Source organism: Urtica dioica, chromosome 10, assembly GCF_054948205.1.
Source record: "Urtica dioica subsp. dioica isolate 48M chromosome 10, U.dioica_male_clone48M_v1_H2, whole genome shotgun sequence".
In the NCBI taxonomy this organism is placed as follows: Eukaryota; Viridiplantae; Streptophyta; class Magnoliopsida; order Rosales; family Urticaceae; genus Urtica; species Urtica dioica.
In genome coordinates, this window is record NC_142765.1 from 19,906,895 (window position 1) to 19,976,319 (window position 69,425).

Genomic DNA, 69,425 nt, shown 5'->3' on the forward strand with positions numbered 1-69,425 from the left:
AGACCGAAGTCACTACAGTCACCCCAGTGCGCACGGGACTTCGCCCCTCTCAAGAGGGCGAACCCAGTATGACTGAGTTCGAAAGGTTCAAGCAATCAGTAACGGCCGAACTGAAAGCAGTCCACTCCAAATTTCACAGTGCGACCAGCTCGGTTACCAAAATAGACCGACTCGTTACAGAAACGGGAAGGACTCATTTCACTAAAAACATTACCGATGTGTTCATTGGAGATGCCGGGAAGGTCCGCCTTCCTAGGTACAATGGGACCTCGAACCCGAAAGCTTACATCATGTCCTTCAGAATTGCAATGGGACGGGCAATTGGCGGGATATTGTCAACTGTTCGCTGAAAGCTTGTTTGGAGATGCTCTAGAGTGGTTCTCCAGACTCGAGCCTAACTCTATCGATAGTTTTGCCAAACTATCGGCAGCATTCCTAAAACATTACTCGATGTTCGTAGATGACGAACTCACAATAGCAGACATGTGGGGGGTCCAGCAGAAGGAGAACGAGTCCTTGAGGGACTGCATGGTCCGTTACAAAGACGTTCTCTAAAAAATCTCTAACGTTGATCCTGAATCTGCCATAACCTCCCTAAGGAACGGTCTGTGGCATGAATGGAGATTCAAACTAGAGATAACTGTAAACCGCCCCCTTACATTAGAATACGTGATCCACAAGGCCGCTAACTACGCTAAGGCCGATGAGGAATTCGCCTCCTTAGAAAAACAGTGTACGACTGAAAAAAAGACACACGGTAACATGTGGGTGCGGCCCTTAAGCGTCGGGGGCAACCCCCGAAGGCTCAACCCCCAGGAGGCCGGGCCACAGGTCAGAAAACAGCATGCCCCTCCGGGTTTTGCCTTCAACATAGGAGATGAAGGCAAGGAGGGAGGTCCCCAAGCAAAAAAAATGGACTAGGGACCCAAACGCATTCTGCGATTTCCATCAAACCAACGGCCACGCCACGATAAATTGCGAAACTATGCGCAAAGTCTTGGCGGAAAAATATGCGAATGGGGGAATAGAAGAACATCGATATGGGTCCCCCACCCAAAAAGAATGCCTTCAACAACAACCGAGGGAGAGGCAACCCCTCACCCAAGAGGTCTAGGCCCACCGACGAAGGGGAACCAGAATCCCCGACGACCACGACAAAACACCGAGTCGACTTCATAATGGACAGTTCAAAATATTGCAACAACTCAGTTAACTCGATCAAAGCTCATCAGCGTCAGCTGATGAATAAGACCACCAAGATCTGAGCAGAACAGGATGTTCAAATCTCATTCTCCAAAAAAGAAGCCTCTGGGGCAACAGATCCGCATGGCGATGCGCTCGTGATAACGATCGATGTGTCCAACTACGAGGTCGCTCGAGTCCTAATCGACGGAGGAGGCTCCGTAGATCTCATTTTTAAGGACACCATCAAGAGAATGGGAATCGAGGAATCTGAGATTGAAAGGGAACAGACCCAACTAACAGGCTTCAACGGGTCGATTACTCCATCATTAGGAACCATTAAGCTGCATGTGAAGACAAACGGAATATACAAAATAGTCGAATTCCAAGTTCTCGAATGTCTCTCCCCCTATAACATCATCCTGGGACGACCATGGATACACCGGATGAGGGCCATTCCCTCAACCTTCCATCAGCATATTTGATTTCCCATGCCTGGAGGGATATGAGAGATCAGAGGAAACCGGGCTACCTCCTGTAGCTGCTATCTCACTAGTCACAAGCAGAATATTAAAGAGACTAATGAGAAACAATAGCAAATAATGAATCACTAGGACAAAAAACGTTATCCGGTGCGACGAATGTCGCACCGAATACTTCAAATGTCGTACCTAAAAGTTTATTAAGTGCGACATTAGGTGCGACGGCATCGCACCGGATAACCCGTAGCAAAAGGCATTAGGTGCGACATGTCGCACCTAATAGTCATATCTCTAGGTGCGACAATGTCGCACCTAATATGTTTTTTAAATTAAAAAAAATTACAAAATCAGAAATAGAGGGGGGATGCTGATCGATCCAGGCGGCGGGGCGGGGGGCTAGTCCAGGCGGCGGTGGGGCGGGCGGGCACGGGGCTGGTCCAGGCGGCGGTGGGGCGGGCGGGAAGGGGGCTGGTCCAGGCGGCGGGGCGGGGCTGGTCTAGGCGGCGGCGAGGCAGGCTGGGAGAGAGAGACAGAGTGAGAGATGGCCGGTGAGACAGAGAGAGAGAGAGAGAAATAGAGGGGGACGTACTAGGGAGGGCCGGCAGCGGCGGAGCGGAGAGGGACGGCGGCGGGGACTGGCTGAGAGAGAGAGACAGAGTGAGACGGTGATAGACAGCCGGTGAGATATAGAGAGAGAGATGGGGACGTACCAGGATGGGCCGGCAGCGGCGGAGCGGGGAAGGACGGCGGCGGGGGCTGGCTGAGAGAGAGACCTTGTGAGACGGTGAGAGAGAGAGAGAGTGAGTGAATGTGTGAAAAAATGAGAAAAGTCGGGTTTAAAACCCTAATAATCATATTGGGTGCGACAATGTCGCACCCAATATGAAATCCCAGATCCAAAAAAAAATTCGGCGGGATTCGCTGACAAATTTAATTTTAAAACTCATTGGGTGCGACATTTGTCGCACCTAATGATATTAGGTGCGACAATTTCATATTAGGTGCGATATTATCGCACTGAATAACACTAAACATTAGCGAAATTTTTAGTCATCCGGACGAGTATCCGGTGCGACATGTCGCACCTAATATGGGCTTAGGTGCGACATGTCGCACCTAATACCCTTCCGCACCCAATATATTAATTTGTAGTAGTGAAGGTAGAGCCAACTAAAAATGAAAGCTCTAAACTAGAATAATCGGATTCCCCAAGTACTGAGATGACAGTACAAATACAACTCGACGGCCTCGATCCTTCCAAGTGCATAGGAATCGGAGCCGAGCTCAAGGGAAGTATACGGCGAGAGCTGATTCGTTTCATGAAATGAAACAAATCTACCTTCGTCCGGACGACGAAAGATATGCCAGGGATTAGTATCGATGTTACGTCTCACCAGCTTAACATTGATCCAAGTTTCAAACCAGTGAAACAAAAGAGACGCAAGCTCGGTCCCGCAGGGCATCAGTCAACGACGAAGTCGAAAGACTCCTCAAAGCCGATTCAATCCACGAAGTCAAATATCTGGATTGGTTAGCAAACACCGTCGTCATAAAGAAAAAAATGGAAAATAGAGGGTATGCATCGATTTCACGGACCTGAACAAAGCATGCCCCAAAGACAGCTTCCCCTTGCCGCATATCGACCAACTGGTCGATGCAACCGCCGGACATAAGGTACTCTCGTGCATGGACGCATTCTCAGGGTATAACCAAATCCAAATGCATCCGGACGATCAAGAAAAAAATGGCATTCATAACCGACCGAGGCACATATTGCTACAAGGTCATGCCATTTGGACTAAAGAACGTTGGCGCCACCTACCAAAGGTTAGTCAACGAAATGTTCAAAGAAAAAATAGGAAAAACGATGGAGGTGTATATCGATGATATGCTCGTCAAGTCCCTAAGAGAAAATGACCATGTAGAACACTTGGAGGAATGTTTCGAGGTACTGAATAAGTATCAAATGAACCTGAACCCTACCAAATGTTCATTCGGAGTGTCCTCTGGGAAATTCCTCGGGTACTTAGTCACCCAGCAAGGAATTGAAGAAAATCCGGACCAGTTGAATGCCCTATGAGAGATGCCCTCACCTCGTAACAGACGCGAGGTGCAGAGGTTGATAGGCCGAATCGCCGTACTCAATCGCTTCATCTCGCGTTCTACAGACAAATTCCTCCCGTTCTACCGACTCCTCAAAGGGAATAAAAAGCTCGAATGGGACGAAAAATGTGAAAAAGCATTAAAAGAACTAAAAGAATATCTATCGACACCCCCAATCCTTACAAAGCCCATGGAAGGATAGCCACTCTACCTATACGTCGTTGTTTCCTAAGCGGTGGTTAGTGGAGTACTCGTCCGGGAGGAGCAAGGGGACCAACGACCCATATTCTATGTGAGTAAGTCGTTAGTCGATGCAGAAACTCGATATCCTATTATGGAAAAATTGACCTTAGCTGTTGTCTCCGCCGCACGAAAGCTCTGGCCGTACTTCTAATCCCACTTCATAATAGTGATGACGACCTAACCGCTGAGAAGTTTCTTACACAACCCTAACCAGTCGGGGAGATTGACCAAATGGGCTGTAGAACTGAGCGAATACGACATCGAGTATCGAATTAGGATGCGCTAAATCTCAGGTTTTAGCGGACTTCCTCGTCGATCTCCCAAGAAAAGACCCAGCCGTGGCCGAAGACGAGGGCACCTGGACACTAAAAGTGGACGGCGCATCGTCAAAACAAGGGGCATGAGTAGGAATACACCTAACATCCCTTCATGGCGAGGTCATCGAGCAATCATTCAGACTCGACTTCGTTGCATCTAACAATGAGGCCGAGTAGAAGCACTAATAGCTGGACTAAGATTGGTTACAGCTGTCGGAGCTAAGCAAGTACAAGCTTTTTGTGAATACGAGACGCGGACGAGAGAATGGAAGCCTATTTGAAGGTCGTAAAAGACCTTACGGCGTAATTCAGACAATTCTCTCTAACACGAATCCCTAAGAGTGAAACACTTTGGCAGACGCACTGGTCGCTTTGGCATCCACTTCGGATCCGGACCTTAAAAGGATCATACCAGTCGAAACAATCAAACAACTTATATAGCCATCACTGTCACCACAGTCATAACTATAGAAGGGGGGGGTATTGGAGAGATAAAATCATACATTACATCACGACTGGTATGGTCCCGTCCGATAAAATGGCGAAACGCAAACTCGTACTGAGAAGTGCAAGATTCTACGTGATAAACGGAAACCTGTTCAAAAGAAGATTCAAGTAAATAATTAATTGAATTTTGAGTTGGGCCTTATGGACATTGCAAAATTCAAAATTCCTTGGCCCGTGGAGAAGCAATTAATTCATCCATACCCACAGTGGGTATATTGGGAAAACGCCCAAAAACGAAATCATTTGCTCATGGGTATATAAAATTCGAAATACCCATAGTAGGTATATTGGGAAAGCGCCCAAATTTTTCTCTTTGATGATTTAAAGAATAATATTTAAAAGAAAATAAGATATTTGTCTTTATTCTCTCTCTATTTAAATTCCTAATATCTAGGAGAAAATATTAGATTTGATATTATCTCACTATTTAAAAGGGAATAAGATATTGCCTTTTAAAATAGATTCCTTATTTAAAGGAAGATATTATGGAATAATATATCCTAGATTATGATCTGAGAGTTAAGAGAAAAAGTAGGAATTTAAATAAAGATCTAACAGTTGATCTTTGATTGCAGATTAGGGTTTCCTAAAACCTCTTCATTCTACCACTATAAATAGGGGGTCTAGGGTTGAACAAAAATCATCCAAAAAAATAGAGGAAAAATTCTCCAACCTACCTTAGCGGTGGACGAAAATTTCTCTATCTCCGTTCTCCTCGGAACTCCGTGATTCCAATCCCATAAACATGGTGCGACCTAAATTCATCGTTCGAGGTCGTAGTGGGATAAAGATTGTGCTCACTCATATTTTCTATTTGCCTCGGAGATTACGTTTCGGAAGACTGCGGTGTCATCAACGATGGCTTGAAGCTGATCCCGAAGTTTCAGAAACAACACGAATGAGTAGTCTTATAATGACTGAATACGGATTTGTCATAGCTTCAAGATTCAGTTCGTGAGCCCAACGAGTAAGTGTCTCTAAAACTTAATCTGAAATTTTATTGGTTGCTTGCTCGCTCTTATACTTTAATAGTACACACAAGTAAATCTAGATTCTTGTTTAATAACCACCTTAATTAGCTCTCGAGTAGCGTAATTATTTTCCGCACGGTTATTAGGGTGAATTAATTACCAACATCATCAACAAGGATGATCAAGACATACCAAGGTGAGCATACGTGTGCCCGGACAAATAAGAACAAGTTTGAAACATCGGCTTGGTTGTCGAAGACATACTGTCAAGAGTTTCAAGACAATGAATCATGTTCAGCAATATATTTCATGAGTCGCGTACAAAAAAAATTGTAAGTGTTCGAGAATGAAGGCGTATAGAACAAGAAAAGCTGCTGAGCATGAGTGAGGGTTGATCACTCAGTGGGAGCATTATACACTTGCAGAAGGTGTACGACCTGGACATGGTTTAGATAGATGCGTCGTTTAAAGACCGTTACGATGCACTAGGCGAGGCCGTTTATGATGGTCACAGTGACGCTTGATCTAATAACCTGAAGTAATCATGGACTTCTAGATCATGTTACCGACTTCTTTGACACACCACGTTAAAGGCTAGTTAGACGCTAATCAAATAGGTGTCTTGGGAAGTCGGGACATGATTGTAGAAGAAAGTATTTTACAGATACAGAATTCAGCCTTCCTGAAAGAAGGTTAATATTCTCTCACCTAAGGGTTGATTCTGTTGTCAATGGTGCCCACAAGAAGAGTAGTAGTCATTACTTATGTACATTTGATGTACTGAAGTCTCACGAAGACTCTTGCTTGTAACTGCTGAATTATTAATAAAAGTTGAAACGTTCATTCATTTTTCATTGTCTATTTGAAGCTTTATGATAAACTACAGTCTTTAGTCCTTAAATAAACCTAACAACAAATGAGGAGTCAAATATAGATTTTCATGAACAAACTCTTCATGGTTTGCTTAAAACAGTATATTCACAATATAAGGATCAAATGGCTATTGATCTCAGTATGATTGTTAGGAGAATCTATGATGTCTGGTTATGGGGTATTGAGAGTTTGAGACTCTATAGTTCTTCCTATGTATCTTTTGAAGGTACTGAATTGACCAATGCACTTCTAGAGACAGAATAAGAACAAACCATTTAACCTCTTATGTCTCAAAGTCACTACGTATGAATTGCATCATGCTTACCTCAATCCTGAAATGAGACATGTCATTTCATATAGCTTACGTATTCTCATTTGAGAAAGTCAGAGTTCGGACTCACTATGTGATTCTGAACAGGACCTATTGGTGAAGTACTAAGTTATGAAGATGTCATGAGTAACTTTGTGAAGATCTCATAGATATGGAATTCATGTACAAGATTGTTGAAATGCAATGTATATCATCTCATGCTTTGTTCCTTGGAATGTGAATAAATGAACTGGTCAGTGTCCAAATTGAGTCATGACTCTTTTGGATGAATCAATGTGACTTGTTAGCTACTCGTCAATACATTGTTTCTAACTTATTCACAAGCTACAAAGGAGTTGAGGATATAACAATTAGAAGGGTAAAATGGTAATTTTATAAATCTCATCTAGTTGATGATATTCATGAAGGGTAAACAATTTAGTGGAGTCAGTTGACATTAAGTAGAATTCTTGAGTAGATAATATTCAATGGATCCACTCATTATAATTAAGTAGAATTCTTGAGTAGAAAATATATTCATTTAAACCGAGAGATTTCAGTGTCAACTATTTAGTGGAGTCAGTTGACATTAAGCTAGAACTTGGAAAATGATTGTGAACTTTTGAGTCCAAGTATGCTAGCTCAAGCTTTGTTTATTTGGATCCATGAGGTCATTACCACAAGTCATTAGAGTAGGATTATTTAAACTAGAAGCTAAGTCAAAACAAGAACTAGACAAGTTTTACGAAAGTTGTCTAAAGGGTAATTTTGTCCTTTTGGACATAGGATGGCATGAATGTCAATAAAATTTTTTTGACATTGTCATATGATGACAAGGAATTCAAGTCACTCGGCCATAATGAAATAATGGGCCTTGATGATTGAATTTTATTTCATGGAATTTTACTTGAAAATTCTTAATGAGTTTTTCTTATGTTATCAAGAACAAATGAAGAAACATCTAGAAGCTCTTTCTACAAAACCAACATCGTCCAATCAAAGAGGAGAAAGAGAATTATTTTTTGCATTGATGTATGAAGATACTTGCCAAAATAAAAAGAAGAAACAAATTTCCTCTAGAAGGAAATCAACATGGACGGCCAAACAATGAGAGAGGCAATCAAAAGAGGAAACAAACTTGCTTCTAGAAGCATGCCTTGGACGTGTGACATGAGGAAAAAGGGAAGCAAATATTTGCTCATGAATATGTTGTATTCTATTGAAAAGAGGAGACTACCTTTTGAAGGTAATTCTCCTCCTATAAATACCCCACCTCATTCACAACTCACAACACACAATTTTAGAGATTGAGATCTTCTCTCTCTAGACTTGTTGGCCGCCCATCTCTCTCTCTCTCTAACACTTCTTGTTCTTTTGTTTTGGCACCTAGGTCCTCATTAGACCTAGCATTTGGTTTAGCTCTTTGACTCCAAGACTTGTTCTTGAGTCATCGTGTTTAAAAGTACCAACACACTAAATCTTAACCACACTCAAAGACTCTAGTGGTAGAAACTTTCGTGGTTGCTCAACAGGTTCAAGAAGACTAGTGGGAGAGGCGTTCTGCGTGGGAAAACGAACGTTTCAACCTTCCAAAGGCTTCTCAACGTTCAAGGTTCATTCGAGGTTGGTACCGAGTAAAAACTAAATGTAGTTTTAAAATTTTAAATTATATGTTCATGCACTTTGTCTAGGTTGTAAAAACGTTTTACGTGTGATTGTGCACACTTCCGAAGTTGGCTTACGTTCGGTTGAATCTTTCGCTGGGGAAGTTGGCTTAGGGCTTATATGCAACGAGAAAGGTATAACGGAACAAATTGACATATCTCGATACAGGCAGAACATAGAGGGTCATGATCACGTACTGACTAAATCAATGGACACTCGTCACGATGAGTAAATGTAATTCTAGTATTAAAGAAGGGTTCAGTCCTGGATTACACGGTGGAGTATTGAAAGAGACTAGACAATTCGATTTGAAAAAAGAAAAGCATATTTTGTCTTTTATCGAGATTGTTAATCTTCTATTACTAGGTCCATCGTCCTCAATTCGGCTTCGATAAAGGCGGATAAGAACGTTAATATAACAATATGTTTTATTATTATAATCTCACTTGCTCTAATAGTGATTGACAGCATTAATTTTAAAAAGGGTATTTTTGGGAATTAAATAAATATTTATGGAAATGTTGTTTATTTGTTGCTAGATCAAGTAAATAAACTTTATATTTATTGTTGGACAAGTAAATATGTGTTAAATGGGTTTAATGCTATTGGGCCTTGAAAAAGCAAAAATTTGGGCCTCTCTACCTTAGTATAGGCGATTTTTCCTACTGGTTAGTAACCAGTATTTTTCTATTTTTCTGTTCCTAAAATATAGGAGAATAAATAGGAGATATGATTGTCCTATATTCTCTCATAATAGTTATGCTAATGGAAAGATGGAGGGGATAATGAGTGATAAAAATATCTTTTTAATTTTTTAAAACAGAATAATTAAAAAAATTAAAGAAAAAATGAAAAATACTTTTTACCTATATTTATTTAACATTGTCAAATAGTTTTTAACGGAAGGAGGTGTTTGTTACAATATAAGATTTTAAAGTCTGTCATGCACAATTTCATATTTGAGGGGGTGAAACGTTACGAGTGATATAGTTGAGGAGGCAACAGTGTAATTTATCCTTAATTTTAATATGGTTTTTATGAATTTATATTATGATATGTTATTCATTCAATTCAGTATGATATGATATGTGAATTGTAATTCGTGGTTGATCATAGATTTTTTATTCTCTCTTTTACAGAACTGTTGTTAAACCCGAAATTCAAAGGGTCTATGATTTTTGTAATTTTATTTAAAATACTTGCTTTAATCCGATCGTCGTGAAATTTGGAGGGCAGACTACCCACTGCGAGATGAGATGACGGTCCGAAGCACAGCCCCATCGGAGTCCAGAGATCCACTTTTGACGAAGAAGACGAATTTTGTGACATCCTTGTCACAAAATTCCGCCTACCCCTTAGATAGGAGTCTCGGATTTTTTTGCCTTACTGGCTCTTGATCCGAGCTAACTTGTTGAGCCCTACCTTGGCAAGTGGGCTCAAGGATTCGACCGGGTCAAAGCCCGTTAGCCCGGTTGGGCCCAAGAGGCCCAAACCGATTTTTATGAAAAAAAATTAATTTTTGATGTTTTATTTAAATTAATTATATGGGCTGGACCCTAATAAATTTTATTTAAAAACATGAAAAATAAATTATCAAGGACATCGATTTTTTTTTCAAAGGCTAATTGTATTGGACCTTAATCATTAAATTATTTTTTGACAACTATGAAAAAATAAATAATCTTTGACATTGATTTATTTTTCACTTGAGACATAGAATGTGCTCAACAAGAATCCATGAACTAATGTGATGGAGTTCATCAAGTTAGATTTATAAGAATCAATTAGGATACGATCAATCCGAATCAAAACCATATATGTTTTGTCTTGCTTGTTTAATTAATTGCTTTGCCATGTATGGTATATCTTGAAAAATTGTTTTGTGGGTTATCATGGGCTTTCATTTATTATATGTAACTTATCTAATATGATTATGATAGTTTTGAATAAATGAGTTGAACGGATCGGAGAAGCTTTTTCACCAAGTCGATAAGAGGCTAAGCTTGGGGTTATTAAAAGACTATGTCTTCCCTCCTCGTTGGAAGCTTTTTCTGTGAATGAATGCTATTAGGATAATCAAGACTAGATGTCACGATACTCCTAATCACTAAGCTATATCGAAACTGAATTGTTTTTAAGGGTAGCTTAGAAACACTCGAGTTTTTAATATGATTAGATAATTCGAGTGGATCACCTAGATTAAAGTTAATGCTAGGAGATAAAAATAATAATAATAATAATACTGAAAGTATATTGGGTCGTAGACCTCCAACATTGCCACAACACCGTGAGGATGAAAGATCCATGCTTGATCAGCGGTCTTTTAGACATGGTGATCTGCTCCTAAGGACAGGCTTTTCTGATTCCAATAACAAAGTTGTGTCTCTAGCGATAGGTGGGGGAGTTGAGTTCGGCGTGTACTGGCTAAGTCAGTGCATTCGAGTGATACTCTTTCTACTGAAATGTTGGGTTGACTCAAGCGTGAATCCAACCGGTGGTTGCTCATGTGGTCAAAGATTCCTAATTAATTGGTAGTTAGTGAACATAGTTATGAAGTGTCATGAACCACGATTGTTCACTAATCTGAGATGGTTCTCGATTTTCACTAGGTGCACTCCGTTACGCCACCATAGTGGGACGGACTGCGGCTATTGGTGGATTACCGTGGAATGTAAAAACTGGGTTCTTTTCTTTAGTATTTTATCTCGTGCTTGGTTGCGTTTTGTTTTTATTTTCCTAAATTTTATTGATAGCTTGTTTCTTTTCATATTGCTAATATATATGTGCTTATATTTTAGTAATCATGTTGAACCCTATTATGGCCATGTTGTCGAAGAAGTCCTGATTGGTGAGAACTTCCCGAAATGGAAGTCTAACCTGAATATTGTGCTAGCGAGTGAAAGCATTCGCTTTATCCTCACTGAAGAGAAACCTGCCTTTCCTAATTCTACTGCTTCCCGAGTTCAAAGGGAAGAGTATGATAGGCGAAACATGGCTAACAACAAAGCCATGGCCTACATGCTCGCAAGCATATCTGATGCGTTGCGAACAATGTTGGAAGGAAAGGAGACTGTTGTGGAGATCCTTGACTCGCAGCAGGAAATGTTTTGGATGCAAAGTGAGCAAGTCCGTATTGAACTCACCCGTACGTGCACTAGCACTAGGATGATTGCCGGAACTCTTGTGAGGGATCATGTCATGAAATGACTAATTACTTCACAAAAGCTGAACTCCATGGGGCTTTGATGGATGAGGTCACTCAGGTGGGAATTGTCCTGAATTCCATTTCGAGTGATTTCATACAGTTCACGTCGAACTATATCATGAATAAGTTGTCTTATGGACTACCTCAGCTATTGAATGAGTTAAAGACTTTCGAGTCTATCACTCGTCAAGGAAAGAAAAAAGGATCGGCTCTGTATGCTGACAAAAGTTCTTTGTCGAAATCCAAGAAGAACATGTCTTCTGGAGCTGGGTCATCAAAAGTCACGTCCTAGTACTTCGAAGGGGAAAGCTCCCGCTAACAAGGAAATGAGAAACTTCAAGAGAAGTGGAAAAGGAAAAGAGAAGAAGAGTGAAATGGTGGGCAAATGTTACCACTGTAACACTGAAGGCCATTGGAAGAGAAGCTGTCATTTGTACATAGCCGAGCTTGGAAAGAACAAGAAGAATGCTGGTAATGTACCGAAAAATTCATGATATCCTAAAATTGTTATTAAGGATAATTATTCATGAGCATACTTCTTTTTCTTGTTGCAGAATAGATATGGAGGAACACAATGGTGTTGGTGAACTTACTGAGCAATGTCGAATTCAAGTCCGAATTAGTGAGAAGCTCATGCTCCAGCTCAAGATCTAAAATTTCCCGCTAGTTTTATTACTTTCATTTTTGGATTTATTTTTGAACATAAGAGTTGTGTCACAAAAAATCTGAGGTTTTTCTGGACTGTAGTCTTTTATTACTATTCCAGATAGGATGAATCTTTTCTTTTTTTATGTTTTATTACATTATTTATGAACCTATGAATGTGTCATTAAATATTTCTCTACTTATTTATGAATAGCCTTAAATTGCCTTTATGATGTCTGAAGATGCATAAATGCTTAAGTCTTAATTAAATATAGAATATGAATGACCGTGTTTCTGTTCATTAAATATAAAGGTGCACAATATTATATTATCCGAGTTAATAATCTCTGTTAGAATTTTAATTAGCTATTGTTTTATTAAAATTGCTATTATAAATGTGTTTTATGAAATAATAAGAACTATTTAGAACTCTGGTAGTGTCTAAATAATCATCTCATATCGACAAATGATTTGTGTGATTAAGAGATAATAAGATAACACAACTTTAAAGTTAGTGTTGATGATACATTGATTGAGTGGGAGGATCTTTACAAGAACCTAGACACTCTAGTTCAATAACTAAGTGGGAGCTTCCTTGAATGGAACCTAGTCACTAGAATTGATTAAGTGGGGGCATCCTTTATTGGATCCTAGTCACTAGAATCATATTATTGAGTGAGAGCATCCTTTAAAGGATTCTAGCCACGATTGTTCAACGAATTTAATGGGAGCATCATTATAAGAATCTCGCCATTATTGAACAATATAATGAAAGCAATGTCCTTCACAGGATTGTTACCATCATTTATGATGGAATCCTTTAATATGGATTAATATTGCTATCATGACAATAATATGAATGGAAGTGTAATTAATTATTGACTTGCCATAAATAATCAATTAATAAGTAGGAGTATCTTTAATTAGAATCTTGCCGCTATTGAATGAATTTAAAATAGCTTAATCCTTCACAGGATTTTAGGCATCATTTATGATGAGATTCTTAACAAGCTATTAAATCGTACAATAAATGGAAGTATGCATTACTTGCCATTAAGTAGAAAGCATCCATTAATGGATCATTGTCTTTAATCATCAACAAAATCTTTCATTAAATGAAAGTATTGATCTTTAATAATGAAGATCAAGCTAACTTATTTTAAGTCATTAAACCCTTATTTAGATCAACTTGTCAAGCTATTAGCTTGAAGGATTTAAGAGATCTATAAATTGAACAATGAATGTGTTCGAACGAGCGATTTGGTACTTAAGGGATTGAGCCCTTGAGAAGAGACATTGGCAACGATGTTGCTCTTCTCTTTGATACCACGAACCAATTCATTTGGGATCTTATTTAAAATAAGATGAACTGTCCTTTGAGGAGCATGTTCTGTTGACTTTGGATCTAAGTAGTTAGGTACTACTGTACCTTTTATAATTAAAAGGTAGATCTTAAAAAAAAGAACAAATAATCAATGATGACTCATGGATTGTTTGGTTGTAATCGATATTCTTGGAATGATCGATAAGTGTTATTTTTAAATATACACGTGTCATTGAGATAGTTATTACCGTTGTGTAATAGACTTAATGATGACACGATTGATTGAGCTAAAACAATTTCTGAAACTTGAGGTTTAGAAACGACAAGCTCGTTCCATAAATGTCTCAAACATACTTATTGTGATAAGGTATGAGCTCAAAGTTGATGCTAAGGACATTATCAATAAGTGGACTATAAATTAGCCCTTTTGACAACGTAAAATTTTCGAGAATACTAACTAGTGTTTTAAACAATGTAATATTCTGGAAATAGTGAGATACTTAATTATTTAATTGTAAATCCTTAAAGTCATGTATATTGAATATGACTTGAGTAACAAGGATGCACAATAAATAACTAAGTAATGGAAGAAGTCAATAAAGTTCTTATTGAAACATATTTAATCACACTATGGTTAGTGGTGATGAGATATGAGCATGCAACGGTGCAAATTGTTAAAGGCACCAATAGATGTACACCAACGAATAGGGTAACTTTGTATCTTTAGATATGAAGTCTGGTGTATAGTCTGAAGCATGCAAAGTGTTAAAATATTCTAAAGTAAATTGATTTACTAAGAACAAAATGTACTTGACCTTGAGAGGTGAGTCAAGAACACTTGCATGTTAGCATGGACTGTGGATATATATTTGGGATATAAGTCGAACCGACATAACTTGTGGAGTATGATAAAATTGAGAATCCATGGGAATCTCAATCCTGGGTCAAAACTTCTGAAACTATCTTTACGATGGCTACGAATAGATTGGCTCATGGTAACTTATCTTCTCAGGTCAAAGTGGGAGATTGTTAGGAATATTGCCCACTCGAATATGATGATTACTAAATAAGATAAAAAGTTACTTTATTAGCATCATATGATTAGTAGGTTGGGGTCTGATAACATTAATAATCAATAAGAACTATTATTCATAGTCTCCGTATCAAACTGAATCGCATGATGGGCATCCGAGATCGGACGGTGAACTAAAACTTGGTCGATGACGGATATCCGCCTGGAAAGCCTTATCTAAAGTCATATATGTGGAACATGAGTGAGGGTTGATCACTCAGTGGGAGCATTATACACTTGCAGAAGGTGTACGACCTGGACAGGCTTTGGTTTGGATAGATGCGTCGTTTAAGGACTGTTACGATGCACTAGCCGAGGCCGTTATGATTATCACAGTGACGCTTGATCTAACATCCTGAAGTAATCATGGACTTCTAGATCATGCTACCGGTTTCTTTGACTCACACGTTAAAGGCTAGTTAGACGCTGATCAAATAGGTGTCTTGGGGAAGTCGGGACATGATTGTAGAAGAAAGTGTTTTACAGATACGGAATCCAGCCTTCCTAAAAGAAGGTTAATGTTCTCTCACCTAAGGGTTGATTCTGGAACCGATTGATTGTGCACACTTCTGAAGTTGGCTTACGTTCGGTTGAATCTTTCGCTAGGAAAGCAACGATGCTTAGGGATTATATGTAACGAGAAAGGTATAACAGAACAAATTGACCTATCTCGATACGGGCAGAACCTTGAGGGTCATGATCACGTACTGACTAAATCAGTGGACACTCGTCACGATGAGTAAATATAATTCTAGTATTAAAGAAGGGTTCAGTCTTAGATTACATGGTGGAGTATTGAAAGAGATTAGACAATTCGATTTGAAAAGAGAAAGACATATTTTGTCTTTTATCGTGATTGTTAAGCTTCTACTACTAGGTCCATCGTCCGCAATTCGGCTTCGATACAGGCGGATAAGAACGTTAATATAATAATATGTTTTATTATTATAATCTCACTTGCTGTAATAGTGATTGATAGCATTAATTCCAAAAAGTGTATTTTGGGAATTAAATAAATATTTATGGAAATGTTGTTTATTTGTTGCTAGATCAAGTAAATAAACTTTATATTTATTGTTGGACAAATAAATATGTGTTAAATGGGTTTAAAGCTATTGGACCTTGAAAAAGAAAAAATTTGGGCCTCCCTACCTTGGTATAGGAGATTTTTCCTACTGGTTAGTAACCCGTATTTTTTCTGTTTTTCTGTTCCTAAAATATAGGAGAATAAATAGGAGATATGATTGTCCTATATTCTCTCCTAATATTTAGGCTAAATATAATGAGAATATTTAGGAGAATATATTTTCCTAAATTTTCTCAACAGCAAATATTTTATACTAATGTATAAAATAAAATCCTAGATACTGATCTGATGGATGAGAGCAAAAATAGGATTCACTTGTTGAGATCAAAGGGCTGAGATTTAATATATTAGTGTGAACACAATAAAAGGAAATAATATTTTCTAGAATATTCTGGAATATTCTATAAGATACATTTTGAACTGCTATAAATAGAAGACTAATGAAAAGCAAAATTTAACCTAATTGTCAAGGAATTTCGTGGCCTCTCTCCCTTGAGTGTGCCGACCTAATTCCTCTACTCATTCCCCTCAGAATTGCTTCAATTTCATTCTTAGAAATAAGAGAGAAAGATCGGAAACACCCCATTTCCAGATCTAGTGAGATATAACGAAGCCCACTCTTTTGTCTTATCTTCCTCGAAGATTACGTTTCGGAAGACTTTTGTGTCATCACATCGAGTCCTTGAAGGGGGAGTTCCAGATCTTATCATGTGGATGCTTTTAAGTTCAAGACAAAGACGGATTGTGAAAGCTTTCGGTTCGTGAGTCAAAAACTGTAAGTTTTCTTAAACTCGTCTTTTATCTTATATGCTTGCTTGATGAAGTTTCTTATGTTTAATTAATTAAGTAATCTAGATCTTGTTTAATAACCATATTAATAATTAGCTCTTGTTAGTGTAATTATTATTATTCGCATTTAATTGGTTATTTAAGGTGCAATGATCACCAACAGTAAATACCTGTTCAAGAGATTGTATATATGCTATGAGGCGTGCAAAGCTAGTTTCAGATCGTGTAGACCTATCATTGGTCTGGATGGGTGCCACATCAAAGGGCATCATACAAACCAACTGCTGAGTGCAGTAGGGTTGATGCTATTAAGGGTTGATGGTAATAATGGCATGTTCGCAATTGCATTCGCAGTTGTGGAATCCGAAGGGAAGGCAACATGGATTTGGTTTTTAAAGTGGCTAAAGATTGACCTGAGCATACAAAATGGGTACCGTTGGACTTTTATTACTGACAAGCAGAAAGGTCTAAAAGAGGCTTTGAATGGAATGTGGGAAGATGGTTCAGTAATGACAGAATATCGACATTGTGCTAGACATCTCCAAAGTAACACCACCAAGGTATACTAAATACTTTCATCTGATTTAAATACTAAATATTGTGCATATGTGACTACTAAATACAAATCCAACAAAAACCTATTAATATATTGTGCATATGTGACTACTAAATAACTGATTTCTAGATAAAAAATTAAACATAAAAATGTCGAGATGTTCAAGTGATATATTTTGTTTATCATAGGTGTTCAAGGGTCAATATTTGAAGACAAAGATGATGGCAACGGCTATGGCTTACTCAACAGATTGATTTAATGCCGAGATGGAGTTCATTAAAGCCGAGGATGTCAAGGCTTCTGACTGGCTGATTGATAAAGATACAAGTCACTAGGCCATAAGTGGTTTCATAACAACACCTAAGTGTGACATGTCACTAAATAACATGTGTGAATGCAACAATGGCTCAAGGTCATATTGAATTTATTGTCTAGAGTTACAGTTTAGTTTCCGAGTCTGTTTTATGAGTGACACTTTAATTTATGTGATTTAGGGCTATTCTGATTACAAGACAAAAACCAATACTATCAATGCTTGAAATAATAAGATGTATCTAGTACAACAATTCACAAAGCAAAGACTGGTTGTGGCGAATTGACATGGTTGTATAGGTCCCGGGATTTCTAAAACTTGGGAAAAAAAAAGACATTTCGTCTTGAAACATTGCACAATGGTCCGGTGGACCTGACTACCAAGCTAAAAACATGTATGGTATGATTTATGCGGTTAACTTGAGAAACAAGACTTGTTCTTGTAAAAGGTGGGATCTATCAGGTATTTGATCATGTACTTGACATAATCACGTATATGTTCATGTATTTGTTCACGTACTTGTCATAATCGCGTATTTGAAGACATGTGTGTAATGTGTCATACAGGTATACCATGCGGCCATGCAATTGCTTGCATATGGCATAAGCACGTGGAACCTTTTGACTACGTCACAGAATGTTCAAGAATGAGACGTATGTGGCCACGTACAAGTACAAAATATTTCCAATGAATCCATAGAGCAATGACCAAAGACAGGTAAAGCATCCTTGTCAAGACCACCTGACAGAGCCGAGTCAGGAAGGCCAAAAAATTTGAGGCGTGTGGAACATGATGACGTTATCCCACCCGATGCAACTAGGATTTCCAGAAAATACGTGACAATGACATGCTCTCAGTGCGGGGGGGGGGGATATAATGCCAAGACTTGTTTAAGAAGAAAACAGGAGAAATGGTGAGATTTATACTTTGAATGTTTAAAAAATGGATATAAGCTTGGTTTAATAATCCCTAATCCACATGTTTATTACATGTTTTCACAGAGACGTCAAGGGAGTCAATCAAACCACCCAAGCCAAAGTCAGAGTCAACCAAACCACCCAAGCCAAAGTTAGAGTCAACCCACACAGGCTCCAAGTCAGGGTAAACCCACACAGGCTCCAAGTCAACCGAGTCAGCCATCCCAAACCCCTAGGGTAAGTTGACATTAACTGTTTCTGGACAATATTATTATGTGATGATTCGTGTATATTGTGTTTGTGCAGAGGAGCCCGAGATTTAACACAACAAGGGGGCCAAGAAACAGAGCAGGACTGCTACCAAGAGTCTTGGTCTAAAAGGCTGTTTTGTTGTGTTATTTTGATGACTATTTTGTGGTCTAGTACACTTTTGATGAATATGTCTTATATATTTTGATGATTAATAGATCTCTTGTATATTTTGGCCAAGAAACAGATCCATTATGTATGTAAAATTATGTTGTTTTTGGTACAGTTAATGTCAATTTTGGTACACTGAATTTTGATCTTGTAATTGCCATTTATTTTGTAAACAGATATTTTACTTGCCATTTCAGTATTTTTTTTTCTTCCAACAAACATATCTTTTATGTATGTAAACAGATCTCTTACTTGCCATTTCCGCAAAATAGTGCTTCAAATTGCCATTTCTGATCCATTCAATACCAAAAAAACCATACAATACAAATCAGTTGTACAAATATTATTCACAACATAGCCTTACTTAAAGAGAATGACATACAACAGTATTGCAACTATAATGAGTAACATAACTTTCATGTTCTTGACTTTGGCTTCTATTTTGCCCCAATTCGCCATTGATTCGCCCACATTCTGAACTCCTTCAGCAAGATCAAATTCTTTCCCATGCGCGATTTCATGCTCTAATTTGTTTCTCTTCCTTAGTAATCCAGGTATCACTTGAACCGATCTTTTACACATCCGGGGATCGATCCACTCTAAAAACCCACAGCCGTTACATATCCCTTTCTGCGAAATTAAAACACTCAAAAGACCAGTCCATGAATTGAGAAGGGAAACACATTCATTCAACACAAACAAGATATCGTATATCGAGAACACCCAAAAAAATCGACGCCCAGGATTCTCATCGGTCCACGAAGTGCGTTAGATGCTTGGCAATCTACACGGACAACTAGGTCGTCGACGATCTTCGCTAGAGGACTAAGCTTCATCGTTTGTACCAGGCTGAGAACGATTCAACGTTTCGCTGCTCCAAGACTTGACTCTCATCCATTTTCCTCGACTGAAATCGCTAGAGTCACGCCTTTCGTTTGCTTGATTTTGGGAACCCTAACACGAGATTGAATAAATCGAATTTATTTCTTCTTTTGTTTCCCTAATTTTATCTAAATGATTCGAATAAGGGTATTATAATAATTTCGCACATCATGTGCTTAAAACATGACAAAGATAACAAATTCTGTCGATCCAATTTAACAGAAGGAGCTAATCATTACATTGTAGTATTTCAGGTCCTCTGATGCACGTTTTCAGATATTAAGGAGTAAATCGTTACACACCATAGAGTTGAGGGGGCAATACTATAATTTATCCTAAAGTTGAGGTTAGAATGGGAAGAAAAAATAGTCTATATCCTTGACTGAGGTTAGGGTTTTATTGACTAGTCTTAATTTGGTAAATTTTTCAAAATAGTAGGAATTGAAAACTATCCCTCAAACAGTGGTACCTAGGATAGTCTAGTAGTAATTCCACACCACCTCCTGTGGAGATCGTGGGTTCAATCCCCACTGCAGCGAAGCTGCCTTAAAAAAAAAAAAAAAAAAAAAAAAAAAAAAAACTATCCCTCAAACACTATTTGTTAAGGAATAACCCCTTTATAAAATATGTTTATATGTTTATGGTCCCTAAAATCCCATAAGGATAAGGGGAGGATAATCACAAATACTCAAGATAATGGGCCGGGCCCACAATCTTTATCTAGGCTCGTTCTTTATTTAGTCAATGGTCAATTTTTTTTGCGTAATAGTCAATCTTCTTGTAACGGAAAATATAACAAAATTGTGCTAATTAATATCTTTTGCCGAGGAAATAAATAGGGATTAGGGATTTTGACGTTAATAATACCATCTCGTTGTCACTTACCATATTTAGCCCAAAACTCAAAATTTGACACATGTAATACCTACACCAATAGGTAAAGACTATTATACCCTCAAAACTCATGTAAACGAAATAAACCATCCCAACCCAATTTTCTCCATTTTCCCTCGCACACCTACACCTCTTCATCTTCTCGGTTTATCTCTCTCCCTCTCTCTCTCACGATTTTTCAAACCTCCAACCCCTCCCACATTTTCGCTCTCACGATTTCGCTATCTCTTCCTCTTCCCTCCCACGATTTCGCTCTCTAATCATCTTCCTCTGTGTCTCTCTTTCTCTCCCTGTCCTTCTCTTTCTCTTTCTCGCTCAAAAATCGCGACGACCCATCTCGGGGACCCACGACCCAGCTCTCGGCGACCCAGCTCTCGGCGGCGAAGGCGCAACCCACCTCTGCTCGACCCAGCTCTCGGCGACCCAGCATTCGGTGACCCAGCTGTCGGCGACCCACTCCTCGGCGACCCATCTCGGCGGCGAAGGCGCAACCCACCTCTGCATGACCCAGCTCTCGGCGACGAAGGCACCTCTGCTCGACCCAGCTCTCGGTCTCTATCACATTCTTGACGTTAATCGGTGAAGAAGAAGAAAAGATTGTGTTCATCTTCATATCAAGGTAAATCGGCCGATCTCTATTAAAGCCTCAAATTGATTGAAAACTCTATTTAACCTCAAATTATTTGATTTAGGGTGTTTGGCTCAAATTTTTTTGGGTGTTTTAGTGTATTTGGTGTTTGGGCGAGTGTTTGTTGTGTTTGGCCGAGAATGTGTTGTATTTGGGCGTTTGATTGTATTTGGGTTTGGGTGTTTGCGTGTATTTGTGTTTGGGTGTTTGAGTGTATTTGTGTTTGGCCGAGAATGTGTTGTCTTTGAGTGTTTGTGATTATTTGTGTTTGGGCGAGTGTGTCACGGAATGACCCGAGTCCGTGACACTTGTGTCACGAAGTGGATTCACTCCGTGACACATATTTCATTTATTTCGGTCTCTTAAAACCCTAGAAATACTGGTGAGTGTTTGTTAAAACCCTATTTCATTTACTCAAAAAGGTATGGGTATCTCTATTTCATTTATTTCGGCCGAGTGTTTGTTGATTTAGGGTTTTTGGCTCAAAATGTTTTTGGGTGTTTTAGTGTATTTGGTGTTTGGGCGAGTGTTTGTTGTGTTTGGCCGAGAATGTGTTGTATTTGGGTGTTTGATTGTATTTGGGTTTGGGTGTTTGAGTGTATTTGTGTTCGGGTGTTTGAGTGTATTTGTGTTTGGCCGAGAATGTGTTGTCTTTGAGTGTTTGTGTGTATTGTGTTTGGCCGAGAATGTGTGTGTTTGTGTGTGTTTCGTGCTCGTGTATATATTTGATTGAACAATGTTAGGGTTTGACGAGTGTGTGTGTGCGTATTTGGTCTTGAAGTTGTTGAAAATTGGTGACTTGATTTGTTTCAGGTTTTATATATTCAATGACGAAGTCTAAAATAACCAAGGTCGAGGAGGCCTCAAACGTTCGAAGAAGTTCTAGGACGGCTTCGAAAAGGAAAATAATTTCGCCGTCCAAGCGTTCCAACGATGACGACGCGTTCGTCGTCGCACCAACAAAGATAAAGAAGGTATAGAATAAAAATGACGTGACTTAATTAGATGTATGTGCACCTATTTGATTTTGTTTTGTGTTTGATATAGCCAAAAAACAAGGCTGAGTCATCGGGCGTTGCGACCGCCTTGGAGAGTCCTACAACTGCTACTCCCCGAAAGGTGAGTGTCAGAAACTCATTTTGATCCTGGTTCGTGACAGATGTGTCACGGACTCGATGACTTCGTGACAGATGTGTCACGAAGTCAGCGAGTCCGTGACACATCCGTCACGAAGTGGGTGAGTCCGTGACACATCTGTCACGAACTCAAGCATAATGGTTTCACTAATAATGTCATTGACTCATATGTGTAGGAGTGGAGACGGTTTATACCTGAGTCCAACGTTGAAGGATTTTCCTTTAACTTCCACGGGGGATTGGAAAATTTCCTCGCTCTCTTACTCGGCCGCAGCGCCGAGACGCAAGCTGGATTCGCCCAATCATGTTTTGGGCAGTTCGTGGGGCAACCCAAAATAGTCCGGTCGTCGGCGATTATAAGCCACTTGGTGTTGAGGACCGGGAGCTTCGAGGGCGAAACCACTGACGGGCTTCTGATTGAGATTGGAGGCCGAGTCCGGGAGTTCACGAAGAGAGACTTCCAGGAGATCACATTCCTCAAAGTCGTCGATGACTACGAGGAATTCAAGTTCGAGGGGGTTGTTTCTAATGACAGCCTGTTCAAAAAATTCTTCCCGGGGAAGTATTTGAGTCGGAACTTGGTCAACCAATTCTTGGAGGCGAGCGTAGATTGGCCGACAGAAGTTCAGGTAAATTACCTGAAAATTTACTTCGTCTTGAATGTCCTCCTGGCGGATGATGCGAAGAACAGGACACCGTGCGTAGAGCTCATTAAGGCGGTGGAGGACACGGACACATTCGGTCGCCATCCATGGGGCAACGTGGTGTGGAACTACCTTCTCGGCGAAGTCCGGAAGTTTGTGGAGAAGGGTGGCGAGCCAATGGAGCAAGGTAAAAAAAAAGGAAGCTCCATCTCCCCGGATTCGTCGAGCCGCTTCAGGTTTGGGGGTACGAGTGTCTTCCTTTCCTGACGAACATGGGGGTTTGTGAGAAAGTCTCCACCACAGCTCGGCCAATAATGCGTCGGTGGAAGTCTATCGGACTTGTTCAGGATGCCGCCATGAGAGGAATCAACTTCAATGAGGTAATAAATTTGTAGGTTAATTCATACTTAATATTGATCACACTCATTTGTTAACTTGTCCCACGTATAGGTTGAATTTCACGGAATCGGCGACACTTCTTCAAGCGTTGCAACCCCTTCTACGACGGCAGCGGGGGTGGACAAACGCTCGGAGAAGAAACCCAAAAAAGACGCCCCACAACCACAAACACCACCACCACAACCACCACAACAACCGTCCCATTCACAAGCACAGACAGTTGAGGTAACACAATTTTGGGTTTCTATTTTAATTTAAATGAATCCACGCCGTGACAGATGTGTCACGGAGTGGATCCACTCCGTGACAGATGTGTCACGGAGTGGATTCACTTCGTGACACATCTGTCACGGAGTGAATCCACTCCGTGACACATCTGTCACGGAGTGGATTCACTCCGTGATAGATGTGTCACGTACTGGATTTACTCGTCAGCCAACTTACTTTGTTATTTTGGTCATGGACAGTCCCGGCTCGACTCTCTCGAAAACTCAGTTGGAAATCTCGACGAGCGTTTCCGCTATATGCAAGACGACTACAGGAAGTTCAAAAAAGAAATTTTGGACGCGGTGAAGAGCTACAGAGTGGCTCTTGATGAACTGGATCAGTACTACGATTGGAGAAACGAGTTACAGTTAGAAAAGAAGCGCCGGGAGAAGAAAACGGCCAAATTGAAGAAGTGGGAAGAAGTGATGGCGAAGAAGAGAGCGGGAAAAGAAAAGAAAAAAAAAAGAGGAAGAAGAATATGTTGAGAAGCTGAAGAAAATGCAGGAAGAAGAGAAGAAAATGCGGGAAGAAGAAGAGAAGAAGCAGAGAGAAGAAGAAGAGGATAAGAAGAAAGAAGAAGAGGAGAAGAAGAAGAAAGAGGAAGACGAGGAGAAGAAGAAGAAATACGAAGAAGAGAAGAAGAAGAAAGACGACGAAGACGAGAAGAAGAAGAAAGACGACGAGGACAAGAAGAAAAAGGACGATGACGGGGACAAGAAAAATAAGCAGGACAAAGACGACAAGAATAAGAAGGACGATGGCGCCAAGAAGAGCAAGAAACAGGAGGAGAAGAAGGATGGCGACCAAAAGAAGAAGAAAAACGAAGTCGAGAAAGGGAAAAAGAAACAAACCAGTCAACAAGAGGTACAAGATATGCAATAGACATATTATTTTTTTATTTAAGAGTGGATTCACTCCGTGACAGATGTGTCACGGAGTGTACTTAGTGCGTGACACAGTGTCACGGAGTCGCTGAATTTCGTTATTTTGATTACACTCATGTTGAACTAAATGATTTTGAATGGTCAGGAGGATGAAAGTGACGTCGAAAACACACAAGGTCAACAATCTTGGGGTGATGAAGATTCGCCTCTCAGTCTAGAAGCCCAAATGAATGCAGAGGCTATGGAAGAGTATGAGTTGTTAGGGACACAGGGGGTTCAAGAGGTACCTCCATTAATTTGATGGTTGAACTTAATTCTTGACTTGTTTAGAAGCATATAATTGTTATGGTTGAACTCAACAATAAACTTGAACTCAAATATAAACTTGAACTCAAATAAGCATATAATTGTTATGAAATATTATTTTATGGTTGAACTCAACAATAAACTTGAACTCTATTTCTCTTGTTGGATAGATATATGACTTGAAGACACCGAATCCCCATATCCTTATTGAAGACTCACCTATCAAGAAACATATGACCCGGCAACGACGCAGCCCCGATAGGTTTACTCCTTCCAAAAAGGCGTTGCCTTTTCTGAGGTTCACCAATGCTCCAGACGTGCTTCCTGATGAACTGCCGCTGTCGGAGGTAACCAAACAACCGGACCAGGATGACGTTGACGTCATGAAGTTGTGGTTCCAAGTCGGCTTGAAGAGGGGCCACAAGAACATATCTCAGGGCAAACCAAAATATAAGCCGGAGGAAGAAACCATAGCGCCTTCTATGGAACTTGGACAGATGGCTATCAACCAGAAGACCTTCTTCTACAACATGTGGCACGAGGACGGTTGGTTGTCTGATCAGGTATTAATGTGTGTCAGTAGTTTTTAAAATATGTCTTGTTTTGCAGCTCACTTCGTGACAGATGTGTCACGGAGTCAATTCACTTCGTGACAGATGTGTCACGGAGTCAATTCACTTCGTGACAGATGTGTCACGGAGTGAATTGACTCCGTGACACATGTGTCACGGAGTGAATTGACTCCGTGACACATCTGTCACGGAGTGTACTCAGTCCGTGACACATCTGTCACGGAGTGAATCCACTCCGTGACACTTGTGTCACGGACTGAGGTATTTAGTGCTTATGTTTATCTTTTGTCGTGCAGCATGTGGACGTCGCGATGTACTACCTCCGGAAGAAGAAAAAGGCGGGTTTGTTACGTCACTCCTTCACCATCATGTCCACGGTCTTCTTTAAGTATCTCCGAGATAGTTACACTCAGTTCAATGCTAGTCAAGATCCGGGTGTATTCTTAAAGAAGAAACTGAAAAAATGTGTCGTCGACCACATTACCGGAGAGTCTGGAGCGGAGCAACTGGTGGACCCATGGGACGGGGTCGATGATGTCTTCATCCCTGTAATAGATGGCGGACACTGGTATCTTCTTGTTGTCAACGTGCGTTCAAGGTGTATAACGGTGTACGACTCCATGAGTTCCACCGGTGGACACCAAACGCTCGTGGACACTGAAGTCAGAAACTTGGCCACCATTTTGCCATATGTTCTGCATGTCGCCGGCGTTCTACTCTCCAATGAAGAAATATTCAAGGTCGTCCACTACGATCAAATGCCACAACAAGACAATGGGTAAATATTTTAATTCTTAATTTTACATTCTTAATGACACATATCAATTAAAGCATGCGTTTTTTGTTCCTTCAGAAATGATTGTGGCATGTTTATGATCAAGACTGCCGAGTTTTTGGCGCACGACCTTCCATTGTCTGATTTGAAACAGGAGGACATGATCATGTATCGACAGAAAATGACCACCGAATTATACCGACACGGAGCGCTAAAACTACACACGCGTGGAAATGTCAATGTTGAGGCAACTTGAAATTATGTGTTTATGATTGTACGCATGTGTTTATAACTTTATATATGTATTCTTAGAACTTCAATTTCTTAGTTTAAAAGTGTATGTATGTGTTTATAACTTTATATATGTATTCTTAGAACTTCAATTTCTTAGTTTAAAAGTGTATGTATTGTTTATAACTTTATATATGTATTCTTAGAACTTCAATTTCTTAGTTTAAAAGTGTATGTATTGTTTATAACTTTATATATGTATTCTTAGAACTTCAATTTCTTAACAATAACATTGTTTCAATACCAATAAAGTTCAAAACATTCAAAATGTAATACATAGCAAAACACCAAGGAAGTTCTAGATATTCAATGATAAAACGTGTCGAATTACAAACCAAACCAATGTCCCATCCCCGGAGCCCTCATTTCCGGTGGAATTGGGTTGCGACACGTAGCTCTATTGTGACCTACACCTCCACAACGGGAACATTTACGAAGCGGGGCATCAGATTCTCCAAGAGAGGGAATCCTTCTCTTCTTAGGTCTACCCGCCGGACGACCTAAGAAGTTAGGCGGATTTACTTTGATCTGCTTGATTTCGTCGGGAAAAGTCCATGACGATTCACTTCCTTGAGGATGAATAACCCCTGCATACGCCAATTTCCAATACTCGGTCGTGTAGTACTCTGCACAATAGCTCTCAACTGGTAGGTTGCGTAAGCGACAAGCCGCAATGGCATGGACACATACAAATAGATCAGTTTGAAATTCTCGACACGAGCACGTCTTATCAATCAAGTTCACTGCCCATGGTGTTCCTTCTGTGTCTAAAACCTCGAATTCGTATACTGCAGAAGGCCGGACCTAAAACATAAGCAAAAAAAAGTTTAAACATAACCACTCAGTCCGTGACACATGTGTCACGAAATGACCCGAGTCCGTGACACTTGCGTCACGAAGTGGATTCACTCCGTGACACATGTGTCACGGACTGAAGTCACTCCGTGACACAAGTGTCACGGACTCGGGTCATTTCGTGACAGAATTTAAAAATTAAAAACACACTATAACCTGCATATTTGCCGAGACAGCAAGTTTTTTTAACATTTCGGTATGATATTCCATTGACAACACACTTTGAGTTGATGCCGCCTTTTCTCGTCGTTGGTAGAACCAAACTTGCATTCTCTCCCTCAACCAATCAAGGCACTTCACTATTGGAAATGATCTTGCTTTAACAGTTAACGCATTCAAAGACTCTGCGTTGTTTGAAGTTATGATCGTATACCTTGATGTCTTGAAAAAACAACGTGCCCACTTCTCATTTCCTACTTCGTTGACAAGGTACGGACGTATCAACGGGTCTTCCTTGTCCAACATGCGCATAAACTTTTGATATTCAAATATAGTATACGCTTTTGCTGCACCGTAGAACTTCCAATTGAATTCCTTGCCAAGTTTTTTGAATTTTGCCTTGACGTTATTCTTCACGTGGTATGCGCAAAAACCATGTTCTGCTCTTGGAAAAACTTTCTTCGCGGCGTTAATGATTCCGGTGTTTCGGTCGGATACGATGACCATGTTATCCCTCTCCCCCAATGCTTCCTTAAGTTTGTTGAAGAAATAAAACCAGGACTTGGAAGTTTCGGACTCACCAATACCATAGGCAAGCGGGAATATTTGCTCATTTGCATCCATCGCGGAAGCCGTAAACATGCTGCCCTTGTGATAGTTTGTCAAGAAGGTTGCATCAACAATTACAACAGGCCGACAATACTTCCATCCCTCTCTGAACGGAGCCAAAGAAACGAAAAAGTACATGAAATATTTATGACGGTCAGTTTTTAGGTCGATGAGAGAACCTGGATTCTTTTGCTCTAACATGTACTTGTATTTTGCAAGAGAGGCATATGACTCATCATCAGTCCCATACAAGGATTGTATTGCACATTCTTTTGCCCTCCATGCTTTTCTGTATGAAATATTGACTCCAACCTCTGTTCGCATGTAACTCTGAATCTCCTTTGGGGTACAACTATGTACAGTTGGATCAATAAATTTGTGTTTCACCCTCTCTCCAACGAACTCTGCAGTAGCTTGCGGTTGCCCTTTTTGTCTTTCCTCCACAGAACAAGTGTGCTTTGGATCATATCTTGAACCATAAACACATACACACGATCAAAAACAATTTAAAATTAAAAGGGCATACATTTCCTGACATATCTGTCACGAAGTACATCCACTCGTGTCAGGAGTGGATTCACGTCGTGATAGATCTGTCACGGACTGATTCATCTACGAAGAGAAATGAAATTTCAAATAAAATCAGTTTTTAGGTCGTGAAATTTTACCTTCTAATTTCAAAACAATCCGTGTTCTTTAGCTTCACTGCCCGGACCGCCCAATCACAATTTTTACCCGCACAAATGACATGAAGTTTGAGCGGAGATGAGTTCTTCGTTTTGAACCGATAATGATTATTGATTGCATCCATCCGCAAATGCTTCAACAACGCCGCTTTGTTTGCATATAATCCTTTTTTTTTACTCTTACCGGAGATAAAATATCCAACACCTCAATATCGTTACTCTCGACACATGTATTTGATTCGGGAGCCGTAACCGAACACCCCCCATTCTCTTGGCTCGATACATTCTCTTTTCTTTGTGATCGAGTTGGCGGCTGTGGTGGAAGAGGAGGCTCTTCCTGGTGTTGAGTCTGTGGTGGAGCCTCTATTGACAAAATAACTGGTGGTGGAGACCTTCTGGGTTGGGGTGTTGCCTGGCTAACAGTATTCATGTCATCCAACCCAACAGTATCATTGTCGAAAGCCTCCGGACTTGGTACGTCCCATTCACGTGCCTCGGATATAGGACTCGGCATGTTTGGAATGATCCTGCTTCGATTGTAACCAAATCCACTCTCGCTTGTGTTTGCTGTTGGAGTGGATCCAACCCGTGGAGAAGACGCGCCATCCGCTTTTTTATCTTGAAATGCCTCCGGACTAATCTCAAGTACAAGATTCAACTTCGTCCGGTTCGGTTCGTTCTTCCTCAAGTACAAATAACATCGCAAACTTTCGTCGTCGTCTATGGTTGGCGGTACGAGCCCGTCAGCTTCATGCTTGACGTTGATTGAATGCGTTGCAGGGGTCACGTTCAACCGAGCATACAATGTTTGCATCAAACTTTGGTAATTCAATTTGGTAGGAAGTAAAAGCGTAAGAGTACCACCCTCTTGATATACGCCCGGTTTTACCCATTTCCCGCTATGCTTAGCATATAAACATATTTCCGCCATACCTGTATACGTTCACTCAGTATTAGAAATGAGTATTAAAAGACGGTTATTAACATGGAAAAACATCCAGTTCGTGACACTAGTGTCACGGAGTGAATCCAGTTCGTGACACTAGTGTCACGGAGTGAATCCAGTTCGTGACACTAGTGTCACGAAGTGAATCCAGTTCGTGACACTAGTGTCACGAAGTGAATCCAGTTCGTGACACCTGGAAAATTTCAACACTGAAATTCCAAACACCATTTTTGGCGAAGTAAAAACTCAAAAAAGCTTTGGAACACGTTCAAACTGAACGAAATCACTAAAATAGCTCTTAGTTGTTAGAAGAACAAGCTACTTACCCAGATTTGACGCCAAGATTTGACGGTCACCGGAGAAGACACTCGACCCAGATCTGACGACGGTGACCGGAGAAGACTTGGACCCACGCTGAAGAGGGTGAGCGATTGAAGAGTGAGCGTGAATGAGAGAGATGCTTGGAGGGAAATGAAGATCTGATTCAGCGTGAATGAGAGAGCTGCTTTGGAGCGTGAATGAGGGTTTTTTTTTCAGAGACCGTGAAAGAGAGAGTGAAGATGAGAGAGTGAGCGCAAGAAGGAAGATCTGTGGGGAGGGTAATTGAGGAAATTTTTATTTCTCTTTCCTAGTCAAAGTAACATATGTGTCAAAATATTGGTTTTGGGCTAAATATGGTAAGTGACAACAAGATGGTATTATTGCTGTCAAAACCCCTAGGGATTAACATAAAATTTCTCTGCAATTTCTAGGTTTCTTCTTCACCTTCAAAACTGAACCCTCATTTTCTTGTTTCTCAAGAAATAAAGGGACAAAAAAAAAGACGAGGTAATTCTCAAATTCTCTTTCCTTTACGGTTCAACCATGGTATTTTCGAGGCGGTTCTCATTTCACGCGCTTTTATTTTAGGAAATAATTTGTTTTCATATTTTATTCGATATCTGAGCGCAGTTTCGTTGTGGTTTCGCTCGTCGATTTCATTTCGAGAATAGAAAGTTCTTAATGTACGCTATAGTGTTGTTTCGAATAAAATGAGCGCGATCGATTAGTTTCGTTCCGAATCGTAGAAAAACCTACAATCTTTTATTCTTTTATTCATTTCGCAAAGAAATTGTAAGTTTTATTTCATTCCATTTGAAAATTCGAGTAGAAGTTTTTGTGCGTTTTCTGTTCATACAGTTTTATACATATCGTATTTCTTGTTGATTTCGTTTGGTTAGTATATTATTATTATTATTATTATTATTATTATTATTCGTTTCACAATACTATGTTCTTGTTCTGGTGGTTTTGAGATTGGAACTAAATAAATATCTGTTTCAATTTTAATAAAATAATAATAATTATTATAATTATATTATAATTATTATTATTACCAGTATTATCTGTTTTAAACACTGAAAAACTAGTTTATCGTGAATCACATTCAATGGTTGTACGAATTTTTTATGAAAATTAAAATGGGGTATCTATTCGGGGTCGGTTCATGTAGTGGAGCGATTCGTAATTATCTTGTCAATGAGTCAGCTAATAGAGAATCTCCATTATCTATTATGCGTGAGCTTGTAATCTGTTGACTTTTTGGTGGTTGATTGAGCACAACAAGGCATGATTTTTCTTGTTTGAATATTCTAATGAAATTAACGAAAGGGAAGTTACATTTTTTGGAACACTTGTATCTTTGTGACCTCTAAAGATCCAAGTTTCTTGAGTTTTTGGGTTGTGCTCAACTCAATATTCCTATCTTATTGGCCTCTCTGAAATTTGTGGTTAGGAGGTGAACTGTGGTTGGGCTGTTCTTGTTCTTTCTTTCTTTTTTTCTTACCAACTGTTTCAGTGCCTTTCATAGTTTACATAATACGATTACTGTGTTATGTTTTCATTTCCAGTTTCCTTAAAATATTTTATTCTGAATATGTAGCTATCATTGTCAGGTTTGTGGCGCTGTTTTTTTGCTGAAACAACGTTGCACTGATCATTTTACTTACCACAAAAACGTTTGCTGTAACAGGACGTTTAACTAAGACAGAGAAGATAAGATGGGTAATTTGCTGTGTTGCATTCAAGTTGACCAATCCACGGTCGCAATAAAAGAGACATTTGGGAAGTTTGACGAAGTTCTTGAGCCGGGATGTCATTGCCTTCCTTGGTTCCTCGGAAGTCAAGTCGCTGGGCATCTCTCTCTCCGTCTCCAGCAATTGGATGTGAAATGCGAGACCAAAACTAAGGTTTGTTTTTACTCTCTTTCATCACTGGGATTTTGGAAATATTGTGTGACGTCATATTGATGAGTACGGATGTTAGATATATGTGATGTTCTCGATACTGTATTTTGCCACTTCAAAATGCATTCTTGATGGTTCGTTTATTAGTTATTGCTCTTTTGTATGTAGTTTCTGTTAATTATTTTTTTATTTTCTCTCTAGGACAATGTCTTTGTCAATGTTGTTGCATCAATCCAATACCGTGCCTTAGCTGACAAAGCCAATGATGCTTTCTACAAGCTCAGCAACACAAGGTCCCAAATCCAGGCTTATGTTTTCGATGGTACGACTGAACCACTTATTTGGCCAAGCCTACAACTAGCAAGCTCTAATTATTTAGAAAATATCTTTACAAATATATTATTTTCCATAACTGGGTCCCTTTTCATATACATCAGTGATCAGAGCCAGCGTACCCAAGCTCAGCTTGGATGACGCTTTTGAGCAGAAAAATGACATCGCCAGAGCCGTCGAGGATGAACTTGAGAAGGTAACTTTTGTGAATACCCCAAACTACTCAAACTTTTAACCCTTGCAAATAATTGATGTATACAAAATTCCTTGCTTTATAATCTCTACAGGCTATGTCTGCGTATGGCTTTGAGATCGTCCAAACACTCATTGTCGACATAGAACCGGATGAGCATGTGAAGCGGGCCATGAATGAAATCAATGCTGGTATAATCACTCAACATTTTTATCCTTGAAACTTCGCAATAGAGTTCTAGGCTTATACCCAAATTTTTCTAGGGTGAATATTATATACAAAAAATTAGGTAACTAGCCAACTAAAACATTTGTGATTTTTATATAGCCAACGTTTCGTAAAGGGGATAAGATTGGCAACCCGCATATATCTTTTTACCTTCCTCGCTCATTTTTTTTAAAATCGAAAATAGGATACATGGAGAATTAAGATAGTTTCTGGACTTCCGAGAGGTCTTATTTAAGGACCGAAAAGTAATAACTACTCTATATTCAACTCATAGTTGTCTACTAATTATTAGAAATCCTAACATTTGGGTCATTTCAGATTGACATTAGAAGTGTATGTCCAAAGTTGGGGTATAAACAAATATATAATCCCATGTTCCGTATTAAGAGGCTAAATAATAATCCCGTGATATTGTTTACCAATACCCAGCTATGAGGATGAGGATGGCTGCGAGCGAGAAGGCCGAGGCGGAGAAGATTCTGCAGATCAAGCGGGCCGAGGGTGAGGCCGAGGCCAAGTACCTGTCTGGGCTCGGGATAGCCCGGCAGCGTCAAGCCATCGTGGATGGGCTGAGGGACAGCGTGTTGGGCTTCTCGGTGAACGTCCCTGGGACGAGCCCCAAAGACGTGATGGACATGGTCCTCGTCACCCAATACTTCGACACCATGAAGGAGATCGGAGCCTCCTCGAAATCCTCTGCCGTCTTCATCCCCCACGGCCCCGGAGCGGTCCGCGATGTTGCCTCTCAGATCCGCGACGGCCTTCTTCAGGCTTCCCAGCACGACTCCTAGAACCTTCTAGGAGCTTCTTTGGCGACACGGGTGATGTGGTTGGTTTACTACTTGTGCAGAAGGTGTTTTCTCATTAGGTTTGGATTTAAAAAAATAAATTGGTTTCTTGTTTTCGCTTTTTTTTTTTTTTTACCCTTTTCTCTATACAACTTGAAGTTTGACTATGGGAGAGTATATTTGGGGTAGTATGGAGTGTGATGGGTTTATATAGATTGCTTGCTTGTGTAGATATTTGAATGGTATGTGTGTCTGATAGCATAACTTGTTTGACACTAAGCAACTTTAATTTGTTTCTACTTTCGTGTTCTCCATTATTAGGTTTAGGCCAAATGCTTAGACAAACTGTTTATTCATGGTTGGTAATTTGGCACGGTTGTGGATGACTAGCCGTTATCTGTAGATAAAAGCTTGAATATTGATTTTACTATGTTTGAGCTTGCCACTCTACATTGGCCAAAAAAAAAAGGCTATATGATGCAATACTTAATTCTCTTAAAAATCCTCAACCATAATCAAAATTACCATTTGATGATCTTTATATGTAAGATAACAATTCTCATTCCCAAAATGAGTGGTATTTATCATCAAATGTCCTAGGCTCTAATGGCCATGGAGAAGCCAAGATTAGGAAGTCTTTTGAGGCCCATCAAGTCCAGTTCTCCTCCAACGGTCACAAAGAGCTTGTCCCATAGACCCTGCTGGACTAACGCAGCCACTCTGCCTTGCGTGTCAATCCTTCCTTTCAAAGCCGTCGAGGCAAACAGAGCGTGCTTCGCTCCGATCGCGACAGAAGCCTCGTTCCTCGACAAGGAATATCTCATCTCTGCCGCGAGGGCTGTGCTCGTCGCACTGCTCAATGTGTAGTAACACGAAGCTTTCATAGCGTCCAGGTTTTCCCTACAGCAATTGAACACAAGGATATATGCACCACGATTAAAAAAAAACATGATTATTTGACGGAAACCGCCTGATAACCAATGTGATCGGTCGTGTTTCCAGATGAACTAAGGGAAATAAACATATCTATAAGTAAATTTGGGAGAATATCATTTTTTTCTATAACAAAGTTGAAAATAAATTCCATATCTATGATTACTATGTGACCATGTGGTCATAAAATATACAATTTTTGTGACAACATTGTCACAAAGTACTAGTAGAATACTGGAATTTGAAGATTTTTTGTTCATAGAAAAAAAAATAAAGTTGCCTCATTTTAGTCATAAAAATTAAATATGTCTGTATCTCGTTAACGGCCTTTTTTTTTCTTCTCATTTAAAGTATCATGTGTAGAAGAAATTACTTGGTGTACCAATGTTTCAATACTTATTCGACAAACACTGATCACAAGTTTTAAATTCCATAAAATATCGACTATCTATAGTTTAAAAAAAATTATAATTATTTTATTTACAGTTTAAAAAAAATATAGTATCATTTAGAATAAGGGATTGTATAGTTTTAATATAAAAAGCAAATACTTGTAGAAATTTTGGAAGTCTGTACTCTGTATTCTTAGCACGAACAGATATATTTCTTTTTTATTTTTCTTTTAAAATAATTCTCATATATGTCATATGTAAAATCACCATATATTCACAATGGGTCCCATTTTTAACTTTCTTTCCCTTCCCCTATTTTACTTCTATAAAAATTAGAAAGCATATTCTGAATCTGATACATCTATCTTGCTCTCAATCAAATGAAAAAAAAAATAGTTTTTGACCCAATTCAAGAAAAAACGGTTTGCTTCCGAAAGCACCTCAAGTACTAATACGTACTTGTATCTCCCCAGATAATGTCGCTAGTTTTTTTTTTTTTTTTTAATCCTGGCTTGTTTGTTGTATATTCATTGCATTGATTCCCCAAAAATTGAAACCTTGAATAACAATTTTTGTAATAGCTTTCACAAGAGAAGAAAAGGCTCACATTGTCAATGAAGTGGTGATAAACGCGGCATTGCAGCTGAGACCGACGTTGAATGCGTCGAGCTTGTGTTGCGACATATCGAAAGCCATGGACGAACCAAGCTTTAGAAAACTATTTCCGATCACGCCCGAGAAGCTCAATATAGGGCTGAAATTGATCCCTCGAACCGTGTCTTCTTTTAACCCGAACCCTCCAGTCACTCCAAAATAATCTCGAATGTATTGTAGCTCAACCTGTTTTAATATAACGCGCACGTTGATGGAATCGATTTCGACTCAATGATATATAGTATTATTACCTTTCCAGATTGTGGCAAGACTACTCCGACGACGGCGCTGAGTCCCGGGACGATATCTTGGACTGTGCTAGTTTCATAGGCCACAAAAAAAATGATCATTTAGTTCATACCACATTAATTTTATAGATTTTATATAATTAGTCACATTATGAAGATTAAGGAGGTAGATTTACTTCTACAAGAGAGATCAAAGCCCCAACCACAGTTTTTGTACTTTATTTGATACATCTTTGGTTCCTGAGCATAATCCTTATAAAGAATATCTGAATAATAGCAATTATAATAGAAAGAAGGAAAAAAAAATGTCAAAAGAAAAAAAAATCCTAAGAAAAAATAGAAAGTTGTACTCAAACGAGAGATTGGTGCAACGAACCTTTCGCCTTCTTCCCGATATCAAAGTATAAACCCGGGGACTTCATTTCTCTTCGAAAATGAAGACAGGCCAACTAACAAATCAACAGTCTTGGTTGGTAAATAATCCACTGAAAACTTATAGTGAAGCATGTAAGAGAATTAAGACGTGAGGGAAATTTCCTAGTGTACTGGTTGGTAAAAAAAATTAAAAGTGTAATGAAACTTCCAAAACCCTTTTTGGGTTTAATTTGGTGATATAGACGGTTATGGCTATTTTTTCCCGATCTAGACTAATCTACTTTTGTTTTGCCAAACAGTAAATAATCATGAGAAACGTTAAGTTCATTTTATCAGAATATTCCCCTTCTATCTATGGATTCTATACCAAAACGAAATAAAAAATAATTAAACTGGGGAAGAGTCTCATATGCTTCAGAATCTTAGTAGGAATTATATTCACTGTATGCAAATCTTACATAGACTGATTTATAGGGTAATTAAACAGTAGTGAAGTAATTTGTGCAGTAAGGCAGAGCAATCAATAGAGTGAAAGTACTACCAAGTACAAACATGTAAGCTTTTAAGCTTTAACAACTCCTCTTTCACATAACACCTTCATTTTTATACCCCATTCAACCAAAATACTCTATTATTTCTATTTTTAGCATTTCTTGTGGCATAAGGCAGTTTATCAACTCATGCAATTTAGTTGACTCGAGTTATTGCCATTCACAGTTCCAACTAACTCATCTTCAAAATCTCTTCTTTCTTAGCAACAAAAGCAATAATCCTCAACTCGATTCTTCCGTTTTTTTTTTTTTTTGCTTCCTATTATTCTCTACATTTTCTCGGGCGATCTAATTGTTCTAGTTATCTTCACATTACTCTTTCTATTATTAATGTTGCTTTTCAAATTCATTTTTCTCTTCATATTTCTCAGCTGTATTTGTTTCGGTCATTTATAATCTTGGTTATATTTAATTAACATTTATTTTGTTGTAAATAATTTTGAGTGGAGAAAAAAAAGAAAGAAAAAGATGAAAGCTACCTAAAAGAATAGAGAAAAATCAATGGAAAGTGATCGCGCAGATTAGAATGAAAGTAAATACAAATGTTTGTACAGCTTCCAATGTTACATGTGTATTGGTGTATGCAGATTGTAAATTGTATTAGTATGCTCAATGTTTGATATATGCCGGCATATTTTATTCTTTTTTTTTTTCATGGGCCTTGCTTTAAAGTTATCAACATTGAATGACTATAGTAAATTCACGAAATATTTCTAAGATGCAAGTGGCTATCAAACATTCTAAACGACATAAATAGTTGGACAAAACGACTTGGACATTATATTTATCAGAAAATGGCATTTATTGTCATCTTTTTGTTGTCTCGTTTTTTGTTTTCTCTATCATAAGTTTTAGGAATTATAACAAAACTATGATCAATCATTTTTCTTCTTTAAAAAAAAATCCATTAATTATATTTAGTTCTACAACTATAACTATTTATTGATAAATTTATCAATAAATAACTATGTTTATTTACAAACGTTGAAATTTTTTGTCATAATGTTGGAGTTAAAAACAATTAATAGAGTTTGATAAAAAAAAATAAATAAATAAAAAATAAATAAAAAAGTAAATTAAATGATCATAAATTTTCCCAAAGTTTTATTCCAACTCACGCCCTAAATTTATATCTACCATTTTACCATCATTAAACCTTTGCTCTAGATTGGTAGCAAGGCAGGGGAAAGTAATTGACAACTTATTAAAAGGGTACATTAATATTTAGACACTAAATTTAGTTATTATTTTGCAAACAAAATTAGAGCCAGGCATTAGATTTAAGCTCACCACTCTTAAAAGAAAAATTTGGTGTATTCGTCCGAACCCCGATTTTCTGATAACAAACGAGATGGAACTACAGTAGCATTTGAAACGGTATTAGTCTTTAACTTCGAAGTTCGAAGTATCATATGCTACAGAAACAACATCCATATGAAACTAAGAATCTTTTGGTTGTATAGAAGCGATTTAGTTATGAAATGAAAATATTTGTAACATCAATTATTGCCGGTGAATTTTCTGGCAAGTTCTATTTTTTCTACTTAACCAACGACTTGCTTGCCTTTACAAATATCTTGGTTTATGATAAAAAATAAATAAATAAATAAATAAATAAATAAAAAATAATTCTTGCTGACCTCATATCTTGGTTTTTCTGATCCCAAAAGAAATAAATTCTTACTAAACTCAGACTGAGCAGCAAAGCATTTTTTTTGTGTCCATGTCTTTTCATGGCTTGCATGGTCATTGTTAAAGCCGATTATATGGAATTCCACAGACCCCATTTTTCGAATTATATATATCATATTAAAAATAAATAAATAAATCGTATTATGAAATGTAGTATTGAAATTTTGTGTTGTGAAACTCTTCGAAGTTGTAAACGTTTGAGCTTGAATCAGGCATGAGATGCGCTTTTTTTTGTAGTATCTCTTGCACTTTGAAAATGTCTTAAGGTCATAGACAACAATATTACAAGATAGGACAAGCCTGAATTCGGACTGCACCAAGACGCAGTGAAATTTGAATGTAGTCAAGAAAGATTTTTTGGACAAAAGTGTTTCGGAGAGGGAGAGAGATAGGTTCGAAAATCAAGTGGTGAGTTCCAAAAATCCAGTGTGGTTTATATAGAAATTCGTACCTGTTCACGAAAGTATACGACGAACAGTCATACCTGTTCATCTGAAAGACGGTTATAGTTGCAAACGACACGACCGTTGGCCAAACGACCGTTCGTTTCCAAAACGACGCAACTCTTCGTTTAAACGGACACTAAAAAATAGCCACCATGCCAGAGGACGTGACCGTTGGTAAGACAACTACCACGGTCGCGAGAGAGCCTGCGGACTGCGCTGGACTCGCCACGAGCCTAGCGCGCCTACAAAGAGCCATTAAAGTCTCTACGCCCGAGCCCGACGCCGACGTCGCAGTCGCGTTTGCTTGCGCAAGCAACGCACGAGAGAGTGAAAAGTGGCACTCTCTAGACTTCATCAACATATATAAAAAGCTCAAATCCTTAGTATTTGTTACATGTGAGACTCTTTCTCACAGACACATTCTGTCACTAAACACTATTTTATCCTTTAGTGAACAATCAAGGGAAAAACTAACTCGGTCAAATACACTTCATTTTAACAAGCTTTTTTCTATTAATCCCCCACTTGGTCAAAAGAACAAAATATAATCCAGAAGAAAACAAAGAGTGTTTGTACAAATAAATATCTTTCGATTTGAACTTATCCTTAGTAAAAGCAACACAATTTTTTATCGGAATTTTAGGTAGCTAGGCTTTGAACCTACTATTCCTTGTGACAAAATTGGTGTCACCCTATGCACACCCTTTAAGGTTCTTTGCGTACACCACTCGCTTAGCATCGTTAATGACCATGTGCTCATCTTGTCTCGTGAATTTTTAATGAGAGAAACTCCAACTCTCAATTTAGGACAGCACCATCCCAAAATTCACATAGGTGAAGTTCTTATAGTATCTCTGTTACTTATAATACTTGTCATAAAAAATGAAACTTCATTAAGAGTTAAGAAAACTCAACCTTTAATTGTAACAGCCAATATTATTGTATAATGTTGCGAATATCCAAATCAATGACTTGTTCTTACCCATTAAACTTAATGTTAGTTATTTCCTAATGTTAAGTTGGGTCGCCATCATCATCGGATAACAACTCAAGGAGTTTGAGACCCATACTTCTCGAGGTCGATTCACCTAACTCTTGCACGAGGTTTAGTGAAAAGATCCGCTATGTTATAGCTCTCACGCACATATGTGGGTGGAATGATTCCATCCTCGATCAATTTCCTCACATAGTCATGTCTTAGACTAATGTGTCTAGACATCCAATTATAGAGTTCATTGTATGCTCTTGCTGAAGTGGATTGACAACCACAATGTATTGACATAGCATATACATTGTCTTTAGCCAATGGAACTTCTAATAGAAGATCATTCAACCACTCAGCCTCTTGACATGCGGAAGCCAAAGCCACGAACTTTGATTCCATGGTCGAATGAGTAATATACGTTTGTTTCTTGGATTTCTAAGAAATTGCACATCCGGCAATGTAAACACCTATTTTTCGTAGATTTATTATCTCTGACACTCGATATCCAACTTGCGTTGGTATATCCTTCTAATACGGCAGAAAATTGTCCGTATTGGAGGCCAATAGTCTTGGTCTTAAAAAAAATCAAGATTTCTTACTATAGCCTTCCAATGCTCGGTAATTGGATAGTAAATCTAGTCATTTTACTAACAATAAATGCTATATCTGGTTCGAGTATATTGCATTAAGTGCATGAGACAACCAATAGCACTAGCATATTCCAATTGAGTCATGGCCCTTACATCATTCTTTTCAATTTTTACACTTGGATCAAAAGGGGTGTTTGCTTCCTTAAACTTTAAATGTTTGAACTTGTCAAGCACGTTCTCAACATAGTGCGATTGACTAAGTTCATAAACCCTACTGGTACTACGTACCTTGATACCTAAAATAGTATCAACTTGTCCAAGATCTTTCATTTTGAAAGTGGAAGATAGAAACCTCTTTGTTTCTAATATTTCTTTTATCTCGTTGCTAATGATCAATATATCATCAACATAGAGACATAGGAAAATCACAATGTTACGGCGCACCTTTTTATATAAACACTTGTCACAAACGTTAGGAACAAATCCATTCGAAAGTATGATCGAGTCAAAATATTGATGTCATTGTTTACGTGCTTGTTTTAATCCGTACACTACTACAAAAAAAAGGCCTTTAGAAGCGACAAAACTCGCTTCTAAAGGCCAAAAATTCATTTCTAAATGTCCGCTTATAAAGGCCAGTCGCTTCTAAAATTAGAGGCGACACTTTTAGAAGCGACATGTCGCCTCTAGAGTCGCTTCTAAAACAAAAAATTTGGCGTTGGAGATGAGGCAGGCAGAGAAAAAGAGAAAGATAGTAAGTTGGTGGAGGGTGGTTAGAAATGGCCAAAATTTACAAATATATTATATATATATATATATATATATAAATTCAAAAACATACCGAGGCGGGGTTGTTGAGCTCGAGGCAGGGCTAGGCTGAGAAGATGGTGGTCAGAGGTGGTGGTGGTGGAGGGATAGTGGTCGGAGAAACCAAAAAAAAAATTAAAGAGGGAAATAGAGGTGGTGGTGTGGTGGCGGCAGAGCTTCATGGGAGGCGTGGTGGTGGAAGTGTGGTTGGTGGTGGTGCTCGGTGGTGGTAAACTAGAGGGCGGTGGTGGCTCTCGGAGTTGAAGATTCCGGCGTGGTGGTGGCTCGGTCGGAGAGAGAGAGAGAGAGAGAGAGAGAGAGAGAATTTGAGTCTTCAACTCTTCGGTGGTGGTGTGCGAGGCTCGGTGGTGGCTCGGTCGGAGAGGGAGAGAGAGAGAGAGAGAGAATTTGAGTCTTCAACTCCTCGGTGGTGGTGCGCGAGGCTCGGTGGTGGCTCGGTCGGAAGAGAGAGAGAGAGAGAGAGAGAGAGAGAGATGTGAAATAAGGAAGAAGAAGAAGTCGCGCGATTTAATCTGTGCGACCTATATTAGAAGCGACATTAGAAGCGACTAGTCGGTTCTAATTTCTAGGTCACACTAAATGCCGACGTTTAGTAAAATAATTAAAAACGTTGGCGGAGAAAACAACGAGCAAAAAAAATTTAGATGTTTAGAAGCGACAAGTCGCTTCTAAATTTAACATACCACAAACGTCGTCGTTTTTTTTTACATCTGAAAATTTTGGCTGAAGAAACAAAAAAAGAATTAAAATTTTAACATGTCGCTTCTAAGTTGACAAATGTCGCTTCTAATTTCAAGCGTCGCTTCTAAAAGTCAGTTTTGTAGTAGTGGTATAAGGATTTGACAAGGTTGCAAACCTTTTGCTCATTACCCGTAAGCACAAACCTTCCAGTTGTTCCATGTAAATATCCTCATCGAGATCTCCATTTAAGAATGTCATTTTATCATCCATTTTATGAACATTCAGGTTATGCAAAGAAGCTAAGGAAAACAACACTCTGATTGTTGTTGTCTTTGCTACTGGTGCCTATGTGTCGAAATAATCAATTTTTTCCGTTGTCGAAACTCTTCAAAGTTATAGATGTATCGGCTTGAATCATGCATGAGATGCGTAGTCTTTATAGTATCTCTTGCACTTTGAAAATGTCTTAAGGTCACAGACAAGAATACCGCAGGATACGACAAGCTTGAATTCGGACTGCACCAAGACGCAGTGAAATTTGAACGTAGGCAAGAACAATTTTCTAGAGAAAAGTGTTTTCAGAGAGGGAAAGAGATAGGTTTGAAAACCAAGTGACGAATTCCAAAAACCCATCGTGGTTTATATAAGAATTTGTACATGTTCACAAAATGTGATGACAACAGTCGTACCTGTTCATTTGAACAATAATAGTCGCAAACGACATGATCTTGGCCAAACAACCGCTCGTTTCCAAAACGATGCAACTTTTGTTCAAACGGACACTAAAAAATAACCACCATGCCATAGGACACGACCGTTGGTAAGGCAACCGCCACAGCGAGAATCGCCACGAGAGAGCCCGCGAACTGCGCTATTTCGCCGGACCCGCCACGAGCCTACGTGCTGAAGTGCCTAAATGCGCCTACAAAGAGCCACTAAAGCCTCCACGCCTGAGCCCGACGCCGACGTTGCGCAAGCAACGCACGAGAGAGTGACAAATGGCACTCTCCAGGCTCTGTATAATTTAATACGAGTTATTATATTAATTAGAATATATAAGAACTCAAATCCTTATTAATTGTTTCATTTGAGTCTCTTTCTCACACACACATTCTCTCACAACATACTATTATGACTTTTAATGAACAATCAAAGGAAAAACTAACTTGGTCAAATACACTTTATTTTAACAAGCTTTTTTCAAACATTTTGTCCCGAAACCATACGAGAAATGGGAGGAACTAGGATCCTCGTTTAGCATCATTTAGTACCTCTTTTTTAAATTGTATTTTTTAATTGAAAATATGACAATTTTTTTTTAATTGCATTCATGATTAAAGTGAAAGGAAAAACAAATAATATGGGAAATATGATAATACTGGAACCGCGAAATGTGATACAGGAAATTCATGATACCGTGAAATATGATTTCGAGATTTCCCGACATCATTTTTTACAGTACCGAGAATCTCATTTCTCACAAAATATGAGACGAGACCAAGGAATCTCTTTTCTCGAATTTCACATGGCCAGCTTTAGTCAACGTCCTTAGCGACCAATTTTTTATATCGTTGAGTGCTGACAGATGAATTTAGCTTAATGACCAATGTATAAAGTATAAACCAACCAAAAAAGCATTGCACTAAACATGATGTAAAAAGGTAAATAATAAACAATGCAATCCAGATTGTTGAGCCAATTGATATCCATATCCTTAAATCCAGACGAGAGTTCAAATCTGTCCCCATTGAAATGTCCTTTATCAGTTTTATACATAAAGAAGAAAAAGAGCAATAACCTCGTGTACACAAAAACAAGTATACATTATCTAGTGGTAAATTTGCTGGCAAAGCCTATAGGAGGACACACCGCGCGAGATTTACTCCTCAGTTAATAAAAAAAATTATAATAATTGTTTTCATAGAGCTGTGTACAAAGAAAAACAACCCCAGTGTTCATACTTTCAGAGACATCATTACAATTTACATCAAAACTCCCTCTCTTTTTCAAAGACCATTATTTTTTTCAAACTCCTCTTCCCCACCAAAAACTGATCTCTTCCTTTCTCTTGGTTCAAGTTAGTCAATTATATAAAAAAAAAATTAAAAAGAAAAGAACATCATGACAACTTGTCACTTTTAACTCTTTTCCACTTCCCCCTAAGAAGCAGTTATTATTTTGGGACATCTTTTTCAACCCACAACAGCAGTTTGTGTGCAATACCAATAACATCATGCATTTGGGCACATACTTAAAAAAAATCATGTATTCCCATTTCCCACATAGGATTTTAAAAATCTAGAATTATCATATTAAAATATAGCTCTAAACGGTCGTGCTAGATCAACCGGTCGGAGAGGCTAGGGAGTCTCCTGAAGAAGTTCAAGCTCGGAGGTGGCATTGGGTCTCTAAACATCGGGTGGCGCAAATAATAGAACCCGAGCGCAACCGCCACCATTTTCGGCGGCACGGCGTAAAGAATCACCGTAATTGCGAAACAAACCCCGATAAACAATTTCGTGGCTCTCGGGTCCCTCCAGCTCACCAAGGCCTGAAACCTCTCACCCTGGGCCGCGAAGTCCCCGAGCACGGTCTGAACCCGAGCCGCCAAGATTCGAAGCCGGTCGTAGCGGGCCCGCACGACATCCGGCGGCTTCGAGCTCGGGACGGTGTCGAACTCCTCGTCGAGCTCGTCCGGGTCCACCGCCTCGGCCTGCGAAAGCCTCGTGTCCATTCCCGCCGGAATCTTGGGCCTGAACCGATAGTACCAAACCCCGATGAGGACCACGTAGAGAAAACCCGTGGGGACCACCAGGTCCGGGTACCACACGAGGACGAGGTAGAGGACGTGGACGAGGACGGTGGTGACCGGGGCCCGCCAGCGGCGAATCCCGTCGAGCCACCTGGCGAGCCCCACGAGCCAGGCGAGCACCGCCACGATCCGGAACCAGTTCGCCTTGCTGCGACGCACGCTCCACGAGTGCGAATCAGCGTCGAGCATGTACCGGACCACTTCGGGACCCAATGGCGGTTCGGATCGGCCCAGCCAGGTGGCGACCATTCGGGTCGAGGCTGACCGGAGAGCCTCTTGCTGGGCTACCCCGAGCGGGCGGAGATAGTGCATTTTGGGGAGGAGAGGCTGGGCGTAGGCGGAGAGGGTTTCGGGCAGGAGAGACGGGCAGGCGAACCTGACCGCCACTTCGATCTCTCCCATCTTCTTCAGCCCCGAACGAGTCAGGACCAAAAGGGGATAGGCGTTGGTGTAGACCCGGTTGCTCTCTAGGGTCGAGACTCGGACGCGGACTTTCCCGATTCGGCAATCGGGGCGGCTCTGCTTCTCCCCGGGGCCGTCGGAGATCATCATTCGCCAGTTGTCGAAGACGCCGAGGGTGAGGACGGTGCAGGGGTCGTAGACCTGCCACGTGTACTGCTCGTTCCACCGCGGGTCGAAGCTGTCGGTGATGGTTCGGGTCCGGGCCCACTTTTTCCCGTACTTGGCGACGCAGTAAGCGTCCGTGGAACCCTTCCCGCCCGGGCAGGACTTCATCGGTAAGAGCCCGCGAGCGCCGAGGATTCCGAGCTCTAAGATTCCGATCGGAGGCTTCCAGAGCTGCTTCGCCGTCGGTCGGAAGTCGCTGCACACGTGAGCGGCTTCGTCGAGCACGTGGTAACCTCCTTCCAAGCAGACTCTCATCTGGATTCTCCCGAAGTAGGGCGGTCCGGGGCCGGGGCCGTTTCCGTTTCCCTCGAGGGGGAACCATTTGGAGGCCACGAAGCGCTCGTCAAACCTCTGCTCCACGGAGTTTATCGGGACCACGACGTGGCCGAGGAGGATCGGGTCTTTCGAGGTCCGGTCCTCGATGAGGACGATGAGGGATTCTTCGAGCGGCTCGCAGGCTACGAAGAGGAGGTCCTCGTTCCAGTGGAACGACGCGCTGTGGTTGTTCATCGTTCCCCGTCGCGTCCTGGCAGATTGGAATCCGAGCTGGGCTTTGATGCGGATCTCCGGCGCGGTTAATGGTGGGAGATTCGGGGCGATCTGGAGATCCTGAGCCTCCATGATGGTCGCCCTCAGGTACCAGAGCTTCGGAGATTGGTAGACTTTGGAGCGCGTGTGGGATACGAAGGGCGCGTCGGAGCTCCAGGCCTCCGGGAAAGAGTCGTCGGCTTGTGTTCCGATCCAGACGGAGAGCTGAATGTCGCCGGAGACTCTGCCGGAGGCTTGGTCGCCGTCCCCGCCCTCGAGGCGGTACCACTGCGGAGCTAAAGGGCTGTCCGGCGGATCGCGAACCGGAACGTCGGAGAGATCGAAGCAAACGCCGCCGAGGAATTGCTCCTGAGGAAAGTCCCACAGTGAAATCTCTAGCGTCGCGCTGCTGGAGTCAGTCCTGTCGTGGCGGAGCGCGAAGACCTGCTGCCACTCCGGCGAGTCCGGCGCCGCCGCGGCCGCCATAACCGCCGGCTTAGATTTATTGAAGTCACTTGAGGTTCGTATCTTTACGTAGGGGCTCTCGTTGGGAGAGAGTCCGCGAGCCTTGCAGATCTTGACGAACAAGTACTGCATCGGCTCCACCAGACCGAACGGCCGAGTCCTCTCCGTCGACGGAACGGCGGCGGCCGGTACCGCCGAAGCAGGATCGCCTCTGAATTTCGACGGGATCGCCTTCGGCGAATACTCTCCTCCGTTACTATTCGCTCTTCTCAAAACCCTAACCCTCTCTCCCGCCACGGCTCGCCTCGCCTCCATCTTCCTCATCTCCGCCTGCGCCGCCATTTCCGGCGGTCCTCCCCCGCCTCCGCCGCCGTACATCTCATACACCGGCGGCGCCTCCTCCATAACCACCATCGGCGGCGGAGGACCTACCGGATGACCGTGAACGATCTCCGGCGCGACGATGTGAGTTTCCATCCCCGCCGGGACCTCGAAAACCCTACCTTCCTCAACCATCATCACCGACGGCGGCTTCGGCTTCTCCGGCGGTACATCCTCCGGCGGCGGAGCTCCCGCCGGCTGCTGCTGCTCGGTGGCTTCTTCGACGATTTCGTCGTAGTAGTAAATCCTCAGCCCAATCTCTCCTCTAATCCAGCTGAAAACGCTCTTCTTCTCCAGGGAAAAGTAGACCAGGCCTTCGGAGCCTCGCCGCGCGAACTGAGTTCCGTACAACTTGACGCGGCCGAGAAAGTGGTTCTTCCTGGCGGTTCCGGTGGCGTTGCAGTAGCGCTTGTCGTTGAGGACCTCGATCTCGAGCTCCTCAAACTCCATGTTCTCCGGATCGGAGACGAGGAAGTCGAGAGCCTCGTTCCAGACGGGATTCAGGTCCCGGAACTTCGTGGAGGTTCGCCGGCGCTGGCCGTCGAAGTCGACGACGACGTAGGCGCTTGCGCTGCCCTGGCCGTCCTTCGGAAGAAGATCACGAGCGTCGGCGACCTCCACGACGAGCTTCCGCGCCGTCCGCTGCGGCGGCGGAGGCTGAGACGGCGTCGCTGCGGTCATTTCGCCGCCGAGTTCATTCTTCTTCTCCAATGGCTGTGTGTGTGTGTTTGGTTTGTTCTAATCAAAAGCGTTGATAGCGGACAAGAGAATAAGGGAGTGAGAGAATGTGATCTTTTCGGAAGGTGATTCTTCTAATTATTTCTTTTCAATTCGGTGCTACAACAAAATTTAGAATTTTATTTATTTTTACTTTTTATTTTCTGTGTTTTTTTTTTTTTGGTTTTGTTTTGTAATTATTTTATTATATAAATAATTCGATGAGAGAGAGATTCCATGCTCTCTTGTGAAGGTTTTGTTTGATCCACTTTTTGGTTTTCCCGCCTTTACTTTACAGGGTTCGTTATTCCAGCTCACCATTTTTCCTTATTTTTATTTATTTGTTTATATTTCATAATCAATATTAGAATAATACAAAAAGGACTGTTCATTACTCATTAGACTCATTACAAGTATTTGCCATTTGGATAATATAATTTTCGATGACTGACTAATTAATTCTTCTATTTCGTGCCAGGACTTAGATTTCTATTTAGCAATCAGCTTATGGGTTCGTTATGTTTAGCTTGTGTAGCCAGCAATTTTTGCAGCAATCTAATGGAAACAAATTGTACAATGTATTCCCATTGACAACTAATGGGATTTTTTTTTTTTTTTGACAATATCACGAATGGGATTTTGAATACGTCTGTAATGTAAACAAACAATGGAAATAAGGCGAAGTAGATTATAATAATATTATAGGCCTATATAATAATAAAGTGAGAAGAAAAAAAACCTTAGATTATTGACTCTCTTCTTTTTATGTATACCAGGCTATTGATTTAAATTTGACTAAAGTTTGGAAGACTTGAAAAATAATGTAGTGGACCTTCTTAGGCTCACTGTTAATGCAGTGGACCTTCTCCAAGCTAAATATGTATTTTCCGGTTAATCATATATTAACTTTTAACATAATTCTTAACTATTAATTAATAAGAGAAAATCAGTTGAGGTTAATTGTGGTTAATCTCTTACCCGATTTTTTAAACCAAAATTGCACAAAACTTGGGAAAAAAATCATTTAAAAAATATCGTTAAACTTTAGATCATTCTAATAAAGTAAAAATACTTAAAAAAATAAATATTTTTTTCTCAACCTATGCACTTTTTGTACACTTTAGGTAGATTTTTGAGGGCCTAATCAACACTGCTCAGAAACTGTCCTATATCACACCCTATTTAATATACATGGCCAATATGCCCTCTGCATTTTGGTACCTGATTCTAGGGCCCACAATTTTTTTCTTTCTTTTTGTATAAATAAAGATAAAAGAATACACATTTTGAGTAAAATTGATCGACAAAGCACGTAAACTTTTTTCCACTTCTCCGCACCGTATTACTAATACTATCGGGTCTAGAATTACAAAATAAAACTCACATAAAATGTACAACCATTGTTGCCAATGTGTTCAAGAAGCTCTGTATCCACTAGAAAGAAATGAATATTGTCCTTTTTGTGTGCCTTTCTTTCAGTTTAAAGGAATATCACTTGGAGCCGGGGTCGGAGCAAGAAAAGCTCACCAAGAGAGCTAATTTGAAAAAAATAAAAAAAAAATTCAAAGGGAGTTGATTAATAAATTTTTAGAGCAAAAAATGTAATTTTTTTTTTTGTAAAATGAGCCAAAAATACAAAAAGAAAAAAATTGAACCCCCCTCGATCAGGAATAGCTTTTGTTTGCAACCCACAAAAGAAAAGAGTTTATAACAAAGGAAAATTAATCCAATTAGAGGTGTTTGTTAATTTTCATCAATTAATAATATCGTAAGAAATTCCTGAAACCCCTGAATAGTGAGGGACCCAAGTCCATACCTAACAAACGATTATCGTCGGCCCAAACTCACCGGGGGTTCTAGGCGATTCAATATTTTTGGACCTTATAATACTAATAAAAATTTAAATTTTCAGGTTAAAAAATGTAAATCAGTGTAAATTTTTAGGGTAAAAAATGTAAGTTTTCTTAAAAATAGGCAAAAAGTGTAAAATAATTTTTTTTTTGCCCTACCCAATTAGGGGCCCAAAGCAAAAGCCTTGCCCGCCTTAGGTCAGGGCCGACCCTGCAAACGATGTATCACGGCCCATCGTATGACAGAAGAAGGAATGGGTAGCCTTACGAAGTTCTTAACATATAATTTCATCGGATCTCGAGAGAGTCCTATCATTACATTTTTATGGATGACTCGAGTACCATCCCCTCGAGAAATCAGCCACCTTTTGTAAATATGTTTGCATGTTGGACTACTCGTTGGAGCCTTCGAAGGGAAGATTACCATTATCTTGATATTCGATCTATGCACATGATATAGCATAGCATATAGTATACATCATCATCTTGGCCATTATTGTATCCTTAACATAGCCTTATAAAAATGTGCCTAACAAGGTATATTTGACTTACATCGTTGCTAAAGTATTGTGTTTTGATAATTGGTACTTGTAAATATAACAACGTTGCTAATTTTAGCGTTGCTAAATCGTTGAATTGGTGCATATATAGCATTGAGGAATTGATACTCGGGCGATATGAATTGGTGCACACGTTAGAGATATACACGTAGTGGTGAGGACGGCGATGACTCTAAGCTCTAAATGATAGTGACGAAAAGTCAAAAGCTCTTGCTACGGCGAACTCGGTAAAGATCGACAAAGATATAGAGAAGAAAAAGAAATATTTTCAAGTTGAGAGTTCTTTAATCGGTTAAGATCACCAAAATCTCGTGCTTCATGAAAAACGGCGCAACAAAACATAAAGCCCTACGTTTTCTGGGGTAGCAGCTTGGGTTTTTTTTTTTTTTTTTTAATCCCCACTCTAACCATTTTTTTTAATAAAATAAAAAAGTAATATACACATCACATGATTTTAGGATCGTATAGTGCATAGACTTTAGGCACGCATATCAAAGAAGCTTCTCCCTTGCGCGTCATTGTCTATGTGGTCTTATATACTCTCTTTATTTTTTAATTCCCCTGATTTGGGTGGATTGCTTGTGGAATCCGATCCCATTAGATAAAAGTTGCCTTTGAATTTATTCTTTCCATGTTGTTCTACTTCTATTCGACACATTTTGTGGATGACATTAACGAGAAAGCAAACATCTCTTGCAAAAGGAATAATATATAATGTATATGTATGTGTATATGTATGTATTGTAAAAGTATGCATAGCTTCTTCCCAATTTAATTGGATGACGATAAAAATACTCAAAAGTTTACGTTGGTTACATTTGATTACTCATTTTTTTCGAAAAGTAAAATACATAATATTTATTTTTTGTTCCACCGTTCGGAGCACAGAGCGCAGATAATTAGCCCCGAACAAATAATAATGATTTTCCCCTTCAACTAGTTATATTGATTGTTTCATAATAAGACTTTACTAGCCCCGAACTGAAGCATAAAACAAAAATAAAAAATTGCTCTATTTATTTTTTAAGAATTAGGTTTTTTTTTAACCTTGCAAGTAATTAAATTTGTGTTATACATTATTTTTAAATAAGATTTTTAGTCGGGCTTGGATTGATACTCCGTGCAATTCATCCCTCACATATATCACCGAATTAAAATAGAGAAATTTCATTTTCTAGACCTAAAAGTTATGAAAATATCTCAATTAGACCCATTAATTAAAAAATATCCAAAATTGGACTTTTGTACCAATTTTGGACAAAAATGCCCTCAATTCAAAATAAACCTCATAACATCATCTCCTTCATTCTCACTTTCTCACTTTCTCACTTTCTCTCACTTTCTCTCAACACAAAAACAACTTTTCTCCATCTCCACCAATTCCGACGCGAAAATCACCAAATCCGACGCCATCCTCATCAAATCCGACGCCGACCTCGACACCTCCGACGCCGACCCCAACCTCCATCAACCTCCATAGCTACCTCAAAATGACAAAAAATGTATGTTTTTTAATGGTTTTTTTAATGGTTTTTCATGGTTTCTTAGTGTAGCATAGATAAGAAATAAGATTAGAGTGGCATCATACAGTTCAATACCACAATGATCGGTCTTGAATTTATGCTGGACATTTAGTTTGAGATGATGGAAGCATGTTCCATGAGAGATACCGGGGAACGCCACTTCGACGCCATGTATGATGCTAACATGTCTATCGGATATGAACACCAACTCTTCAACGTCTTCACCGATAGCTTATCTCAACTTTCTCAAAAACCAAATCCACGAAGCATGACACTCGCTATCTACTACCCCGAATGCAAGTGGATACAACTGAGAATTAGCATCCATCGCAATTGCGCATAGCAACTGTCCACCATATTTTGTCTTCAAAAATGCACCGTCTAATGATATGACTGGTCGACAAGACTTGAACCCTCTACGACACGCCCCAATAGAAAAGAACGCGTATTTGAATCTATCGCCATCTTTCACAAACTCCGTAAGAGTCCCTGGATTCTTCTGCTCCAACATGTATAACCAAGATGGTAACTTCTGATAAGATTCTTCTGGCGTATCCCTTACGTAAGAAATTGTTTTCTCCCTTGTTCTCCAAGCTTTCAAGTACGATATGCCAACACCCCACCTTGTCTTGACTTCCTCTCTTACGTTATGCGCTGAATATTCAGCCATAGAGCTAATGTTGTACTTATCTTTGAAGACGTGCCCAATAACCCAAGGTGCAGCTCCTCTATGACCTTCTGTTCGAACCACATGCGCGCAAGAATGTCTACTCTCATACGACGTTATCTGCCACATGTCAGACCACTGCACAACACCCCTCAGCTTCCAAGTGCACATCTCATTTTTGCATATGACATACCATCTCTTTTTCGAAGACGATTTCACTCTAAACTCAAAATTATTTTTTAGAGCAAAAACATGAATCTGTTGATTCATCTGTTTCTTTGACTCAAACTCTTTCCCAAGGTATATATCTTATGTGCTACCTATTGCATGTAATCAATGGTTATAAAATATATAACACTTTCCATATTATAAGTAGATCTCATTATTTTTATTACCTGTGGAAGAATGTGACAACAGAGTTGGACCTTCATTACGTTCTTCTTTGACAACATCATCGGCTGTGAAGTCAGGGGCTTCCCATGAATAACGCACGAAATCCGTTTGTGAAACATCTTTACGAGGGTCACATGACGGTTCACCTTGTTTTGATGGTTCACCGTGTCCTGATGGTACTGCAAAATGTTTAACAAAATCTTTATATTCTTCATGATTCGCAAACTCTTCGAATTCTGTTTCTTTGTCACTGTTGTGTCCATCTTCTCCCTTGTCACTTTTATCTTCGTCAACTTTGTTATTTTGTTCTTCATCATCTTCTTTCTCGTTGTTGTGATAATTATCTCTGTCATGCACGTATACTTCATCATCTCGATCGGTGATTATCAAATTCTTTCGTCTCTTGTTGAGTTCAACACGGGGCAACTCTTCATTGATAACATTTTTTCCTTTATCTACTTTGTTTGCACTGAACGCTGTGATTTCTTTCGATATCAAAGTTACACAAAGTGCATATTTTCTACGACTTTTGCACTTCGTATAATACTTAACATCAATATCGTCCTTCAACAAAGCAGGCTCAATCGGCATATTACCCGCTTCATATGGAACTTCTAACTTTAAGTCATACTTTGATCTGTCTATATCGACTCTGTTGTACACCTTGTCGACTAACCCCGTGTACGTCGTCTCTCTCGAAACTTCAAGCGGAAATGTTCTTGCATTTTTGAACACGTATAAGTGTCCATTTCTCTCCCATGTGCCGTTAACCATCAACAAAACTGCAAAAAAATAGCACATAAAATACATTAAATAAAAAAAACAAGATTTTTAAATTATCCTTGGAAACTGTCGGATCCGATCGGATCCGGCCAGATCTGGTCGGATCCTGCCGGATCCGGTCGGAATCTGGCAGTTGTCGGATCCGGTCGGATCCTGCCAGATCCGGTCGGATTCTGACCTTGCCAGATCTGGTCGGATCCTGCCAGATCCGGTCGGATCTTGTCCGAATTTCGGCTTAAATTTCGTCGGAAATAGTCCTTAAATTTCATCCTAAATTATCGGATTTCATCGGAAATAACGTTAAATTCCGGGTTATTTGACCTAAATCTACCAACTTTTTTTTTTCATCACAAACTATATCAACATAACTATAAAAGATGAATGAATGAGCATACTAACCCATTTCGACGGGATTGAACGAAGTGAATACTCGAAAATGATGAAACGAGAGGAAAAGAGAGAGAATGAGAGATGAAAAGAAGTATGGAATGAAGTGAAGATGGTTATATTACCTTGAAAGGGTATTTTTGTCCGAAATTGGTACAAAAGTCTAATTTTAGATATTTATAAACTAGTGAGTCTAATTGAGATATTTTCATAACTTTTAGGTCTAGAAAATGAAATTTCTCATACAAATATATATATAAAAAAAAAATATTCTGGAGTTCAAAAGACCTAGTGTCATATTAAGATAAGAGAAATTTTGGTAGATAAGCTTTTGATTTTATTCTATATGTTCTTTTAGGGAAAAAGCTTTCAAAAATATTCTGTTTGTGGTTTGATATTTTTGGTTGAGTACATCTAGAATTAATAACGATTTTTAGTTAGATTTCTGATAGGGGAATGATCATAATAGTCTTAACACAGCTGACTAATCCATTAATAATTTGTGTGCTTTATTATTGATATCTTCAAACAAAGTATGGTCATATTATAACCACAGCATCCATAATATTGTTATATATTTTACATGTTACACATTTACATCACACAATGAAAGATTAAATTTTAAGAGAAATTTAGAGAGAGAGAGAGAGAGAGAGAGAGAGAGAGAGATCTTTTTTTTTCCTCTCCTTGTCTCACTCTTTACTAGATTCGAGGCTTCGAGATATAAGCATCCCTAGCGAAAAGGCGAGCATGGCTGTGACAACAATCCCTTTGTTTTTGGCCAAAATATCGACGGCAGTTCTTAGGTAATGATTAGACTCGCAATCCCACAATTTCCGACAGATATTCTCTTCAGACTCTTTCACCTTCTCGGATTTGTCTTCCTCAGTTTTTGACTTGTCGTCATGAAGGGGTTCTTTGTGCGCGTTATCATCGGCAATTCTTTTATTATCATTATTTTTTAGGTCAGATGACTCGGGTTTGGGTTCAGGTATTTCTTGCTCTTTATTTTTTACTTCGGCCTTTTGCTTAGGGATGGTCACGTAGAGAATCTCTGTCTCACTGTCGAATTTTGCCGAAATCGCATTGTTCACCGTCTTCTCCGGAATATTGAATGTTTGCTCGAATCGGACACGTTTGTTCTCATTTATAGCTCTCTCACCGCTGATCTTGAGAAGCCCCGAGTCATTGACTTGTATTTTCACTTGCTCTTTCTTAAAATCTAACCCCACAAAAAAGTATTAGAAAAAAAATCATATCAAATGTAGTAGTATTAAATTTACGTGAGTAATAAGGAATCCATGCGCTGCGGTTTAACATATATATATATATATATATATATATATATATATATGTATATATATATATATATCAGTATTTGGCACATTTTAAATTAACATTAATTAAAAAAAGAAAAGCAGCCAATGTAATTCATTTTTTTAATTTCCTGTGTGCGAATTTAAATGTCAACAAATAGTTCATGCATAGAATAATGTATATTTCATGTGGTAATATTTGTTCATAGTGGTTAAAAAAACAGCCAATATATATGTTTTGAATTTCCTAAGTGATACTAAATAAAGATTGAGCTCGAGAAAATATACCGGGGAGATCGACTAGTAGATAATGGCCTGTTAAGTCCTCGGTCCAAACATGAGACGGTACGATCTCTTCCGTATCGAGTTGCCGGGCATTATCTCCGATATGGTTTCTTGTTCCTCTAAGACTTGCCATGAAATATGTTTAAAGATTGATGATCAAAGATAGGTTGAGAGATTATATCTTTCGCCGTATCAAATTGAAAGAGATGTACGTAACATCCAGTTATATACAAGGCCCGGAATAAATAATAAATAAGGAAATATTTTTGGTTGATTATACGCAAAGTCAAATAGTTTTTCTTGTAGATCTCTTCAATGTTAATATTCGAAAGTTTTCCTGTTGGGATATTGTTCAAACGTCTTGGCGGTGGCTTAGTAATGTTAGTTTTCCAAAGGGTCTATTCTTTGCTTTTTCTCGAGTCCAAACCTAAATCCAACTATAGAAATGTATGTTATTTATGTGAGTTAATTACTACGTTAAATATTTACATGAGTTCAATGCCCTCGTTTAGCATCGTTAAAAATAAACTTAATTGTTATCAGAGCTTTTTACGTTAGCTTTTTTGTCAGGCGTGGATTCGAATTACTCAAATAAAAATTGTTTGTCGGAGCTTTATATATTTTTAATTAACCGAGTAATAGACTTTAGATGATTTTGCTTACAGTCTACGTTTTCTTCTCAATTTCAAGATATATTAATTACGCTAGAATGTTTGTAACTTTGTATCAGTATTTACTTTGTCTGGGTTAAAGTATTAGTAACTAGAATTGAGGCTTGTCAAAACCAACGTAAGTCTCCAAACGAAACTATTTAATCTGTAATTCTATTCTATACCAAACAAAAGGACAGTTTCGACAACATAAAGATATACCAAATTAGTTACAAAAAAAAGGTTGGATACAAATTTAATTTTATTTCGGTAAACTTTCATAAATTAAATAACTACATATTCTCTGTTTTAAGTTTAGAAAAAATGTATAAAATGTAATCTAGACCATTGTTTTTTATAAATTTAGTACCAACACGAAAACTTTGACGACACAGTGATTTTAACATTGGTACCTATATATCATACGTGGTATAATTTTAATTAACCATGGTTATTTAAAAATACAGCATTTCAAAAGAAGACATCTTGGTAACTAGCAAGAAAAATCTAAATTAATGTGAGGTCACACAAATTATCTTAATCACCTCTTGGTTTAGTTTAGAATTGGTAATTTACCAAGATAGAAAAGAGGGGGAAAACCCAATATTCTTGGTAAAATAAACAAAAGAAGGATGGTGAACGACAATGAAGAATTACCAAGATTTAATGAATAAATACCTTCTGGGAGTGAGAGGAGGTTGATGCCACAAAATCTTGTGTATAAGGGCATAACTGGAAGTTTGTCATCTCTCGAACCATTCCTCATGAAAGCAGTACAAGAGAATAAAAAATCTGCAGTATTAAGAAGATATCCTCAATCTGAGAACCTAAATAAACAAGCCAAAGTAAATAAAATATATGGTCTGCACAAGAAAAACGAGAGGTAAATTTGTATATTTTCATAAATATTCAGAGAAATCAGATTCAAGAGCTCTGAAATGTTTTTACATCGGGAAAATTTGAAGCCTTATCAATACACGACTCTTTACATCAATCGTCAACGTGACAAAATATAATTTCTTGGGAGGTAATCATATCCGACCACACCAAAAGAAGTCATGGGTTCGTGTCACGTTGAAGAAGTAAAAGTAAAAAAAAAATAAAAAACTTCATTATATCTTTACATTGAATAAACAGATAATTGGTGAAAGAATATTGTACAAGAGACCATGAATCATCTGTACTGTTTATAGTCCGGAAAAGTTGAGCATGGTGGTCGGTCTGGTCCGGCCTCAATAAGGCTATCTTGTTCTTTCAAGGAGTTTCTCGGTTTAAAAGCAGAGATCTTTTCTTCTCCGGGTTCGTTTTTTGGTTGTCCAAAAAAAATTTGTCAATCCAAAATGCTAACCTTCTAAACTAGTAATCGTCACTCTTCACAAACATTGCCCTTTTCTCTCGGAGAGGACCTTCAAGTTTAAGCAACTTGGTGTACTGCCAAAAAAAGAAAAGCGGTGCTAAGTACTTGTAAAGTTCAATAGGAGACGGCTATAAAGAAAAATAGAAATATTTCAAAAACATACAAACATCGAGCCTTGTTAGCACTCACTTGTGAAATTTTAAGTTCCAACTCGTCCCACTCTTGTGTTGCCTCGCTACCTTCCACGATGCCTGTTCCTGCATAGATCAGTGCTCCGACACCCTAGGGAGACAATCCGCAGAAAAAATAAATACATTTTACTTAAATTTTTATATATAAAAAAAATTGTGGGATAGAAGTAAAAGAGTTAACCTTTTCCACTAAAGCCGATCTGATACCAACAGCGAACTCACTCTCTGCTCCTCCAAACCACCCAACCGGACCAGCATACATTCCTCGATCAAACACTTCTGCAATAGAAATACTGTCAATGACACACACACTCTTAAATTATTACGTGAACAATGTATCACTCAAGAAACAATTTAGTTTTCTTTTTTCAATCATCGTGGCCAAAGATTACAGCTCACAAATACCCGTTTCAGCGATTAAAAGTCGCGCCTCATCTGTTGGAAATCCACATACGGCGGGAGTTGGGTGAAGGGAAGATAGAATTTCAAACTGGAAATAAATAACCCATTTGGTCATGATCACTATTATGATACCACAGAAATGTTTTATTTTTCTTTTCTAAAAACAGGATTCCATGGTCGAAATCAGATAGATACACTACTGAATTTGTTAATATTCTTACCTCATCATCTTCACTTCTTAACCTGCCTGCCAATTTGGCATATAAATGTTGGACTCTTGGAAGTTTTCGAACTGCTTTTTTGGGATCAACCACCACATAATCACACACATCCTTGTAAAACAGAATTCAGAAGGAAAAGTAGTTAAGGAAATGAATCCCCAAAGTCAAATATTGGGATAAAAATAAACAGTAAAACTTACCTCCAACTTCTTCCTTATGCTTTCTCGCACAATAGAAAACTCGAGATGATATTTTGGACTGCAAAACAAGGAAAATAAATAAAAATAAAAAACACAAATGAGAGTTGAAATTAAGATAGCAGTTAAATGATAATAACAGTATTAAACCTGGAAAGTAAATCAAGTTCTATCTGAAGATCTGTGGACATGGATTCGCCTCTTGGACACGTGGCAGCCAGAGCATCGCTCTCAATCCCGAGCCTGTTTCTGCGAAATAGTTGCTCTGGCTATTCATATAAAACAAAAAAAATACTCAGAGTTAAAGGAAAAACGTCTTTTCGTAAATAACTTAAAGCACAAGTCTTCGTTTACTTTTCCCGCCTAAACTCAAAAGCTCACCGTGTTTCCAATGAAAGCCGGTGCATTAGGTGGCTGAAGGCAAAACTGGTAAGCATTCTTACCCTCAACCTGCACATGTTATAAGCCCAGAAATACACATAATCATGTTTTAACTTGTGATACAAGCAACTACAAAGAAATGCATTTCGATAAAAGAAAGAGATCTCATCAAAGCACCTGTAAGGAAGCCAACCATGTTATTGGATCGATGTCGGTAGCGGTGACGACTCTGCTACTTCTTGCCAGTACGACCTGAGATCGCAATATTAGACTGTAAAATTCTTTGTGCTTATTTCCAATTTAGTCCTCGTATTGATATCTGTAAATACCACTAGTAACAACCTTCATGAGTACCGAGTCTCTTCTGCTTATTCTCTGCATAGCCCGATCAACAGAGAGATCCCAATATTCCTTGCTTGGGGTGTGATTATTTCTCAGTATGCAAGTTCTCGGGACTTGTTTCCGTGACTTCACAACCATTGTAGAGACCTGTAAAATCATCAAAACAAAACAAAATTAATAGCATTAATTTAATACCTGAGAGAACAATACATATGATGATTATTATTATTATTCTTAACCTGCGAAATGGTGGCTTTGAGTTGGTTGGCTGATTTTCTCAAAGGCCACGAAAGAGAATCGTCCCAGGCGATCGTCGCGGCAAGCATTGAACTACCTTCAAACTCATCAAACTCAACCTGCCATTCGGTATCTAATCTAGCAAATTCGATAAATTCAAACTACCCGGTCGAAACCAATAGATAGAAAAGCTAGTCGTGTCTCTACCTGTGGAATTACGAAGTAAAATGACCCGAAATCATTCCACTCTGGCGATACCATAGTTCTCGCATCGAACCGGATAGCACCGTAAGCCCGGATTAGAGGACATTCTCTAGAGATGAACCTTCGGAGAACCAAAAAAAGATTTGAATTACCCTTAATTTGATTTATTTTTTCATTGCGCTATAATTTCTCTCCGTAATTTTAATGACAAATTTGGAGAGTTTAGGCAACAAGAATCTGCAGCTAGTTATGCAGAAAAATAAACAAAATACCAATTCATTGAGTTATTAGATTGTGAAAACGATAACATTAATAAAGAAATCTAAACAAATTTTTGAAAACAAGCTACTCTATGATTATGGTTTATCACCGATTCTATACCTAAAATGACACCGATTTCGATCCCAAACAAATTAATTTACAGGACAGTAATACCTTTTGATCGACTTCCAATCGTTGTAGGAAAATGGCCGAAGATGTGTGAAGAAAACAGCGGAGCCAACACCGGCAACGCCGACAAGATCGCGAGCAAACGATTTTCCGTTTCCGTTGCGATTGCCATTAATGGTGTCAACGATGGAGGGATTGAAGGTTTGATCATCGTTTTTTCGACCGGAGAAGTAACAGCGAGGAAGAAGAGGCGGTCGGTCTTGGCTGTGAAGCCAATCGATGGCGTCGATTTTTTGCTCTATCGGAACCTTCAAAAATCATTGGATAATAAACTAACTTTAATCAATCACCCGAACAAATCTCTCTTTTTTTTTTCTATTTTTTTTTTCATAATTTTTGCGTTTGCATGTACCATCATACACCTTAATCCATTTTTTTTAGTACAATTACGCCAAAGTTGTCCTATAACGGTACATTTTATATTTCATTCTCTATTAAGAAAATCATGCAAAAAAAAAAAAAAACCACACACACACACACTGTGTGTGTGTGTGTGTGTGACTAAACTAAACAAAACTTATAGGTCCTGCATTATCAATGAATTTTAACATGAAACCTCAATATTCTTAGATAACACGTGATGTGTAAATCCAAAAAACTATAGATCAAAAATATAAAATGACCGGACAAAGCTTATATGAGAATGATAACTCTTCTCTTGGTTGATTAATATTAAGATGAAACTTATACATTAACTCTTATTTTGTGAGTTCTTCCATCAATAAATCACATAATTAATCTTTTACCCTTCTATTTTTACTCTAAAGCAAATATTTTATGGTGTATTCTTTCACACCAATTTGTATACTATTTTTTTGTCTTAATCATCAATCGAATCGCTGTTCGAGACCCACTCTTATCCATAGTCTAATCCTGCTAGGGAAAGATTGGGCAATTCTTTCCGTAGTAGGATACACTTTAACCAATCGAGTTACAAGTGCTCAACATATTCATACTTAACGGTTTTTCAATAAAGGTGACGAAAGATATAACTTGTACAAATATTTTCATTTTCCAATACAATACGATCCATTCGTTTGTAGAGCTGTTTACTCGATCGCGGAAATTTCTAGAATTACCGTATTACACCATCGTCGCTTCAGAGTCTAGTGTACCGGGCATCCCGCTAATACTTGAAACTATATACTCCATTCTTCAAAAGATGATTTGAAATCCTACTTAATTTTAATTCTTATAATTTATATATATATTCAACTTGACCAAAACTTATTTTTTTATATCATATTTATCCAATAATATCGGTTTTTTTACATTGTTTTCCCTTAAATTTATTTTTTATTCTTGCATTCACCCCTGAACTTTAGAATTTGGACATTTTAAAAGCTTCTAAATAAATTTCAGTTGGTATATTTAATACAGAATTGCACATTACGATCAAACAACTAATTTTAAATGCATATTTATAGAAATATCACTTATTATTCCCTTCTGTTTTTTTAATTAAAAATATTGAATACAGGTTTGTTAAAAATTATATTTCTTCTTTATTGTGGAATATTTTATGAAAATATCATAAATATTATTAAAATACACATTAAAAATAAGTTATCAGGTTGGAGGTATGCAATTTTTCGTTGAAGATATCAATAAAAAGATTTAGTGAGAGTAATTAAATGTTCGAAATAAAAAAAATTCAGGTAGTTGAATGCTAAAAAAAAACTAGGGTCTAATATAAAATTACATGAAAAATTCATGGACTGTAAAAAAGAAATCTAAGATATATTTATAATTTAATCCGTTTGTGTATAGATTTTAGTTTACTAATCACAAATAAACTACATAAATGAAAACAGCACATTACATTTAAATTTCAGAATAATATCATCAAATATGTAATATTTTTTTCGGGGGAGATATGTAATAGCAGTTGAAATATACATTAGTTAAAAGATATAACACGTTATAAAAATATGATTAATGTTTGCATCACTGTTGTCCATATCATAAATCCAAATTTAGATAAATTGCATGTATACTAACAGACATATATCACCCCATATATAATATTATATAGATTTGTATCAAATCTTTCCAAAAGCCATTGGAAAGAAATCGAGTCCGAGATAAGGAATATTGCATTGCCACCAATGGGGCTTCCATACTACCCATCCACGTGGCATCAAACCATTGGACCAAAAAACAATGTTCCGGCTCACAAGGTATGCTACCAGATAAGAAAAGAGAAATAACACGGACATTGATGAATCTTTTATTATTATTTTTTTTTTTGGTAATCGTCCCAACAAATTTAATCATTATTTATTTATTTATTTTTACCTGGAGACGAATAATTCCAGAGGTGAAACTTGGTGGATTTGAGGTCAACTCTGAAATGGAAGATTTGAGAGAGTCAAGAGCCATGGCGTGTGAAGAAACTGGGTGTAAAGTACGTGTCTCGGCGATGCCTAGACTCGAATTTTCATCATCCCCATGGCAACCATTCATGGACATCACCACACACAATCGCTTTCTCTGCACACCAAAATAATATATTGATATTATAAGCTTTTATAGTTATTATATCTGATGTAAATGAATTTGCTTAGTCTTACTAATTGGTTGCTTGGGAAATGAGTGTTGAATTTCCGGGTTGATATTGTGCCATCTGAGTCCATGAAACGAGCAAGGGAAGTCCTTGCAAGAGTGGCCATTAGAGAGAGAGAGAGAGAGAGAGAGAGAGAGAGAGAGTATTGTGTGGTTGTGACTTGTAACTTTGAGTTTGACAAAAACCAAGTGTGATTATATATATATATATGCTTTATATATAGGAAAGAGAATCTAGCAAAGCTTTGGGTCCGTTTGTTAGTTAACTCAAAAAGTTTTTGTTTTCTATTTTTTAATTTTTGTAGTTGTACTGAAAAATTATTTTGCAGTTGTTTTCAAAAAGCTGTTTGCTACAGTTTTCATTTTTGTTTTTGAAAAATTGAAAAAATTGAAAAAACTGAAAAAACTGTTTGGTACAGTTTTCATTTTTGTTTTTGAAAAAATGAAAACTATTTGGTACACCTTTTGAAAAAATGAAAAAAATGAAAACTATTTGGCGGCGATGGTGAGGCTCGGTGGTGATTGAAGAAGATGGCCGGATTTTTTTTTTTTTTTCAAGTCTTGCACGCAGGTGAGGAGAAGGAGGAGAGAAGAGAAGAATTTTTTTTCCAAAAATTTGTTTTCAGTTTTGAAAAAACTGTTTGGTACAGTTTTCATTTTTGTTTTTGAAAAAATGAAAAAAAAAAAAATGAAAACTATTTGGTACACCTTTTGAAAAAATGAAAAAAATGAAAACTATTTGGCGGCGATGGTGAGGCTCGGTGGTGATTGAAGAAGATGGCCGGATTTTATTTTTATTTTTTCAAGTCTTGCGCGCAGGTGAGGAGAAGGAGGAGAGAAGAGAAGAATTTTTTTTTTCCAAAAACACTTTTTATTTGTTTTCAGTTTTCTTTACTCTTTTACAAAACAACTTCTTTCCGAAAATTTTACCAAACACAATTTTCACTTTTTGTTTCCAATTTTTTTATCTCAAAAACAGTTTCAGTTGTGTGTTATATTTTTAGAGAAATTTTTTAGCTGAGTCTAATTATCAATATTTCTTAAAGTTTTATTACCCTATAATTTTTATAAAATAAATCAATTTTTTTTCTTTATATTTTTACTGAATTAAAAAAAATACTCATAGCTCATAATCTGAAGTTCTGGACAACAAATATTGACAAAATTGGTATTCTCACATACAGGTAAAGCTCTTGCCACGATGTTTTTTTTTTTTTTAACATCGGTAACGGGCTTAAAAGCGACAGTGATAAAAGTGGTGGTATTTGATAGGGCCCAAGTATTTGAGAGCCCAACATTATTTCTTGTGTATGATGATTTCTCGAGTGTAAAGAGAACTAGATTTTTATTTGATTTTAAAATTTTGTGTCAATTTTTATTGAAGTCCTTGTGCGAATAATTTGAGTATCCCTGATTTAGGTTGTCAATCGAAGGCAAGACTTAAATGCCAAAAATATACTTTGTATGGCATACATATTGGCCGACATATATTTAGAGTACAATGACAATATTTGAATAACTGTAAAAATTGCTTTTAGACTATGGATCTTAAGTTTAATATAGATTCATTTCTAAATTTTATTATTTGAGGTTGAATTTATTTTTTATTTATTAGGAAGGAATGAAAACATAAATACTTTATATTTATTATTTTTATATTTATATTTTTTTCATCGGCAACCAAAAATTGTTATTCTGTTGCACTGTATTTACTTCCCTGTTAATCTGAAAACAGGCTGCTACAATTTAACATCAATTTAATTGTTGTTTTTAGTTTCTTCATTATTTTTTATCATTCATTATAATCATTAAAAAGATGAGAGAACTTCGAAATCCCTAGTAAATCACTAGAAAAAACAAAAGCCACAAATTTTTTTTGAAATCCATCAATCAGAAAAAAACCAAAACTCATTATCGAAGATGGCTGAACTTTTCGAGCCTATCGACATTCTTTAGCTTCTCGTTCCGGTCGGTGCTTGTATGTGCTTCTTCTTGAGCTATATCTCTACAAAGGGGATTTTTTTTACTAGCAATATGAACTTGGTTGGAGTGAGACTCATCTAGCAAACAATCACGAATTTCAATGAAATCTGGATTGAATTAATGAAAATAGGGTTTCAAATTCTTGTTATAAAAAGCCTAAATCTGTTTTATATTAGATCTATATATAATAGAAAAATATATAGATATTTAAGTAGAGAAATATTATTTAGCTGATCGAGTTCAAGTACAAAATGTAAACATAATTTAAACAATCCTAATTAGCCAAGATCTTAAAACTAGATGATTTTCACTAAACATTAGGGATTGAGAAAAACCTACCTCGATCCATGACGAGAGTGACGGTGACTAGGGGTGAAACTGGATCGGTTCGGTTCGCTTTTTGACATTTTTAGTATCCGAATCCGAAGTTTCGGTTTTTAAAAACTCGGTCCAGTATCCGGTCCAATTTAGTCTAAAACCGAAATTCGGTTATCCGAATATTCAGTTATCCGGTTTCTTAAATCCAGTATCCAGTCCAGTATCCAATTTTTAAAATTCGGTTATCCAGTTTGTAAAATTTCAGATCCAATTTAATATCAAATTTTATAAAATGGATACCCATTTTCTAAAATCCAAATCCGGTTTGTAAAAATTCAAAAAACGAGTACAAACGACTCTTATAAAGCTCCAAAATGACAATACATAATCTAAAACTGAGTAAAAAAAATAAAATTCAAAAGGACACTCGTCTCCAATTACATGCACATGTAAATATCATAATATAAAATTAAAATTACAACCCTAATGATCATAATAAACCATACAACAATTGAATTTGTATGTTACTTTTATAGATCACATAATCAAGTTGTAGTAGCAGTAAGAGTTGATATATGAGAAGTTTGTTCTTTTATAACAACTTGACCATCATCTGTTAATAATAATGACATAAATTTAAAATAAATTTGTTTTAATAAACAAACAACAAATGAATATGTCAAATAAAATATCAAATTAATTATTTTACCCAAAACAACTTGCTTAGAATCATTTAGTGCTTCCACTTCAGCAAAATCTGATTTGGGAAAAAAATAAAAACGCTAGGTCTCTCTCAAAATTAGGTAAAGTCTTTTTTTTAATATATATTTATTTTTAATTAAAAAAATCGGTTAAATAACCGATATCCAGATTTTCCAAAAACCAAATCCGATATCCGGTTCAGTTTTGTAAACCGGATCGGTTATCCGAATCCGAATTTTGGTTAGCTAACGTGGCTCCAAATTTCGGTTTCGGTTCGGTTTGGATATCGGTTTTATCCGATTTTCGGTTCGGTTTTGTACAGCCCTAACGGTGACGGCAGCGGATGATCACCGAAATTGGTTTCTCTCTCTTGACCTCTTTAGACTTCAGAGCTTTCTTTTGATGGCAGAGGAAAACTACGTAATATGTTGAGAGAGGACCAATCCCTAGGGTTTCTCTTTATATAGACCCACCATCAGGGTATAAAGGGAAGTTACCTTTTATTTATTAACCAATAGAATTTATCTTATTTATTATTAAACTAATGGGTATTAATACACTTGGGCCATAATTGTTTCACACTACAAACCCACGTTGTGTGCTTCAAAACAATGGGTCCAACATTCTCCCACTTGGCCCATGTGTCGTTATATACCACACAGTTTAAGAATAAAACATAATTGCGCGTAGTATAAGATAAATCCATCATTATATCGGTTACATCATAAAATCATTATCAAGCATGAGAACTAATAAGGATCATAGCAGCCGTGCGTCAATTTGTCGACATAGTCCCTTCCATGTATCACAATACTAGCTTCACACTTAACATGACACATAATAAGGTATTCCTAATGGTCCGAATCTTGATCATGTAATGCATTCATGTATATACTAATCATAATAGAAAACAAGATTCATTACTTCATATCAGAAACAAAATAAACGAGCTCAAAGTGTCAATCACATAAAACATAAAAAAAAAAAAAATAACATCAACGATGGCATCAAATGATCCCCATTCTTTTGACATGTTCAGTAAATGCCTTTGGAGACAATCATTTCATTAATGGATCTGCTACCATAAGCTTTGTGCTAATGTGCTCGATTGACACCATTTGTTTCTGAACTTCTTCTTTAACGGCAAAGTAATTTATCTCCATATGCTTAGCACCCTTCGAATACTTGTCGTTCTTAGAAAAGAAGACTGCTGCGGAATTATCACAATAAATTTTCAGCGGCTTAGCGATAGTGTCGACAATTCCAAGCCTCGAAATAAAGTTCTGCATCCATAATCCATGAACCATAGCCTCAAAGCATGCTACGAACTCAACTTCCATAGTGGATGCAGCAATGACAGTCTGCTTCGCACTCTTCCATGAAATCGTTCATTCGGTTAAAAGGAACATATAGCCAAAAGTGGACTTTCTGGAATCCACGCATCCGGCATAATCTGAATATCCTATCACCTCGAGGTGATCAGATCTTTTATAAGTGAGCATACGATCCTTCGTTCCTTGCAGATACCTCAGTACTTTCTTTGCAGCTTTCCAATGATCTATTCATGGATTACTTTGATACCTGCCCAACATTCCGACAGCAAAACTGATGTCTGGCCTTGTACAAGTTTGTGCGTACATCAAGCTTCCAACAATAGACGCATAAGTAATTTGTTCCATTTGTTTGCGTTCCAATTCATTTTTTGGACATTGATTGAGACTAAATTTATCTCCCTTCTGAATTGGAACAGCACCTGCAGAGCATTTGTCCATTTTGAATCTCTCAAGAACTTTATTAATGTATGCTTTCTGAAACAATCTCAACCATCTTTGTGATCTATCACGAGATATCTCTATTCCGATCACTTAGGATGCCTCACCCATATCTTTCATTTCAAAGTTCTTAGAGAGAAACTCCTTGATTTGACGTAATAAACCAAGATCATTAGTTGCAAGCAAGATGTCGTCAATATACAAAACCAAAATTATAAACTTACTCCCACTGATCTTCAGATATATACATCGGTCAACGATGTTTTCTTTAAATCCAAAAGATGTGACGGTATCGTTGAACTTGAGATACCATTGTCGGGAAGCTTGTTTAAGTCCATATATTGACTTCTTCAATTTACATATCATATGTTCCTTTCCGTCAACGACAAAACCTTCAGGCTGATCCATGAACACTTCTTCATCTAAATTCCCATTCAGAAAAGCAGTTTTCACATCCATTTGATGGAGCTCTAAATCGTAATGAGCTACAATAGCCATAACAATCCTCAGAGAGTCCTTTTTAGAGACAGGTGAAAAGGTCTCTTTGTAATCAACACCATCTTTCTGAGTAAAACCTTTGGCAACGAGTCGAGCCTTGTGTCTTTCGATATTGCCATTTGAGTCGAGCTTGGTCTTGAAGACCCACTTGCACCCGACTCTTTTACAATCTTCAGACAACTCAACAAGGTCCCAAACTTCGTTGTGATCCATTGATTTTAGCTCTTCTTTCATTGCGTCTAACCACTTAATAGAATTCTCACTATCTATGGCTTGTGAAAACGAAACTGGATCATTATCAATTCCTAAGTCGTATTCCGACTCTTGTAGATAAACCACATAATCATCAGAAATAACGGATCTTCATTCTCTTACAGATCTTCTTAATGCGACTTCCTGTGGTTCATCTATGATAGGTTCATTTGGTACGACATCATTCAGTGGTGCTTGGTCATTAATTTGTTGTTCTTTCAAATCATTATCATGGTCAACATGAACAGGAACAACAACTTGAGAGGGAAGGTAGAGGCAAATGTACTTGCACTCTAACTTCTTGGATTTCCACATTACGTGGTTCCAAACTCCCACTGACTTCACCATTTTTGATGAACCTAGCATTACCAGTTTCAACAATTCTCGTACTATGGTTAGGACAATAGAATCGATACCTTTTAGATTTTTCTGGATAACCAATGAAGAAACCACTGATTGTTCTTGAGTCCAGTTTCCTTTCATGTGGATTACAAATTCTTACTTCCGCTGGGCAACCAAAAACATGTAGGTGCCTTAAACTAGGTTTTCTTCCCGTCCACAGTTCAAAAGGTGTCTTAGGAACTGCCTTACTGGGAGCCCTGTTCAATAAATATACAGCGGTCTTTAAAGCATGCATCCACAAAGATTTGGGTAAAGAAGAATTGCTTAACATACTCCTAACCATATCCATTAAAGTACGATTACGCCTTTTTGCTACACCATTTTGTTGTGGTGTTCCTGGCATGGTGTATTGAGCACATATGTCACGGCTTTCTAGGAACTTAGCAAATGGATCAGGGCACTGTCCACTTTCATCATATCTTCCATAGTATTCACCACCTCTGTCAGACCTGACAATTTTCACCTTTCTATCTAATTGTCTTTCAACTTCATTGACAAACACCTCTAGGGTCCGATTGAGATTTTTCATGCAACAAATAGACATATCCATAACGTGAAAAGTCGTCGATACAAATGATGAAATACCTTTCTCCACCAAATGATGGAACGTTAAATGGCCCAAAAATATCGGTATGTATAATTTCAAGGATCTGTGAGGTTCTTGTGGCTGCTTTCTTAAGTGTGTGTTTTGTGTGCTTTCCCTTAATGCACTCTACACAAATTCCAAGATCGGTAAAATCCAAATCAGATAGGATATCATTCTTCACCAACCTTTCGATTCTTTCTTTGGATATATGACCCAAACGTTTATGCCACAAGTAAGCAGATGTTTCATTAGATAAACCACGTTTAGTACCAACATTATGATGCACGGTTAAAAGAGTTTCAGCAAAAAGGGTATCAAGCTTTAGATTTTACAAATCATCACAAAGAATACCAGAACCCAAGAAA

At 38.4% G+C, this 69,425-nt stretch overlaps 9 protein-coding genes across 10 annotated transcripts; 4 read left to right on the top strand and 5 right to left on the bottom strand.

Annotated features, from left to right (window-relative positions):
- Nucleotides 1-16,924: 16,924 nt before the first annotated feature.
- LOC149383820 (uncharacterized) lies at nt 16,925-17,585 on the top strand. Its single transcript, XM_089627917.1, has 2 exons — nt 16,925-17,335; nt 17,520-17,585. The coding sequence occupies exons 1-2, from the start codon at nt 16,925-16,927 to the stop codon at nt 17,583-17,585; spliced, it is 477 nt and encodes a 158-aa protein (XP_089484043.1).
- Nucleotides 17,586-21,031: 3,446 nt separating this feature from the next.
- On the top strand, nt 21,032-24,351 carry LOC149383821 (uncharacterized). The gene is made up of 6 exons (XM_089628150.1): nt 21,032-21,376; nt 22,199-22,359; nt 22,433-22,504; nt 22,698-23,545; nt 23,616-23,789; nt 24,032-24,351. The coding sequence occupies exons 2-4, from the start codon at nt 22,213-22,215 to the stop codon at nt 23,430-23,432; spliced, it is 954 nt and encodes a 317-aa protein (XP_089484276.1). The 5' UTR covers nt 21,032-21,376; nt 22,199-22,212; the 3' UTR covers nt 23,433-23,545; nt 23,616-23,789; nt 24,032-24,351.
- LOC149383822 (uncharacterized) lies at nt 23,438-26,646 on the top strand. The gene is made up of 8 exons (XM_089627918.1): nt 23,438-23,545; nt 23,616-23,789; nt 24,032-24,253; nt 24,402-24,695; nt 24,861-24,998; nt 25,192-25,584; nt 25,890-26,371; nt 26,447-26,646. Exons 1-8 carry the CDS (start codon nt 23,438-23,440, stop codon nt 26,622-26,624), a joined length of 1,989 nt encoding a protein of 662 aa, XP_089484044.1. The 3' UTR covers nt 26,625-26,646.
- A 340-nt stretch (nt 26,647-26,986) lies between these two features.
- Nucleotides 26,987-29,147, bottom strand: LOC149383823 (uncharacterized). Its single transcript, XM_089628969.1, has 3 exons — nt 28,951-29,147; nt 27,671-28,751; nt 26,987-27,463 (listed from the first exon to the last, which is right to left on the bottom strand). The coding sequence occupies exons 1-3, from the start codon at nt 29,091-29,093 to the stop codon at nt 26,987-26,989; spliced, it is 1,701 nt and encodes a 566-aa protein (XP_089485095.1). The 5' UTR covers nt 29,094-29,147.
- Nucleotides 29,148-30,850: 1,703 nt separating this feature from the next.
- Nucleotides 30,851-33,978, top strand: HIR1 (SPFH/Band 7/PHB domain-containing membrane-associated protein family). The gene is made up of 6 exons (XM_089628970.1): nt 30,851-31,027; nt 31,926-32,142; nt 32,341-32,461; nt 32,577-32,668; nt 32,760-32,856; nt 33,323-33,978. The coding sequence occupies exons 2-6, from the start codon at nt 31,954-31,956 to the stop codon at nt 33,682-33,684; spliced, it is 861 nt and encodes a 286-aa protein (XP_089485096.1). The 5' UTR covers nt 30,851-31,027; nt 31,926-31,953; the 3' UTR covers nt 33,685-33,978.
- Nucleotides 33,979-34,017: 39 nt separating this feature from the next.
- Nucleotides 34,018-36,376, bottom strand: LOC149383825 (mitochondrial outer membrane protein porin of 36 kDa-like). Its single transcript, XM_089628971.1, has 5 exons — nt 36,285-36,376; nt 36,085-36,174; nt 35,912-35,973; nt 35,614-35,846; nt 34,018-34,581 (listed from the first exon to the last, which is right to left on the bottom strand). Exons 1-5 carry the CDS (start codon nt 36,328-36,330, stop codon nt 34,278-34,280), a joined length of 735 nt encoding a protein of 244 aa, XP_089485097.1. The 5' UTR covers nt 36,331-36,376; the 3' UTR covers nt 34,018-34,277.
- A 7,425-nt stretch (nt 36,377-43,801) lies between these two features.
- QKY (C2 calcium/lipid-binding plant phosphoribosyltransferase family protein) lies at nt 43,802-47,764 on the bottom strand. The gene has a single exon (XM_089628967.1). The coding sequence runs from the start codon at nt 47,548-47,550 to the stop codon at nt 44,395-44,397; it is 3,156 nt and encodes a 1,051-aa protein (XP_089485093.1). The 5' UTR covers nt 47,551-47,764; the 3' UTR covers nt 43,802-44,394.
- A 6,481-nt stretch (nt 47,765-54,245) lies between these two features.
- Nucleotides 54,246-55,753, bottom strand: LOC149383827 (uncharacterized). Its single transcript, XM_089628706.1, has 2 exons — nt 55,354-55,753; nt 54,246-54,971 (listed from the first exon to the last, which is right to left on the bottom strand). The coding sequence occupies exons 1-2, from the start codon at nt 55,481-55,483 to the stop codon at nt 54,442-54,444; spliced, it is 660 nt and encodes a 219-aa protein (XP_089484832.1). The 5' UTR covers nt 55,484-55,753; the 3' UTR covers nt 54,246-54,441.
- A 925-nt stretch (nt 55,754-56,678) lies between these two features.
- Nucleotides 56,679-62,724, bottom strand: LOC149383828 (isochorismate synthase 1, chloroplastic-like). Of its 2 annotated transcripts, XM_089628705.1 has the most exons (16): nt 62,556-62,724; nt 62,281-62,475; nt 59,968-60,230; nt 59,536-59,653; nt 59,331-59,447; nt 59,092-59,238; nt 58,927-59,001; nt 58,750-58,818; nt 58,519-58,637; nt 58,372-58,429; nt 58,172-58,282; nt 57,954-58,038; nt 57,730-57,827; nt 57,547-57,639; nt 57,349-57,431; nt 56,679-56,792 (listed from the first exon to the last, which is right to left on the bottom strand). In XM_089628705.1, the coding sequence occupies exons 1-15, from the start codon at nt 62,652-62,654 to the stop codon at nt 57,357-57,359; spliced, it is 1,722 nt and encodes a 573-aa protein (XP_089484831.1). In that variant the 5' UTR covers nt 62,655-62,724; the 3' UTR covers nt 56,679-56,792; nt 57,349-57,356. The 2 variants fall into 2 exon arrangements, with proteins under 2 accessions (XP_089484831.1, XP_089484830.1); XM_089628704.1 differs by lacking the exon at nt 56,679-56,792 and having other exon boundaries at nt 56,876-57,431.
- Nucleotides 62,725-69,425: the final 6,701 nt, after the last annotated feature.

What these genes read in the sequence shown, in the direction of transcription:
- LOC149383820 (XM_089627917.1), top strand. Translation starts at nt 16,925, where the DNA reads ATGATCACCAACAGTAAATACCTGTTCAAGAGATTGTATATATGCTAT. An exon ending in TCCAAAGTAACACCACCAAG is followed by an intron (nt 17,336 to 17,519) that starts GTATACTAAATA and finishes TGTTTATCATAG; the next exon opens with GTGTTCAAGGGTCAATATTT.
- LOC149383821 (XM_089628150.1), top strand. Translation starts at nt 22,213, where the DNA reads ATGACGAAGTCTAAAATAACCAAGGTCGAGGAGGCCTCAAACGTTCGA. An exon ending in CACCAACAAAGATAAAGAAG is followed by an intron (nt 22,360 to 22,432) that starts GTATAGAATAAA and finishes TGTTTGATATAG; the next exon opens with CCAAAAAACAAGGCTGAGTC. An exon ending in CAACTGCTACTCCCCGAAAG is followed by an intron (nt 22,505 to 22,697) that starts GTGAGTGTCAGA and finishes TCATATGTGTAG; the next exon opens with GAGTGGAGACGGTTTATACC.
- LOC149383822 (XM_089627918.1), top strand. Translation starts at nt 23,438, where the DNA reads ATGGGGGTTTGTGAGAAAGTCTCCACCACAGCTCGGCCAATAATGCGT. An exon ending in GAGGAATCAACTTCAATGAG is followed by an intron (nt 23,546 to 23,615) that starts GTAATAAATTTG and finishes TCCCACGTATAG; the next exon opens with GTTGAATTTCACGGAATCGG. An exon ending in ACGGTTGGTTGTCTGATCAG is followed by an intron (nt 25,585 to 25,889) that starts GTATTAATGTGT and finishes TTTGTCGTGCAG; the next exon opens with CATGTGGACGTCGCGATGTA.
- LOC149383823 (XM_089628969.1), bottom strand. Translation starts at nt 29,093, where the DNA reads ATGGATGCAATCAATAATCATTATCGGTTCAAAACGAAGAACTCATCT. An exon ending in GATTGTTTTGAAATTAGAAG is followed by an intron (nt 28,752 to 28,950) that starts GTAAAATTTCAC and finishes TTATGGTTCAAG; the next exon opens with ATATGATCCAAAGCACACTT. An exon ending in CTGTCTCGGCAAATATGCAG is followed by an intron (nt 27,464 to 27,670) that starts GTTATAGTGTGT and finishes CTTATGTTTTAG; the next exon opens with GTCCGGCCTTCTGCAGTATA.
- HIR1 (XM_089628970.1), top strand. Translation starts at nt 31,954, where the DNA reads ATGGGTAATTTGCTGTGTTGCATTCAAGTTGACCAATCCACGGTCGCA. An exon ending in AATGCGAGACCAAAACTAAG is followed by an intron (nt 32,143 to 32,340) that starts GTTTGTTTTTAC and finishes TTTTCTCTCTAG; the next exon opens with GACAATGTCTTTGTCAATGT. An exon ending in CCAGGCTTATGTTTTCGATG is followed by an intron (nt 32,462 to 32,576) that starts GTACGACTGAAC and finishes CATATACATCAG; the next exon opens with TGATCAGAGCCAGCGTACCC.
- LOC149383825 (XM_089628971.1), bottom strand. Translation starts at nt 36,330, where the DNA reads ATGAAGTCCCCGGGTTTATACTTTGATATCGGGAAGAAGGCGAAAG. An exon ending in TATCGGGAAGAAGGCGAAAG is followed by an intron (nt 36,175 to 36,284) that starts GTTCGTTGCACC and finishes GCTATTATTCAG; the next exon opens with ATATTCTTTATAAGGATTAT. An exon ending in ATCACCACTTCATTGACAAT is followed by an intron (nt 34,582 to 35,613) that starts GTGAGCCTTTTC and finishes CAATTGCTGTAG; the next exon opens with GGAAAACCTGGACGCTATGA.
- QKY (XM_089628967.1), bottom strand. Translation starts at nt 47,550, where the DNA reads ATGACCGCAGCGACGCCGTCTCAGCCTCCGCCGCCGCAGCGGACGGCG.
- LOC149383827 (XM_089628706.1), bottom strand. Translation starts at nt 55,483, where the DNA reads ATGGCAAGTCTTAGAGGAACAAGAAACCATATCGGAGATAATGCCCGG. An exon ending in TCTACTAGTCGATCTCCCCG is followed by an intron (nt 54,972 to 55,353) that starts GTATATTTTCTC and finishes TTGTGGGGTTAG; the next exon opens with ATTTTAAGAAAGAGCAAGTG.
- LOC149383828 (XM_089628705.1), bottom strand. Translation starts at nt 62,654, where the DNA reads ATGGCCACTCTTGCAAGGACTTCCCTTGCTCGTTTCATGGACTCAGAT. An exon ending in TCAAAGCCACCATTTCGCAG is followed by an intron (nt 59,239 to 59,330) that starts GTTAAGAATAAT and finishes ATGATTTTACAG; the next exon opens with GTCTCTACAATGGTTGTGAA. An exon ending in ACTTTTAATCGCTGAAACGG is followed by an intron (nt 57,828 to 57,953) that starts GTATTTGTGAGC and finishes TTTCTATTGCAG; the next exon opens with AAGTGTTTGATCGAGGAATG.